Source organism: Vanacampus margaritifer, chromosome 9 (genome assembly GCF_051991255.1).
Source record: "Vanacampus margaritifer isolate UIUO_Vmar chromosome 9, RoL_Vmar_1.0, whole genome shotgun sequence".
NCBI classification, from domain to species: Eukaryota; Metazoa; Chordata; class Actinopteri; order Syngnathiformes; family Syngnathidae; genus Vanacampus; species Vanacampus margaritifer.
This window is the reverse complement of record NC_135440.1, coordinates 1,282,012-1,354,100: the sequence shown is the minus strand read 5'-3', so window position 1 is coordinate 1,354,100 and position 72,089 is coordinate 1,282,012.

Genomic DNA, 72,089 nt, shown 5'->3' with positions numbered 1-72,089 from the left:
GTAGCCCGTCATTCATTTCAATGGGGGATTTCGACCACTGGGAGTCAGCCATTCATTTCAATGGGGGATTTTGATTCCTGGGCGCCCGCCATTCATTTCAATGGGGGATTTCGACCACTGGGAGCCCACCATTCATTTCTATGGGGGAATCTCGATCCCTGGTAGCCCGCCATTCATTTCAATGGGGGATTTCGACCACTGGGAGCCAGCCATTCATTTCAATGGGGAATTTCGACCCCTAGGCGCCCGCCATTCATTTCAATGGGGGATTTTGACTCCTGGTCGCCCGCCATTCATTTCAATGGGGGAATTCGACCCCTGGGAGCCCGCCATTCATTTCAATGGGGGATTTCGACCACTGGGATCCAGCAATTCATTTCAATGGGGGATTTCGACCCCTAGGCGCACCCACCATTCATTTCAATGGGGGATTTTGACTCCTGGTCGGCCGCCATTCATTTCAATGGGGGATTCGACCCCTGGGAGCCCGCCGTTCATTTCAATGGAGGATTTCGACCACTGGGAGCCAGCCATTCATTTCAATGGGGGATTTCGACCCCTAGGCGCCCCCGCCATTCATTCCTATGGGGGAATCTCGATCCCTGGTAGACCGCCGTTCATTTCAATGGGGGATTTCGACCACTGGGAGCCAGCCATTCATTTCAATGGGGGATTTCGACCCCTAGGCGCCCGCCATTCATTTTAATGGGGGATTTTGACTCCTGGTCGCCCGCCATTCATTTAGATAGGGGAATTCGACCCCTGGTAGCCCGCCATTCATTTCAATGGGGGATTTTGATTCCTGGGCGCCCGCCATTCATTTAGATAGGGGAATTCGACCCCTGGTTGCCCGCCATTCATTTCAATGGGGGATTGCGACCCCTAGGCGCCCCTGCCATTCATTTCAATGGGGGATTTCGACCCCTGGTAGCCCGCCATTCATTTCAATGGGGGATTTCGACCACTGGGAGCCAGCCATTCATTTCAATGGGGGATTTCGACCCCTAGGTGCCCGCATTTCATTTCATTGGGGGATTTCGACCCCTAGGCGCCCGCCATTCATTTCAATGGGGGATTTCAACCCCTGGTAACCCGCCATTCATTTCAATGGGGGATTTCAACCCCTGGTAACCTGCCATTCGTTCCTATGATGGATTTCGACCCCTGGGAGCCCACAATTCATTTAAATGGGGGAATTCGACCCCTGGTAGCCCGCCATTCATTTCAATGGGGGATTTCGACCACTGGGAGCCCACCATTCATTTCTATGGGGGAATCTCGATCCCTGGTAGCCCGCCATTCATTTCAATGGGGGATTTCGACCCCTGGTTGCCCGCCATTCATTTCAATGGGGGATTTCGACCCCTAGGCGCCCCCGCCATTCATTTCAATGGGGGATTTCGACCCCTGGTAGCCCGCCATTCATTTCATTGGGGGATTTTGATTCCTCGGCGCCCGTCATTCATTTCAATGGGGGATTTCAATCCCTGGGCGCCCGCCATTCATTTCAAAGGGGGATTTCGGCCCCTGGTAGCCCGCCATTCATTTCATTGGGGGATTTTGATTCCTGGGCGCCCGCCATTCATTTCAATGGGGGATTTCGACCCCTAGGCGCCCCCGCCATACATTCCTATGGGGGAATCTCGATCCCTGGTAGCCCGCCATTCATTTCAATGGGGGATTTCAACCCCTGGTATCCCGCCATTCATTCCTATGGGGGATTTCAACCCCTGGGAGCCCACCATTCATTTAAATGGGGGAATTCGACCCCTAGGTGCCCGCCTTACATTTCAATTGGGGATTTCGACCCCTGGTAGACCGCCATTCATTTCTTTGGGGGATTTCGACTCCTGGGCGCCCGCCATTTATTTCAATAGTGGAATTCGACCCCTGGTAACCCGCCAAACATTTCAATGGGGGATTTCCACTCCTGGTAGCCCGCCATTCATTTCAATGAGGGATTTCGACCCCTGGGAGCCCTCCATTCATTTTAATGGGGGATTTCGACCACTGGGAGCCAGCCATTCATTTCAATGGGGGATTTCTACCCTTTGGAGCCCGTCATTCATTTCAATGGGGGATTTCGACCACTGGGAGCCAGCCATTCATTTCAATGGGGGATTTCGACCCCTAGGCGCCCGCCATTCATTTCAATGGGGGATTTCAACCCCTGGTAGCCCGCCATTCATTTCAATGGGGGATTTCAACCCCTGGTAACCGCCATTCATTCCTATGGGTGATTTTGACCCCTGGGAGCCCACCATTCATTTAAATGGGGGAAATCGACCCCTGGGTGCCCGCCATACAGTTCAATGGAGGATTTTGACCCCTGGAAGCCCGCCATTCATTCCTATGGGGGATTTCGACCCCTCGGAGCCCACCATTCATTTAAATGGGGGAATTCGACCCCTGGGTGCCCGCCATACATTTCAATGAAGGATTTCGACCCCTGGTAGCCCGCCATTCATTTCATTGGGGGATTTTGACCCCTGGGAGCCCTCCATTCATTTCAATGGGGGATTTCGACCACTGGGAGCCAGCCATTCATTTCAATGGGGGATTTCTACCCCTTGGAGCCCGTCATTCATTTCTATGGGGGATTTCGACCCCTGGGAGCCCACCATTCATTTAAATGGGGGAATTCGACTCCTGGTAGCCAGCCATTCATTTCAATGGGGGTTTTCGACCACTGGGAGCCCACCATTCATTTCTATGGGGGGATCTCGATCCCTTGTACCCCGCCATTCATTTCAATGGAGGATTTCGACCCCTGGTAGCCCGCCATTCATTTCAATGGGAGATTTTGATTCCTTGGCGCCCGCCATTCATTTCAATAGGGAAATTCGATTCCTGGTTGCCCGCCATTCATTTCAATGGGGGATTTCGACCACTGGGAGCCAGCCATTCATTTCAATGGGGGATTTCGACCCCTAGGCCTCCGCCATTCATTTCAATGGGGGATTTTGAGTCCTGGTCGCCCGCCATTCATTTCAATGGGGGAATTCAACCCCTGGGAGCCCGTCATTCATTTCTATGGGGGATTTCGACCCCTGGTAGCCCGCCATTCATTTCTTTGGGGGATTTTGACTCCTGGGCGCCCGCCATTTATTTCAATAGTGGAATTCGACCCCTGGTAACCCGCCAAACATTTCAATGGGGGATTTCCACCCCTGGGAGCCCTCCATTCATTTCAATGGGGGATTTCGACCACTGGGAGCCAGCCATTCATTTCAATGGGGGATTTCTACCCTTTGGAGCCCGTCATTCATTTCAATGGGGGATTTCGACCACTGGGAGCCAGCCATTCATTTCAATGGGGGATTTCGACACCTAGGTGCCCGCATTTCATTTCATTGGGAGATTTCGACCCCTAGGCGCCCGTTATTCATTTCAATGGGAGATTTCAACACCTGGTAACCGCCATTCATTCCTATGGGTGATTTCGACCCCTGGTAGCCCACCATTCATTTCATTGGGAGATTTCGACCCTTAGGCGCCCGCCATTCATTTCAATGGGGGATTTCAACCCTTGGTAGCCCGCCATTCATTTCAATGGGGGATTTCAACCCCTGGTAACCGCCATTCATTCCTATGGGTGATTTCGACCCCTGGGAGACCACCATTCATTTAAATGGGGGAATTCGACCCCTGGGTGCCCGCCATACATTTCAATGGGGGATTTTGACCCCTGGTAGCCCGCCATTCATTCCTATGGGGGATTTCGACCCCTCGGAGCCCACCATTCATTTAAATGGGGGAATTCGACCCCTGGGTGCCCGCCATACATTTCAATGAAGGATTTCGACCCCTGGTAGCCCGCCATTCATTTCATTGGGGGATTTTGACCCCTGGGAGCCCTCCATTCATTTCAATGGGGGATTTCGACCACTGGGAGCCAGCCATTCATTTCAATGGGGGATTTCTACCCCTTGGAGCCCGTCATTCATTTCTATGGGGGATTTCGACCCCTGGGAGCCCACCATTCATTTAAATGGGGGAATTCGACCCCTGGTAGCCCGCCATTCATTTCAATGGGGGTTTTTGACCACTGGGAGCCCACCATTCATTTCTATGGGGGGATCTCGATCCCTTGTACCCCGCCTTTCATTTCAATGGAGGATTTCGACCCCTGGTAGCCCGCCATTCATTTCAATGGGGGATTTTGATTCCTTGGCGCCCGCCATTCATTTCAATAGGGAAATTCGATTCCTGGTTGCCCGCCATTCATTTCAATGGGGGATTTCGACCACTGGGAGCCAGCCATTCATTTCAATGGGGGATTTCGACCCCTAGGCCTCCGCCATTCATTTCAATGGGGGATTTTGAGTCCTGGTCGCCCGCCATTCATTTCAATGGGGGATTTCGACCCCTGGTAGCCCGCCATTCATTTCAATGGGGGATTTCGAACCCTACGTGCCCGCATTTCATTTCATTGGGGGAGTTCAACCCCTAGGCGCCCGCCATTCATTTCAATGGGGGATTTCAACCCCTGGTAACCCGCCATTCATTTCAATGGGGGATTTCAACCCCTGGTAACCTGCCATTCATTCCTATGATGGATTTCGACCCCTGGGAGCCCACCATTCATTTAAATGGGGGAATTCGACCCCTGGTAACCCGCCATTCATTTCAATGGGGGATTTCGACCACTGGGAGCCCACCATTCATTTCTATGGGGGAATCTAAATCGCTGGTAGCCCGTCATTCATTTCAATGGGGGATTTCGACCACTGGGAGTCAGCCATTCATTTCAATGGGGGATTTTGATTCCTGGGCGCCCGCCATTCATTTCAATAGGGGAATTCGACCCCTGGTTGCCCGCCATTCATTTCATTGGGGGATTTCGACCCCTAGGCGCCCGCCATTTATTTCAATGGGGGATTTCAACCCCTGGTAACCCGCCATTCATTTCATAGGGGGATTTCAACCCCTGGTAACCTGCCATTCATTCCTATGATGGATTTCAACCCCTGGGAGCCCACCATTAATTTAAATGGGGGAATTCGACCCCTGGTAGACCGCCATTCATTTCAATGGGGGATTTCGACCACTGGGAGCCCACCATTCATTTCTATGGGGGAATCTCGATCCCTGGTAGCCCGCCATTCATTTCAATGGGGGATTTCGACCCCTGGTAGCCTGCCATTCATTTCAATGGGGGATTTTGATTCCTGGGCGCCCGCCCTTCATTTCAATAAGGGAATTCGACCCCTGGTTGCCCGCCATTCATTTCAATTGGGGATTTCAACCCCTAGGCGCCCCCGCCATTCATTTCAATGGGGGATTTCGACCCCTGGTAGCCCGCCATTCAATTCATTGGGGGATTTTGATTCCTCGGCGCCCGTCATTCATTTCAATGGGGGATTTCGATCCCTCTTCGCCCGCCATTCATTTCAATGGGGGATTTCGACCCCTGGTATCCCGCCATTCATTTCAATGGGGGATTTCGATCCCTCTTCGCCCGCCATTCATTTCAATGGGGGATTTCGACCACTGGGAGCCAGCCATTCATTTCAATGGGGGATTTCGACCCCTAGGTGCCCGCATTTCATTTCATTGGGGGATTTCGACCCCTAGGCGCCCGCCATTCATTTCAATGGGGGATTTCAAACCCTGGTAACCCGCCATTCATTTCAATGGGGGATTTCAACCCCTGGTAACCTGTCATTCGTTCCTATGATGGATTTCGACCCCTGGGAGCCCACCATTCATTTAAATGGGGGAATTCGACCCCTGGTAGCCCGCCATTCATTTCAATGGGGGATTTCGACCACTGGGAGCCCACCATTCATTTCTATGGGGGAATCTCGATCCCTGGTAGCCCGCCATTCATTTCAATGGGGGATTTCGACCCCTGGTAGCCCGCCATTCATTTCAATGGGGGATTTTGATTCCTGGGCGCCCGCCATTCATTTCAATGGGGGATTTTGATTCCTGGGCGCCCGCCATTCATTTAGATAGGGGAATTCGACCCCTGGTTGCCCGCCATTCATTTCAATGGGGGATTTCGACCCCTAGGCGCCCCCGCCATTCATTTCAATGAGGGATTTCGACCCCTGGTAGCCCGCCATTCATTTCATTGGGGGATTTTGATTCCTCGGCGCCCGTCATTCATTTCAATGGGGGATTTCGATCCCTGGTCGCCCGCCATTCATTTCAATGGGGGATTTCGGCCCCTGGTAGCCCGCCATTCATTTCATTGGGGGATTTTGATTCCTGGGCGCCCGCCATTCATTTCAATGGGGGATTTCGACCCCTAGGCGCCCCCGCCATACATTCCTATTGGGGAATCTCGATTCCTGGTAGCCCGCCATTCATTTCAATGGGGGATTTCAACCCCTGGTATCCCGCCATTCATTCCTATGGGGGATTTCAACCCCTGGGAGCCCACCATTCATTTAAATGGGGGAATTCGACCCCTAGGTGCCCGCCATACATTTCAATGGGGGATTTCGACCCCTGGTAGCCCGCCATTCATTTCTTTGGGGGATTTTGACTCCTGGGCGCCCGCCATTTATTTCAATAGTGGAATTCGACCCCTGGTAACCCGCCAAACATTTCAATGGGGGATTTCCACCCCTGTTAGCCCGCCATTCATTTCAATGAGGGATTTCGACCCCTGGGAGCCCTCCATTCATTTCAATGGGGGATTTCGGCCCCTGGTAGCCCGCCATTCATTTCATTGGGGGATTTTGATTCCTGGGCGCCCGCCATTCATTTCAATGGGGGATTTCGACCCCTAGGCCTCCGCCATTCATTTCAATGGGGGATTTTGAGTCCTGGTCGCCCGCCATTCATTTCAATGGGGGATTTCGACCCCTGGTAGCCCGCCATTCATTTCAATGGGGGATTTCGAACCCTACGTGCCCGCATTTCATTTCATTGGGGGAGTTCGACCCCTAGGCGCCCGCCATTCATTTCAATGGGGGATTTCAACCCCTGGTAACCCGCCATTCATTTCAATGGGGGATTTCAACCCCTGGTAACCTGCCATTCATTCCTATGATGGATTTCGACCCCTGGGAGCCCACCATTCATTTAAATGGGGGAATTCGACCCCTGGTAACCCGCCATTCATTTCAATGGGGGATTTCGACCACTGGGAGCCCACCATTCATTTCTATGGGGGAATCTAAATCGCTGGTAGCCCGTCATTCATTTCAATGGGGGATTTCGACCACTGGGAGTCAGCCATTCATTTCAATGGGGGATTTTGATTCCTGGGCGCCCGCCATTCATTTCAATAGGGGGAATTCGACCCCTGGTTGCCCGCCATTCATTTCATTGGGGGATTTCGACCCCTAGGCGCCCGCCATTTATTTCAATGGGGGATTTCAACCCCTGGTAACCCGCCAGTCATTTCATAGGGGGATTTCAACCCCTGGTAACCTGCCATTCATTCCTATGATGGATTTCGACCCCTGGGAGCCCACCATTAATTTAAATGGGGGAATTCGACCCCTGGTAGACCGCCATTCATTTCAATGGGGGATTTCGACCACTGGGAGCCCACCATTCATTTCTATGGGGGAATCTCGATCCTTGGTAGCCCGCCATTCATTTCAATGGGGGATTTCGACCCCTGGTAGCCCGCCATTCATTTCAATGGGGGATTTTGATTCCTGGGCGCCCGCCATTCATTTCAATGGGGGATTTCGACCCCTGGTAGCCCGCCATTCAATTCATTGGGGGATTTTGATTCCTCGGCGCCCGTCATTCATTTCAATGGGGGATTTCGATCCCTCTTCGCCCGCCATTACTTTTAATGGGGGATTTCGACCCCTGGTAGCCCGCCATTCATTTCAATGGGGGATTTCGACCACTGGGAGCCAGCCATTCATTTCAATGGGGGATTTCGACCCCTAGGTGCCCGCATTTCATTTCATTGGGGGATTTCGACCCCTAGGCGCCCGCCATTCATTTCAATGGGGGATTTCAAACCCTGGTAACCCGCCATTCATTTCAATGGGGGATTTCAACCCCTGGTAACCTGTCATTCGTTCCTATGATGGATTTCGACCCCTGGGAGCCCACCATTCATTTAAATGGGGGAATTCGACCCCTGGTAGCCCGCCATTCATTTCAATGGGGGATTTCGACCACTGGGAGCCCACCATTCATTTCTATGGGGGAATCTCGATCCCTGGTAGCCCGCCATTCATTTCTATGGGGGATTTCGACCCCTGGTAGCCCGCCATTCATTTCAATGGGGGATTTTGATTCCTGGGCGCCCGCCATTTATTTCAATGGGGGATTTTGATTCCTGGGCGCCCGCCATTCATTTAGATAGGGGAATTCGACCCCTGGTTGCCCGCCATTCATTTCAATGGGGGATTTCGACCCCTAGGCGCCCCCGCCATTCATTTCAAAGGGGGATTTCGACCCCTGGTAGCCCGCCATTCATTTCATTTGGGGATTTTGATTCCTCGGCGCCCGTCATTCATTTCAATGGGGGATTTCGATCCGTGGGCGCCCGCCATTCATTTCAATGGGGGATTTCGGCCCTTGGTAGCCCGCCATTCATTTCATTGGGGGATTTTGATTCCTGGGCGCCCGCCATTCATTTCAATGGGGGATTTCGACCCCTAGGCGCCCCCGCCATACATTCCTATTGGGGAATCTCGATCCCTGGTAGCCCGCCATTCATTTCAATGGGGGATTTCAACCCCTGGTATCCCGCCATTCATTCCTATGGGGGATTTCAACCCCTGGGAGCCCACCATTCATTTAAATGGGGGAATTCGACCCCTAGGTGCCCGCCATACATTTCAATGGGGGATTTCGACCCCTGGTAGCCCGCCATTCATTTCTTTGGGGGATTTTGACTCCTGGGCGCCCGCCATTTATTTCAATAGTGGAATTCGACCCCTGGTAACCCGCCAAACATTTCAATGGGGGATTTCCACCCCTGTTAGCCCGCCATTCATTTCAATGAGGGATTTCGACCCCTGGGAGCCCTCCATTCATTTCAATGGGGAATTTCGACCACTGGGAGCCAGCCATTCATTTCAATGGGGGATTTCTACCCTTTGGAGCCCGTCATTCATTTCAATGGGGGATTTCGACCACTGGGAGCCAGCCATTCATTTCAATGGGGGATTTCGACCCCTAGGTGCCCGCATTTCATTTCATTGGGAGATTTCGACACCTAGGCGCCCGCCATTCATTTCAATGGGGGATTTCAACCCTTGGTAGCCCGCCATTCATTTCAATGGGGGATTTCAACCCCTGGTAACCGCCATTCATTCCTATGGGTGATTTCGACCCCTGGGAGCCCACCATTCATTTCATTGGGAGATTTCGACCCCTAGGCGCCCGCCATTCATTTCAATGGGGGATTTCAACCCTTGGTAGCCCGCCATTCATTTCAATGGGGGATTTCAACCCCTGGTAACCGCCATTCATTCCTATGGGTGATTTCGACCCCTGGGAGCCCACCATTCATTTAAATGGGGGAATTCGACCCCTGGGTGCCCGCCATACATTTCAATGGGGGATTTTGACCCCTGGTAGCCCGCCATTCATTCCTATGGGGGATTTCGACCCCTCGGAGCCCACCATTCATTTAAATGGGGGAATTCGACCCCTGGGTGCCCGCCATTCATTTCATTGGGGGAATTCGACCCCTGGGTGCCCGCCATTCATTTCATTGGGGGAATTCGACCCCTGGTAGCCCGCCATTCATTTCAATGGGGGATTTCGACCCCTGGTAGCCCGCCATTCATTTCAATGGGGGATTTTGATTCCTGGGCGCACGCCATTCATTTCAATAGGGGAATTCGACCCCTGGTTGCCCGCCATTCATTTTAATTGGGGATTTCGACCCCGAGGCGCCCCCGACATTCATTTCAATGGGGGATTTCGATCCCTCTTCGCCCGCCATTCATTTCAATGGGGGATTTCGACCCCTGGTAGCCCGCCATTCATTTCATTGGGGGATTTTGATTCCTGGGCGCCCGCCATTCATTTCAATGAGGGAATTCGACCCCTGGTAGCCCGCCATTCATTTCAATGGGGGATTTCAACCCCTGGTTACCCGCCATTCATTCCTATGTGTGATTTTGACCCCTGGGAGCCCACCATTCATTTAAATGGGGGAATTCGACCCCTGGTAGCCCGCCATTCATTTCAATGGGGGATTTCGACCACTGGGAGCCCACCATTCATTTCTATGGGGGAATCTCGATCCCTGGTAGCCCGCCATTCATTTCAATGGGGGATTTCGACCACTGGGAGCCAGCCATTCATTTCAATGGGGAATTTCGACCCCTAGGCGCCCGCCATTCATTTCAATGGGGGATTTTGACTCCTGGTCGCCCGCCATTCATTTCAATGGGGGAATTCGACCCCTGGGAGCCCGCCATTCATTTCAATGGGGGATTTCGACCCATAGGCTCCCCCGCCATACATTCCTATGGGGGAATCTCGATCCCTGGTAGCCTGCCATTCATTTCAATGGGGGATTTCAACCCCTGGTATCCCTCCATTCATTCCCATGGGGGATTTTGACCCCTGGGAGCCCACCATTCATTTAAATGGGGGAATTCGACCACTGGGTGCCCGCCATACATTTCAATGGGGGATTTCGACCCCTGGTAGCCCGCCATTCATTTCAATGGGGGATTTCTACCTCTTGGAGCCCGTCATTCATTTCTATGGGGGATTTCGACCACTGGGACCCAGCCATTCATTTCAATGGGGGATTTCGAACCCTAGGTGCCCGCATTTCATTTCATTGGGGGATTTCGACCCCTAGGCGCCCGCCATTCATTTCAATGGGGGATTTCAACCACTGGTAACCCACCATTCATTCCTATGGGTGATTTCGACCCCTGGGAGCCCACCATTCAATTAAATGGGGGAATTCGACCCCTGGTAGCCCGCCATTCATTTCAATTGGTTATTTCAACCACTGGGAGCCCACCATTCATTCCTAAGGGGGAATTTGATCCCTGGTAGCCCGCCATTCATTTCAATGGGGGATTTCGACCACTGGGAGCCAGCCATTCATTTCAATGGGGGATTTCGACCCCTAGGCGCCCGCCATTCATTTCAATGGGGTATTTTGACTCCTGGTCGCCCGCCATTCATTTCAATGGGGGAATTCGACCCCTGGGAGGCCGCCATTCATTCCTATGGGGGAATCTCGATCCCTGGTAGACCGCCATTCATTTCAATGGGGGATTTCAACCCCTGGTAACCTGCCATTCATTCCTATGATGGATTTCGACCCTTGGGAGCCCACCATTCATTTAAATGGGGGAATTTGACCACTGGTAGCCCGCCATTCATTTCAATGGGGGATTTCGACCCCTGGGAGCCCGCCATTCATTCCTATGGGGGAATCTCGATCCCTGGTAGACCGCCATTCATTTCAATGGGGGATTTCAACACCTGGTAACCTGCCATTCATTCCTATGATGGATTTCGACCCTTGGGAGCCCACCATTCATTTAAATGGGGGATTTCGACCCCTGGTTGCCCGCCATTCATTTCATTGGGGGATTTTGACCCCTGGGAGCCCTCCATTCATTTCAAAGGGGGATTATCGACCACTGGGAGCCAGCCATTCATTTCAATGGGGGATTTCTACCCCTTGGAGCCCGTCATTCATTTCTATGGGGGATTTCGACCCCTGGGAGCCCACCATTCATTTAAATGGGGGAATTCGACCCCTGGTAGCCCGCCATTCATTTCAATAGGGGATTTCGACCACTGGTAGCCCGCCATTCATTTCAATGGGGGATTTTGATTCCTTGGCGCCCGCCATTTATTTCAATAGTGGAATTCGACCCCTGGTAACCCGCCAACATTTCAATGGGGGATTTCCACCCCTGATAGCCCGCCATTCATTTCAATGAGGGATTTCGACCCCTGGGAGCCCTCCATTCATTTCAATGGGGGATTTCGACCACTCGGAGCAAGCCATTCATTTCAATGGGGGATTTCGACCCCTAGGTGCCCGCATTTCATTTCATTGGGAGATTTCGACCCCTAGGCGCCCGCCATTCATTTCAATGGGGGATTTCAACCCCTGGTAACCTGCCATTCATTTCAATGGGGGATTTCAACCCCTGGTAACCTGCCATTCATTCCTATGATGGATTTCGACCCCTGGGAGCCCACCATTCATTTAAATGGGGGAATTCGACCCCTGGGAGCCCGCCATTCATTTCAATGGGGGATTTTGATTCCTGGGCGCCCGCCATTCATTTCAATAGGGGAGTTCGACCCCTGGTTGCCTGCCATTCATTTCAATGGGGGATTTCGACCCCTCGGCGCCCACGCCATTCATTTCAATGAGGGATTTCGACCCCTGGTAGCCCGCCATTCATTTCATTGGGGGATTTTGATTCCTCGGCGCCCGTCATTCATTTCAATGGGGGATTTTGATTTCTGGGCGCCCGCCATTCATTTCAATGAGGGAATTCGACCCCTGGTAGCCCGCCATTCATTTCAATGGGGGATTTCAACCCCTGGTAACCCGCCATTCATTCCTATGGGTGATTTTGACCCCTGGGAGCCCACCATTCATTTCAATGGGGGATTTCGACCCCTGGTAGCCCGCCATTCATTTCAATGGGGGATTTTGATTCCTGGGCGCCCGCCATTCATTTCAATGGGGGATTTTGATTCCTGGGCGCCCGCCATTCATTTAGATAGGGGAATTCGACCCCTGGTTGCCCGCCATTCATTTCAATGGGGGATTTCGACCCCTAGGCGCCCCCGCCATTCATTTCAAAGGGGGATTTCGGCCCCTGGTAGCCCGCCATTCATTTCATTGGGGGATTTTGATTCCTGGGCGCCCGCCATTCATTTCAATGGGGGATTTCGACCCCTAGGCGCCCCCGCCATACATTCCTATGGGGGAATCTCGATCCCTGGTAGCCCGCCATTCATTTCAATGGGGGATTTCAACCCCTGGTATCCCGCCATTCATTCCTATGGGGGATTTCAACCCCTGGGAGCCCACCATTCATTTAAATGGGGGAATTCGACCCCTAGGTGCCCGCCTTACATTTCAATTGGGGATTTTGACCCCTGGTAGACCGCCATTCATTTCTTTGGGGGATTTCGACTCCTGGGCGCCCGCCATTTATTTCAATAGTGGAATTCGACCCCTGGTAACCCGCCAAACATTTCAATGGGGGATTTCCACTCCTGGTAGCCCGCCATTCATTTCAATGAGGGATTTCGACCCCTGGGAGCCCTCCATTCATTTCAATGGGGGATTTCGACCACTGGGAGCCAGCCATTCATTTCAATGGGGGATTTCTACCCTTTGGAGCCCGTCATTCATTTCAATGGGGGATTTCGACCACTGGGAGCCAGCCATTCATTTCAATGGGGGATTTCGACCCCTAGGCGCCCGCCATTCATTTCAATGGGGGATTTCAACCCCTGGTAGCCCGCCATTCATTTCAATGGGGGATTTCAACCCCTGGTAACCGCCATTCTTTCCTATGGGTGATTTCGACCCCTGGGAGCCCACCATTCATTTAAATGGGGGAAATCGACCCCTGGGTGCCCGCCATACAGTTCAATGGAGGATTTTGACCCCTGGAAGCCCGCCATTCATTCCTATGGGGGATTTCGACCCCTCGGAGCCCACCATTCATTTAAATGGGGGAATTCGACCCCTGGGTGCCCGCCATACATTTCAATGAAGGATTTCGACCCCTGGTAGCCCGCCATTCATTTCATTGGGGGATTTTGACCCCTGGGAGCCCTCCATTCATTTCAATGGGGGATTTCGACCACTGGGAGCCAGCCATTCATTTCAATGGGGGATTTCTACCCCTTGGAGCCCGTCATTCATTTCTATGGGGGATTTCGACCCCTGGGAGCCCACCATTCATTTAAATGGGGGAATTCGACTCCTGGTAGCCAGCCATTCATTTCAATGGGGGTTTTCGACCACTGGGAGCCCACCATTCATTTCTATGGGGGGATCTCGATCCCTTGTACCCCGCCATTCATTTCAATGGAGGATTTCGACCCCTGGTAGCCCGCCATTCATTTCAATGGGAGATTTTGATTCCTTGGCGCCCGCCATTCATTTCAATAGGGAAATTCGATTCCTGGTTGCCCGCCATTCATTTCAATGGGGGATTTCGACCACTGGGAGCCAGCCATTCATTTCAATGGGGGATTTCGACCCCTAGGCCTCCGCCATTCATTTCAATGGGGGATTTTGAGTCCTGGTCGCCCGCCATTCATTTCAATGGGGGAATTCAACCCCTGGGAGCCCGCCATTCATTTCAATGGGGGATTTCGACCCCTAGGCGCCCCCGCCATACATTCCTATGGGGGAATCTCGATCCCTGGTAGCCCGCCATTCATTTCAATGAGGGATTTCAACCCCTGGTATCCCGCCATTCATTCCCATGTGGGATTTTGACCCCTGGAAGCCCACCATTCATTTAAATGGGGGAATTCGACCCCTGGGTGCCCGCCATACATTTCAATGGGGGATTTCGACCCCTGGTAGTCCGCCATTCATTTCATTGGGGGATTTTGACCCCTGGGGGCCCTCCATTCATTTCAATGGGGGATTATCGACCACTGGGAGCCAGCCATTCATTTCAATGGGGGATTTCTACCCCTTGGAGCCCGTCATTCATTTCTATGGGGGATTTCGACCCCTGGTAGCCCGCCATTCATTTCTTTGGGGGATTTTGACTCCTGGGCGCCCGCCATTTATTTCAATAGTGGAATTCGACCCCTGGTAACCCGCCAAACATTTCAATGGGGGATTTCCACCCCTGGGAGCCCTCCATTCATTTCAATGGGGGATTTCGACCACTGGGAGCCAGCCATTCATTTCAATGGGGGATTTCTACCCTTTGGAGCCCGTCATTCATTTCAATGGGGGATTTCGACCACTGGGAGCCAGCCATTCATTTCAATGGGGGATTTCGACACCTAGGTGCCCGCATTTCATTTCATTGGGAGATTTCGACCCCTAGGCGCCCGTTATTCATTTCAATGGGAGATTTCAACACCTGGTAACCGCCATTCATTCCTATGGGTGATTTCGACCCCTGGGAGCCCACCATTCATTTCATTGGGAGATTTCGACCCTTAGGCGCCCGCCATTCATTTCAATGGGGGATTTCAACCCTTGGTAGCCCGCCATTCATTTCAATGGGGGATTTCAACCCCTGGTAACCGCCATTCATTCCTATGGGTGATTTCGACCCCTGGGAGACCACCATTCATTTAAATGGGGGAATTCGACCCCTGGGTGCCCGCCATACATTTCAATGGGGGATTTTGACCCCTGGTAGCCCGCCATTCATTCCTATGGGGGATTTCGACCCCTCGGAGCCCACCATTCATTTAAATGGGGGAATTCGACCCCTGGGTGCCCGCCATACATTTCAATGAAGGATTTCGACCCCTGGTAGCCCGCCATTCATTTCATTGGGGGATTTTGACCCCTGGGAGCCCTCCATTCATTTCAATGGGGGATTTCGACCACTGGGAGCCAGCCATTCATTTCAATGGGGGATTTCTACCCCTTGGAGCCCGTCATTCATTTCTATGGGGGATTTCGACCCCTGGGAGCCCACCATTCATTTAAATGGGGGAATTCGACCCCTGGTAGCCCGCCATTCATTTCAATGGGGGTTTTCGACCACTAGGAGCCCACCATTCATTTCTATGGGGGAATCTAAATCGCTGGTAGCCCGCCTTTCATTTCAATGGAGGATTTCGACCCCTGGTAGCCCGCCATTCATTTCAATGGGGGATTTTGATTCCTTGGCGCCCGCCATTCATTTCAATAGGGAAATTCGATTCCTGGTTGCCCGCCATTCATTTCAATGGGGGATTTCGACCACTGGGAGCCAGCCATTCATTTCAATGGGGGATTTCGACCCCTAGGCCTCCGCCATTCATTTCAATGGGGGATTTTGAGTCCTGGTCGCCCGCCATTCATTTCAATGGGGGATTTCGACCCCTGGTAGCCCGCCATTCATTTCAATGGGGGATTTCGAACCCTACGTGCCCGCATTTCATTTCATTGGGGGAGTTCAACCCCTAGGCGCCCGCCATTCATTTCAATGGGGGATTTCAACCCCTGGTAACCCGCCATTCATTTCAATGGGGGATTTCAACCCCTGGTAACCTGCCATTCATTCCTATGATGGATTTCGACCCCTGGGAGCCCACCATTCATTTAAATGGGGGAATTCGACCCCTGGTAACCCGCCATTCATTTCAATGGGGGATTTCGACCACTGGGAGCCCACCATTCATTTCTATGGGGGAATCTAAATCGCTGGTAGCCCGTCATTCATTTCAATGGGGGATTTCGACCACTGGGAGTCAGCCATTTATTTCAATGGGGGATTTTGATTCCTGGGCGCCCGCCATTCATTTCAATAGGGGAATTCGACCCCTGGTTGCCCGCCATTCATTTCATTGGGGGATTTCGACCCCTAGGCGCCCGCCATTTATTTCAATGGGGGATTTCAACCCCTGGTAACCCGCCATTCATTTCATAGGGGGATTTCAACCCCTGGTAACCTGCCATTCATTCCTATGATGGATTTCAACCCCTGGGAGCCCACCATTAATTTAAATGGGGGAATTCGACCCCTGGTAGACCGCCATTCATTTCAATGGGGGATTTCGACCACTGGGAGCCCACCATTCATTTCTATGGGGGAATCTCGATCCCTGGTAGCCCGCCATTCATTTCAATGGGGGATTTCGACCCCTGGTAGCCTGCCATTCATTTCAATGGGGGATTTTGATTCCTGGGCGCCCGCCATTCATTTCAATAAGGGAATTCGACCCCTGGTTGCCCGCCATTCATTTCAATTGGGGATTTCAACCCCTAGGCGCCCCCGCCATTCATTTCAATGGGGGATTTCGACCCCTGGTAGCCCGCCATTCAATTCATTGGGGGATTTTGATTCCTCGGCGCCCGTCATTCATTTCAATGGGGGATTTCGATCCCTCTTCGCCCGCCATTCATTTCAATGGGGGATTTCGACCCCTGGTAGCCCGCCATTCATTTCAATGGGGGATTTCGATCCCTCTTCGCCCGCCATTCATTTCAATGGGGGATTTCGACCACTGGGAGCCAGCCATTCATTTCAATGGGGGATTTCGACCCCTAGGTGCCCGCATTTCATTTCATTGGGGGATTTCGACCCCTAGGCGCCCGCCATTCATTTCAATGGGGGATTTCAAACCCTGGTAACCCGCCATTCATTTCAATGGGGGATTTCAACCCCTGGTAACCTGTCATTCGTTCCTATGATGGATTTCGACCCCTGGGAGCCCACCATTCATTTAAATGGGGGAATTCGACCCCTGGTAGCCCGCCATTCATTTCAATGGGGGATTTCGACCACTGGGAGCCCACCATTCATTTCTATGGGGGAATCTCGATCCCTGGTAGCCCGCCATTCATTTCAATGGGGGATTTCGACCCCTGGTAGCCCGCCATTCATTTCAATGGGGGATTTTGATTCCTGGGCGCCCGCCATTCATTTCAATGGGGGATTTTGATTCCTGGGCGCCCGCCATTCATTTAGATAGGGGAATTCGACCCCTGGTTGCCCGCCATTCATTTCAATGGGGGATTTCGACCCCTAGGCGCCCCCGCCATACATTTCAATGGGGGATTTCGACCCCTGGTAGCCCGCCATTCATTTCATTGGGGGATTTTGATTCCTCGGCGCCCGTCATTCATTTCAATGGGGGATTTCGATCCCTGGTCGCCCGGCAATACATTTCAATGGGGGATTTCGGCCCCTGGTAGCCCGCCATTCATTTCATTGGGGGATTTTGATTCCTGGGCGCCCGCCATTCATTTCAATGGGGGATTTCGACCCCTAGGCGCCCCCGCCATACATTCCTATTGGGGAATCTCGATTCCTGGTAGCCCGCCATTCATTTCAATGGGGGATTTCAACCCCTGGTATCCCGCCATTCATTCCTATGGGGGATTTCAACCCCTGGGAGCCCACCATTCATTTAAATGGGGGAATTCGACCCCTAGGTGCCCGCCATACATTTCAATGGGGGATTTCGACCCCTGGTAGCCCGCCATTCATTTCTTTGGGGGATTTTGACTCCTGGGCGCCCGCCATTTATTTCAATAGTGGAATTCGACCCCTGGTAACCCGCCAAACATTTCAATGGGGGATTTCCACCCCTGTTAGCCCGCCATTCATTTCAATGAGGGATTTCGACCCCTGGGAGCCCTCCATTCATTTCAATGGGGGATTTCTACCCCTTGGAGCCCGTCATTCATTTCTATGGGGGATTTCGACCCCTGGGAGCCCACCATTCATTTAAATGGGGGAATTCGACCCCTGGTAGCCCGCCATTCATTTCAATGGGGGTTTTCGACCACTGGGAGCCCACCATTCATTTCTATGGGGGGATCTCGATCCCTTGTACCCCGCCATTCATTTCAATGGAGGATTTCGACCCCTGGTAGCCCGCCATTCATTTCAATGGGGGATTTTGATTCCTTGGCGCCCGCCATTCATTTCAATAGGGAAATTCGATTCCTGGTTGCCCGCCATTCATTTCAATGGGGGATTTCGACCACTGGGAGCCAGCCATTCATTTCAATGGGGGATTTCGACCCCTAGGCCTCCGCCATTCATTTCAATGGGGGATTTTGAGTCCTGGTCGCCCGCCATTCATTTCAATGGGGGATTTCGACCCCTGGTAGCCCGCCATTCATTTCAATGGGGGATTTCGAACCCTACGTGCCCGCATTTCATTTCATTGGGGGAGTTCGACCCCTAGGCGCCTGCCATTCATTTCAATGGGGGATTTCAACCCCTGGTAACCCGCCATTCATTTCAATGGGGGATTTCAACCCCTGGTAACCTGCCATTCATTCCTATGATGGATTTCGACCCCTGGGAGCCCACCATTCATTTAAATGGGGGAATTCGACCCCTGGTAACCCGCCATTCATTTCAATGGGGGATTTCGACCACTGGGAGCCCACCATTCATTTCTATGGGGGAATCTAAATCGCTGGTAGCCCGTCATTCATTTCAATGGGGGATTTCGACCACTGGGAGTCAGCCATTCATTTCAATGGGGGATTTTGATTCCTGGGCGCCCGCCATTCATTTCAATAGGGGGAATTCGACCCCTGGTTGCCCGCCATTCATTTCATTGGGGGATTTCGACCCCTAGGCGCCCGCCATTTATTTCAATGGGGGATTTCAACCCCTGGTAACCCGCCAGTCATTTCATAGGGGGATTTCAACCCCTGGTAACCTGCCATTCATTCCTATGATGGATTTCGACCCCTGGGAGCCCACCATTAATTTAAATGGGGGAATTCGACCCCTGGTAGACCGCCATTCATTTCAATGGGGGATTTCGACCACTGGGAGCCCACCATTCATTTCTATGGGGGAATCTCGATCCTTGGTAGCCCGCCATTCATTTCAATGGGGGATTTCGACCCCTGGTAGCCCGCCATTCATTTCAATGGGGGATTTTGATTCCTGGGCGCCCGCCATTCATTTCAATAGGGGAATTCGACCCCTGGTTGCCCGCCATTCATTTCAATTGGGGATTTCAACCCCTAGGTGCCCCCGCCATTCATTTCAATGGGGGATTTCGACCCCTGGTAGCCCGCCATTCAATTCATTGGGGGATTTTGATTCCTCGGCGCCCGTCATTCATTTCAATGGGGGATTTCGATCCCTCTTCGCCCGCCATTCATTTTAATGGGGGATTTCGACCCCTGGTAGCCCGCCATTCATTTCAATGGGGGATTTCGATCCCTCTTCGCCCGCCATTCATTTCAATGGGGGATTTCGACCACTGGGAGCCAGCCATTCATTTCAATGGGGGATTTCGACCCCTAGGTGCCCGCATTTCATTTTATTGGGGGATTTCGACCCCTAGGCGCCCGCCATTCATTTCAATGGGGGATTTCAAACCCTGGTAACCCGCCATTCATTTCAATGGGGGATTTCAACCCCTGGTAACCTGTCATTCGTTCCTATGATGGATTTCGACCCCTGGGAGCCCACCATTCATTTAAATGGGGGAATTCGACCCCTGGTAGCCCGCCATTCATTTCAATGGGGGATTTCGACCACTGGGAGCCCACCATTCATTTCTATGGGGGAATCTCGATCCCTGGTAGCCCGCCATTCATTTCAATGGGGGATTTCGACCCCTGGTAGCCCGCCATTCATTTCAATGGGGGATTTTGATTCCTGGGCGCCCGCCATTTATTTCAATGGGGGATTTTGATTCCTGGGCGCCCGCCATTCATTTAGATAGGGGAATTCGACCCCTGGTTGCCCGCCATTCATTTCAATGGGGGATTTCGACCCCTAGGCGCCCCCGCCATTCATTTCAAAGGGGGATTTCGACCCCTGGTAGCCCGCCATTCATTTCATTTGGGGATTTTGATTCCTCGGCGCCCGTCATTCATTTCAATGGGGGATTTCGATCCCTGGGCGCCCGCCATTCATTTCAATGGGGGATTTCGGCCCTTGGTAGCCCGCCATTCATTTCATTGGGGGATTTTGATTCCTGGGCGCCCGCCATTCATTTCAATGGGGGATTTCGACCCCTAGGCGCCCCCGCCATACATTCCTATTGGGGAATCTCGATCCCTGGTAGCCCGCCATTCATTTCAATGGGGGTTTTCAACCCCTGGTATCCCGCCATTCATTCCTATGGGGGATTTCAACCCCTGGGAGCCCACCATTCATTTAAATGGGGGAATTCGACCCCTAGGTGCCCGCCATACATTTCAATGGGGGACTTCGACCCTGGTAGCCCGCCATTCATTTCTTTGGGGGATTTTGACTCCTGGGCGCCCGCCATTTATTTCAATAGTGGAATTCGACCCCTGGTAACCCGCCAAACATTTCAATGGGGGATTTCCACCCCTGTTAGCCCGCCATTCATTTCAATGAGGGATTTCGACCCCTGGGAGCCCTCCATTCATTTCAATGGGGAATTTCGACCACTGGGAGCCAGCCATTCATTTCAATGGGGGATTTCTACCCTTTGGAGCCCGTCATTCATTTCAATGGGGGATTTCGACCACTGGGAGCCAGCCATTCATTTCAATGGGGGATTTCGACCCCTAGGTGCCCGCATTTAATTTCATTGGGAGATTTCGACACCTAGGCGCCCGCCATTCATTTCAATGGGGGATTTCAACCCTTGGTAGCCCGCCATTCATTTCAATGGGGGATTTCAACCCCTGGTAACCGCCATTCATTCCTATGGGTGATTTCGACCCCTGGGAGCCCACCATTCATTTCAATGGGGGATTTCGACCACTGGGAGCCAGCCATTCATTTCAATGGGGGATTTCTACCCTTTGGAGCCCGTCATTCATTTCAATGGGGGATTTCGACCACTGGGAGCCAGCCATTCATTTCAATGGGGGATTTCGACCCCTAGGCGCCCGCCATTCATTTCAATGGGGGATTTCAACCCCTGGTAGCCCGCCATTCATTTCAATGGGGGATTTCAACCCCTGGTAACCGCCATTCTTTCCTATGGGTGATTTCGACCCCTGGGAGCCCACCATTCATTTAAATGGGGGAAATCGACCCCTGGGTGCCCGCCATACAGTTCAATGGAGGATTTTGACCCCTGGAAGCCCGCCATTCATTCCTATGGGGGATTTCGACCCCTCGGAGCCCACCATTCATTTAAATGGGGGAATTCGACCCCTGGGTGCCCGCCATACATTTCAATGAAGGATTTCGACCCCTGGTAGCCCGCCATTCATTTCATTGGGGGATTTTGACCCCTGGGAGCCCTCCATTCATTTCAATGGGGGATTTCGACCACTGGGAGCCAGCCATTCATTTCAATGGGGGATTTGTACCCCTTGGAGCCCGTCATTCATTTCTATGGGGGATTTCGACCCCTGGGAGCCCACCATTCATTTAAATGGGGGAATTCGACTCCTGGTAGCCAGCCATTCATTTCAATGGGGGTTTTCGACCACTGGGAGCCCACCATTCATTTCTATGGGGGGATCTCGATCCCTTGTACCCCGCCATTCATTTCAATGGAGGATTTCGACCCCTGGTAGCCCGCCATTCATTTCAATGGGAGATTTTGATTCCTTGGCGCCCGCCATTCATTTCAATAGGGAAATTCGATTCCTGGTTGCCCGCCATTCATTTCAATGGGGGATTTCGACCACTGGGAGCCAGCCATTCATTTCAATGGGGGATTTCGACCCCTAGGCCTCCGCCATTCATTTCAATGGGGGATTTTGAGTCCTGGTCGCCCGCCATTCATTTCAATGGGGGAATTCAACCCCTGGGAGCCCGCCATTCATTTCAATGGGGGATTTCGACCCCTAGGCGCCCCCGCCATACATTCCTATGGGGGAATCTCGATCCCTGGTAGCCCGCCATTCATTTCAATGAGGGATTTCAACCCCTGGTATCCCGCCATTCATTCCCATGTGGGATTTTGACCCCTGGAAGCCCACCATTCATTTAAATGGGGGAATTCGACCCCTGGGTGCCCGCCATACATTTCAATGGGGGATTTCGACCCCTGGTAGTCCGCCATTCATTTCATTGGGGGATTTTGACCCCTGGGGGCCCTCCATTCATTTCAATGGGGGATTATCGACCACTGGGAGCCAGCCATTCATTTCAATGGGGGATTTCTACCCCTTGGAGCCCGTCATTCATTTCTATGGGGGATTTCGACCCCTGGTAGCCCGCCATTCATTTCTTTGGGGGATTTTGACTCCTGGGCGCCCGCCATTTATTTCAATAGTGGAATTCGACCCCTGGTAACCCGCCAAACATTTCAATGGGGGATTTCCACCCCTGGGAGCCCTCCATTCATTTCAATGGGGGATTTCGACCACTGGGAGCCAGCCATTCATTTCAATGGGGGATTTCTACCCTTTGGAGCCCGTCATTCATTTCAATGGGGGATTTCGACCACTGGGAGCCAGCCATTCATTTCAATGGGGGATTTCGACACCTAGGTGCCCGCATTTAATTTCATTGGGAGATTTCGACCCCTAGGCGCCCGTTATTCATTTCAATGGGAGATTTCAACACCTGGTAACCGCCATTCATTCCTATGGGTGATTTCGACCCCTGGGAGCCCACCATTCATTTCATTGGGAGATTTCGACCCTTAGGCGCCCGCCATTCATTTCAATGGGGGATTTCAACCCTTGGTAGCCCGCCATTCATTTCAATGGGGGATTTCAACCCCTGGTAACCGCCATTCATTCCTATGGGTGATTTCGACCCCTGGGAGACCACCATTCATTTAAATGGGGGAATTCGACCCCTGGGTGCCCGCCATACATTTCAATGGGGGATTTTGACCCCTGGTAGCCCGCCATTCATTCCTATGGGGGATTTCGACCCCTCGGAGCCCACCATTCATTTAAATGGGGGAATTCGACCCCTGGGTGCCCGCCATACATTTCAATGAAGGATTTCGACCCCTGGTAGCCCGCCATTCATTTCATTGGGGGATTTTGACCCCTGGGAGCCCTCCATTCATTTCAATGGGGGATTTCGACCACTGGGAGCCAGCCATTCATTTCAATGGGGGATTTCTACCCCTTGGAGCCCGTCATTCATTTCTATGGGGGATTTCGACCCCTGGGAGCCCACCATTCATTTAAATGGGGGAATTCGACCCCTGGTAGCCCGCCATTCATTTCAATGGGGGTTTTCGACCACTAGGAGCCCACCATTCATTTCTATGGGGGAATCTAAATCGCTGGTAGCCCGCCTTTCATTTCAATGGAGGATTTCGACCCCTGGTAGCCCGCCATTCATTTCAATGGGGGATTTTGATTCCTTGGCGCCCGCCATTCATTTCAATAGGGAAATTCGATTCCTGGTTGCCCGCCATTCATTTCAATGGGGGATTTCGACCACTGGGAGCCAGCCATTCATTTCAATGGGGGATTTCGACCCCTAGGCCTCCGCCATTCATTTCAATGGGGGATTTTGAGTCCTGGTCGCCCGCCATTCATTTCAATGGGGGATTTCGACCCCTGGTAGCCCGCCATTCATTTCAATGGGGGATTTCGAACCCTACGTGCCCGCATTTCATTTCATTGGGGGAGTTCAACCCCTAGGCGCCCGCCAGTCATTTCAATGGGGGATTTCAACCCCTGGTAACCCGCCATTCATTTCAATGGGGGATTTCAACCCCTGGTAACCTGCCATTCATTCCTATGATGGATTTCGACCCCTGGGAGCCCACCATTCATTTAAATGGGGGAATTCGACCCCTGGTAACCCGCCATTCATTTCAATGGGGGATTTCGACCACTGGGAGCCCACCATTCATTTCTATGGGGGAATCTAAATCGCTGGTAGCCCGTCATTCATTTCAATGGGGGATTTCGACCACTGGGAGTCAGCCATTCATTTCAATGGGGGATTTTGATTCCTGGGCGCCCGCCATTCATTTCAATAGGGGAATTCGACCCCTGGTTGCCCGCCATTCATTTCATTGGGGGATTTCGACCCCTAGGCGCCCGCCATTTATTTCAATGGGGGATTTCAACCCCTGGTAACCCGCCATTCATTTCATAGGGGGATTTCAACCCCTGGTAACCTGCCATTCATTCCTATGATGGATTTCAACCCCTGGGAGCCCACCATTAATTTAAATGGGGGAATTCGACCCCTGGTAGACCGCCATTCATTTCAATGGGGGATTTCGACCACTGGGAGCCCACCATTCATTTCTATGGGGGAATCTCGATCCCTGGTAGCCCGCCATTCATTTCAATGGGGGATTTCGACCCCTGGTAGCCTGCCATTCATTTCAATGGGGGATTTTGATTCCTGGGCGCCCGCCATTCATTTCAATAAGGGAATTCGACCCCTGGTTGCCCGCCATTCATTTCAATTGGGGATTTCAACCCCTAGGCGCCCCCGCCATTCATTTCAATGGGGGATTTCGACCCCTGGTAGCCCGCCATTCAATTCATTGGGGGATTTTGATTCCTCGGCGCCCGTCATTCATTTCAATGGGGGATTTCGATCCCTCTTCGCCCGCCATTCATTTCAATGGGGGATTTCGACCCCTGGTAGCCCGCCATTCATTTCAATGGGGGATTTCGATCCCTCTTCGCCCGCCATTCATTTCAATGGGGGATTTCGACCACTGGGAGCCAGCCATTCATTTCAATGGGGGATTTCGACCCCTAGGTGCCCGCATTTCATTTCATTGGGGGATTTCGACCCCTAGGCGCCCGCCATTCATTTCAATGGGGGATTTCAAACCCTGGTAACCCGCCATTCATTTCAATGGGGGATTTCAACCCCTGGTAACCTGTCATTCGTTCCTATGATGGATTTCGACCCCTGGGAGCCCACCATTCATTTAAATGGGGGAATTCGACCCCTGGTAGCCCGCCATTCATTTCAATGGGGGATTTCGACCACTGGGAGCCCACCATTCATTTCTATGGGGGAATCTCGATCCCTGGTAGCCCGCCATTCATTTCAATGGGGGATTTCGACCCCTGGTAGCCCGCCATTCATTTCAATGGGGGATTTTGATTCCTGGGCGCCCGCCATTCATTTCAATGGGGGATTTTGATTCCTGGGCGCCCGCCATTCATTTAGATAGGGGAATTCGACCCCTGGTTGCCCGCCATTCATTTCAATGGGGGATTTCGACCCCTAGGCGCCCCCGCCATACATTTCAATGGGGGATTTCGACCCCTGGTAGCCCGCCATTCATTTCATTGGGGGATTTTGATTCCTCGGCGCCCGTCATTCATTTCAATGGGGGATTTCGATCCCTGGTCGCCCGGCAATACATTTCAATGGGGGATTTCGGCCCCTGGTAGCCCGCCATTCATTTCATTGGGGGATTTTGATTCCTGGGCGCCCGCCATTCATTTCAATGGGGGATTTCGACCCCTAGGCGCCCCCGCCATACATTCCTATTGGGGAATCTCGATTCCTGGTAGCCCGCCATTCATTTCAATGGGGGATTTCAACCCCTGGTATCCCGCCATTCATTCCTATGGGGGATTTCAACCCCTGGGAGCCCACCATTCATTTAAATGGGGGAATTCGACCCCTAGGTGCCCGCCATACATTTCAATGGGGGATTTCGACCCCTGGTAGCCCGCCATTCATTTCTTTGGGGGATTTTGACTCCTGGGCGCCCGCCATTTATTTCAATAGTGGAATTCGACCCCTGGTAACCCGCCAAACATTTCAATGGGGGATTTCCACCCCTGTTAGCCCGCCATTCATTTCAATGAGGGATTTCGACCCCTGGGAGCCCTCCATTCATTTCAATGGGGGATTTCTACCCCTTGGAGCCCGTCATTCATTTCTATGGGGGATTTCGACCCCTGGGAGCCCACCATTCATTTAAATGGGGGAATTCGACCCCTGGTAGCCCGCCATTCATTTCAATGGGGGTTTTCGACCACTGGGAGCCCACCATTCATTTCTATGGGGGGATCTCGATCCCTTGTACCCCGCCATTCATTTCAATGGAGGATTTCGACCCCTGGTAGCCCGCCATTCATTTCAATGGGGGATTTTGATTCCTTGGCGCCCGCCATTCATTTCAATAGGGAAATTCGATTCCTGGTTGCCCGCCATTCATTTCAATGGGGGATTTCGACCACTGGGAGCCAGCCATTCATTTCAATGGGGGATTTCGACCCCTAGGCCTCCGCCATTCATTTCAATGGGGGATTTTGAGTCCTGGTCGCCCGCCATTCATTTCAATGGGGGATTTCGACCCCTGGTAGCCCGCCATTCATTTCAATGGGGGATTTCGAACCCTACGTGCCCGCATTTCATTTCATTGGGGGAGTTCGACCCCTAGGCGCCTGCCATTCATTTCAATGGGGGATTTCAACCCCTGGTAACCCGCCATTCATTTCAATGGGGGATTTCAACCCCTGGTAACCTGCCATTCATTCCTATGATGGATTTCGACCCCTGGGAGCCCACCATTCATTTAAATGGGGGAATTCGACCCCTGGTAACCCGCCATTCATTTCAATGGGGGATTTCGACCACTGGGAGCCCACCATTCATTTCTATGGGGGAATCTAAATCGCTGGTAGCCCGTCATTCATTTCAATGGGGGATTTCGACCACTGGGAGTCAGCCATTCATTTCAATGGGGGATTTTGATTCCTGGGCGCCCGCCATTCATTTCAATAGGGGGAATTCGACCCCTGGTTGCCCGCCATTCATTTCATTGGGGGATTTCGACCCCTAGGCGCCCGCCATTTATTTCAATGGGGGATTTCAACCCCTGGTAACCCGCCAGTCATTTCATAGGGGGATTTCAACCCCTGGTAACCTGCCATTCATTCCTATGATGGATTTCGACCCCTGGGAGCCCACCAATAATTTAAATGGGGGAATTCGACCCCTGGTAGACCGCCATTCATTTCAATGGGGGATTTCGACCACTGGGAGCCCACCATTCATTTCTATGGGGGAATCTCGATCCTTGGTAGCCCGCCATTCATTTCAATGGGGGATTTCGACCCCTGGTAGCCCGCCATTCATTTCAATGGGGGATTTTGATTCCTGGGCGCCCGCCATTCATTTCAATAGGGGAATTCGACCCCTGGTTGCCCGCCATTCATTTCAATTGGGGATTTCAACCCCTAGGTGCCCCCGCCATTCATTTCAATGGGGGATTTCGACCCCTGGTAGCCCGCCATTCAATTCATTGGGGGATTTTGATTCCTCGGCGCCCGTCATTCATTTCAATGGGGGATTTCGATCCCTCTTCGCCCGCCATTCATTTTAATGGGGGATTTCGACCCCTGGTAGCCCGCCATTCATTTCAATGGGGGATTTCGATCCCTCTTCGCCCGCCATTCATTTCAATGGGGGATTTCGACCACTGGGAGCCAGCCATTCATTTCAATGGGGGATTTCGACCCCTAGGTGCCCGCATTTCATTTCATTGGGGGATTTCGACCCCTAGGCGCCCGCCATTCATTTCAATGGGGGATTTCAAACCCTGGTAACCCGCCATTCATTTCAATGGGGGATTTCAACCCCTGGTAACCTGTCATTCGTTCCTATGATGGATTTCGACCCCTGGGAGCCCACCATTCATTTAAATGGGGGAATTCGACCCCTGGTAGCCCGCCATTCATTTCAATGGGGGATTTCGACCACTGGGAGCCCACCATTCATTTCTATGGGGGAATCTCGATCCCTGGTAGCCCGCCATTCATTTCAATGGGGGATTTCGACCCCTGGTAGCCCGCCATTCATTTCAATGGGGGATTTTGATTCCTGGGCGCCCGCCATTTATTTCAATGGGGGATTTTGATTCCTGGGCGCCCGCCATTCATTTAGATAGGGGAATTCGACCCCTGGTTGCCCGCCATTCATTTCAATGGGGGATTTCGACCCCTAGGCGCCCCCGCCATTCATTTCAAAGGGGGATTTCGACCCCTGGTAGCCCGCCATTCATTTCATTTGGGGATTTTGATTCCTCGGCGCCCGTCATTCATTTCAATGGGGAATTTCGATCCCTGGGCGCCCGCCATTCATTTCAATGGGGGATTTCGGCCCTTGGTAGCCCGCCATTCATTTCATTGGGGGATTTTGATTCCTGGGCGCCCGCCATTCATTTCAATGGGGGATTTCGACCCCTAGGCGCCCCCGCCATACATTCCTATTGGGGAATCTCGATCCCTGGTAGCCCGCCATTCATTTCAATGGGGGTTTTCAACCCCTGGTATCCCGCCATTCATTCCTATGGGGGATTTCAACCCCTGGGAGCCCACCATTCATTTAAATGGGGGAATTCGACCCCTAGGTGCCCGCCATACATTTCAATGGGGGATTTCGACCCCTGGTAGCCCGCCATTCATTTCTTTGGGGGATTTTGACTCCTGGGCGCCCGCCATTTATTTCAATAGTGGAATTCGACCCCTGGTAACCCGCCAAACATTTCAATGGGGGATTTCCACCCCTGTTAGCCCGCCATTCATTTCAATGAGGGATTTCGACCCCTGGGAGCCCTCCATTCATTTCAATGGGGAATTTCGACCACTGGGAGCCAGCCATTCATTTCAATGGGGGATTTCTACCCTTTGGAGCCCGTCATTCATTTCAATGGGGGATTTCGACCACTGGGAGCCAGCCATTCATTTCAATGGGGGATTTCGACCCCTAGGTGCCCGCATTTCATTTCATTGGGAGATTTCGACACCTAGGCGCCCGCCATTCATTTCAATGGGGGATTTCAACCCTTGGTAGCCCGCCATTCATTTCAATGGGGGATTTCAACCCCTGGTAACCGCCATTCATTCCTATGGGTGATTTCGACCCCTGGGAGCCCACCATTCATTTCATTGGGAGATTTCGACCCCTAGGCGCCCGCCATTCATTTCAATGGGGGATTTCAACCCTTGGTAGCCCGCCATTCATTTCAATGGGGGATTTCAACCCCTGGTAACCGCCATTCATTCCTATGGGTGATTTCGACCCCTGGGAGCCCACCATTCATTTAAATGGGGGAATTCGACCCCTGGGTGCCCGCCATACATTTCAATGGGGGATTTTGACCCCTGGTAGCCCGCCATTCATTCCTATGGGGGATTTCGACCCCTCGGAGCCCACCATTCATTTAAATGGGGGAATTCGACCCCTGGGTGCCCGCCATTCATTTCATTGGGGGAATTCGACCCCTGGGTGCCCGCCATTCATTTCATTGGGGGAATTCGACCCCTGGTAGCCCGCCATTCATTTCAATGGGGGATTTCGACCCCTGGTAGCCCGCCATTCATTTCAATGGGGGATTTTGATTCCTGGGCGCACGCCATTCATTTCAATAGGGGAATTCGACCCCTGGTTGCCCGCCATTCATTTTAATTGGGGATTTCGACCCCGAGGCGCCCCCGACATTCATTTCAATGGGGGATTTCGATCCCTCTTCGCCCGCCATTCATTTCAATGGGGGATTTCGACCCCTGGTAGCCCGCCATTCATTTCATTGGGGGATTTTGATTCCTGGGCGCCCGCCATTCATTTCAATGAGGGAATTCGACCCCTGGTAGCCCGACATTCATTTCAATGGGGGATTTCAACCCCTGGTTACCCGCCATTCATTCCTATGTGTGATTTTGACCCCTGGGAGCCCACCATTCATTTAAATGGGGGAATTCGACCCCTGGTAGCCCGCCATTCATTTCAATGGGGGATTTCGACCACTGGGAGCCCACCATTCATTTCTATGGGGGAATCTCGATCCCTGGTAGCCCGCCATTCATTTCAATGGGGGATTTCGACCACTGGGAGCCAGCCATTCATTTCAATGGGGAATTTCGACCCCTAGGCGCCCGCCATTCATTTCAATGGGGGATTTTGACTCCTGGTCGCCCGCCATTCATTTCAATGGGGGAATTCGACCCCTGGGAGCCCGCCATTCATTTCAATGGGGGATTTCGACCCATAGGCTCCCCCGCCATACATTCCTATGGGGGAATCTCGATCCCTGGTAGCCTGCCATTCATTTCAATGGGGGATTTCAACCCCTGGTATCCCTCCATTCATTCCCATGGGGGATTTTGACCCCTGGGAGCCCACCATTCATTTAAATGGGGGAATTCGACCACTGGGTGCCCGCCATACATTTCAATGGGGGATTTCGACCCCTGGTAGCCCGCCATTCATTTCAATGGGGGATTTCTACCTCTTGGAGCCCGTCATTCATTTCTATGGGGGATTTCGACCACTGGGACCCAGCCATTCATTTCAATGGGGGATTTCGAACCCTAGGTGCCCGCATTTCATTTCATTGGGGGATTTCGACCCCTAGGCGCCCGCCATTCATTTCAATGGGGGATTTCAACCACTGGTAACCCACCATTCATTCCTATGGGTGATTTCGACCCCTGGGAGCCCACCATTCAATTAAATGGGGGAATTCGACCCCTGGTAGCCCGCCATTCATTTCAATTGGTTATTTCAACCACTGGGAGCCCACCATTCATTCCTAAGGGGGAATCTTGATCCCTGGTAGCCCGCCATTCATTTCAATGGGGGATTTCGACCACTGGGAGCCAGCCATTCATTTCAATGGGGGATTTCGACCCCTAGGCGCCCGCCATTCATTTCAATGGGGTATTTTGACTCCTGGTCGCCCGCCATTCATTTCAATGGGGGAATTCGACCCCTGGGAGGCCGCCATTCATTCCTATGGGGGAATCTCGATCCCTGGTAGACCGCCATTCATTTCAATGGGGGATTTCAACCCCTGGTAACCTGCCATTCATTCCTATGATGGATTTCGACCCTTGGGAGCCCACCATTCATTTAAATGGGGGAATTTGACCACTGGTAGCCCGCCATTCATTTCAATGGGGGATTTCGACCCCTGGGAGCCCGCCATTCATTCCTATGGGGGAATCTCGATCCCTGGTAGACCGCCATTCATTTCAATGGGGGATTTCAACACCTGGTAACCTGCCATTCATTCCTATGATGGATTTCGACCCTTGGGAGCCCACCATTCATTTAAATGGGGGATTTCGACCCCTGGTTGCCCGCCATTCATTTCATTGGGGGATTTTGACCCCTGGGAGCCCTCCATTCATTTCAAAGGGGGATTATCGACCACTGGGAGCCAGCCATTCATTTCAATGGGGGATTTCTACCCCTTGGAGCCCGTCATTCATTTCTATGGGGGATTTCGACCCCTGGGAGCCCACCATTCATTTAAATGGGGGAATTCGACCCCTGGTAGCCCGCCATTCATTTCAATAGGGGATTTCGACCACTGGTAGCCCGCCATTCATTTCAATGGGGGATTTTGATTCCTTGGCGCCCGCCATTTATTTCAATAGTGGAATTCGACCCCTGGTAACCCGCCAACATTTCAATGGGGGATTTCCACCCCTGATAGCCCGCCATTCATTTCAATGAGGGATTTCGACCCCTGGGAGCCCTCCATTCATTTCAATGGGGGATTTCGACCACTCGGAGCAAGCCATTCATTTCAATGGGGGATTTCGACCCCTAGGTGCCCGCATTTCATTTCATTGGGAGATTTCGACCCCTAGGCGCCCGCCATTCATTTCAATGGGGGATTTCAACCCCTGGTAACCTGCCATTCATTTCAATGGGGGATTTCAACCCCTGGTAACCTGCCATTCATTCCTATGATGGATTTCGACCCCTGGGAGCCCACCATTCATTTAAATGGGGGAATTCGACCCCTGGGAGCCCGCCATTCATTTCAATGGGGGATTTTGATTCCTGGGCGCCCGCCATTCATTTCAATAGGGGAGTTCGACCCCTGGTTGCCTGCCATTCATTTCAATGGGGGATTTCGACCCCTCGGCGCCCACGCCATTCATTTCAATGAGGGATTTCGACCCCTGGTAGCCCGCCATTCATTTCATTGGGGGATTTTGATTCCTCGGCGCCCGTCATTCATTTCAATGGGGGATTTTGATTTCTGGGCGCCCGCCATTCATTTCAATGAGGGAATTCGACCCCTGGTAGCCCGCCATTCATTTCAATGGGGGATTTCAACCCCTGGTAACCCGCCATTCATTCCTATGGGTGATTTTGACCCCTGGGAGCCCACCATTCATTTCAATGGGGGATTTCGACCCCTGGTAGCCCGCCATTCATTTCAATGGGGGATTTTGATTCCTGGGCGCCCGCCATTCATTTCAATGGGGGATTTTGATTCCTGGGCGCCCGCCATTCATTTAGATAGGGGAATTCGACCCCTGGTTGCCCGCCATTCATTTCAATGGGGGATTTCGACCCCTAGGCGCCCCCGCCATTCATTTCAATGGGGGATTTCGACCCCTGGTAGCCCGCCATTCATTTCATTGGGGGATTTTGATTCCTCGGCGCCCGTCATTCATTTCAATGGGGGATTTCGATCCCTGGGCGCCCGCCATTCATTTCAATGGGGGATTTCGGCCCCTGGTAGCCCGCCATTCATTTCATTGGGGGATTTTGATTCCTGGGCGCCCGCCATTCATTTCAATGGGGGATTTCGACCCCTAGGCGCCCCCGCCATACATTCCTATTGGGGAATCTCGATCCCTGGTAGCCCGCCATTCATTTCAATGGGGGATTTCAACCCCTGGTAGCCCGCCATTCATTTCAATGGGGGAATCTCGATCCCTGGTAGCCCGCCATTCATTTATATGGGGGATTTCAACCCCTGGACACCTGCCATTCATTCCTATGATGGATTTCGACCCCTGGGAGCCCACCATTCATTTAAATGGGGGAATTCGACCCCTGGGAGCCCACCATTCATTTCTATAGGGGAATCTCGATCCCTGGTAGCCGCCATTCATTTCAATGGGGGATTTCGTCCCCTGGTAGCCCGCCATTCATTTCAATGGGGGATTTCGAACCCTAGGTATCTGCATTTCATTTCATTGGGTGATTTCATCCCCTGGTAGCCCGCCATTCATTTCAATGGGGGATTTCGATCCCTCTTCGCCCGCCATTCATTTCAATGGGGGATTTCGACCACTGGGAGCCAGCCATTCATTTCAATGGGGGATTTCGACCCCTAGGTGCCCGCATTTCATTTCATTGGGGGATTTCGACCCCTAGGCGCCCGCCATTCATTTCAATGGGGGATTTCAACCCCTGGTAACCCGCCATTCATTTCAATGGGGGATTTCAACCCCTGGTAACCTGTCATTCGTTCCTATGATGGATTTCGACCCCTGGGAGCCCACCATTCATTTAAATGGGGGAATTCGACCCCTGGTAGCCCGCCATTCATTTCAATGGGGGATTTCGACCACTGGGAGCCCACCATTCATTTCTATGGGGGAATCTCGATCCCTGGTAGCCCGCCATTCATTTCAATGGGGGATTTTGATTCCTGGGCGCCCGCCATTCATTTCAATGGGGGATTTTGATTCCTGGGCTCCCGCCATTCATTTAGATAGGGGAATTCGACCCCTGGTTGCCCGCCATTCATTTCAATGGGGGATTTCGACCTCTAGGCGCCCCCGCCATTCATTTCAATGGGGGATTTCGACCCCTGGTAGCCCGCCATTCATTTCATTGGGGGATTTTGATTCCTCGGCGCCCGTCATTCATTTCAATGGGGGATTTCGATCCTTGGGCGCCCGCCATTCATTTCAATGGGGGATTTCGGACCCTGGTAGCCCGCCATTCATTTCATTGGGGGATTTTGATTCCTGGGCGCCCGCCATTCATTTCAATGGGGGATTTCGACCCCTAGGCGCCCCCCGCCATACATTCCTATTGGGGAATCTCGATCCCTGGTAGCCCGCCATTCATTTCAATGGGGGATTTCAACCCCTGGTATCCCGCCATTCATTCCTATGGGGGATTTCAACCCCTGGGAGCCCACCATTCATTTAAATGGGGGAATTCGACCCCTAGGTGCCCGCCATACATTTCAATGGGGGATTTCGACCCCTGGTAGCCCGCCATTCATTTCTTTGGGGGATTTTGACTCCTGGGCGCCCGCCATTTATTTCAATAGTGGAATTCGACCACTGGGAGCCAGCCATTCATTTCAATGGGGGATTTCGACCCCTAGGTGCCCGCATTTAATTTCATTTTGGGATTTCGACCCCTAGGCGCACGCCATTCATTTCAATGGGGGATTTCAACCCCTGGTAACCCGCCATTCAATTCAATGGGGGATTTCAACCCCTGGTAACCTGCCATTCATTCCTATGATGGATTTCGACCCCTGGGAGCCCACCATTCATTTAAATGGGGGATTTCGACCCCTGGTAGCCCGCCATTCATTTCATTGGGGGATTTTGACCCCTGGGAGCCCGCCATTCATTCCTATGGGGGAATCTCGATCCCTGGTAGACCGCCATTCATTTCATTGGGGGATTTCAACCCCTGGTAACCTGCCATTCATTCCTATGATGGATTTCGACCCTTGGGAGCCCACCATTCATTTAAATGGGGGATTTCGACCCCTGGTAGCCCGCCATTCATTTCATTGGGGGATTTTGACCCCTGGGAGCCCTCCATTCATTTCAATGGGGGATTATCGACCACTGGGAGCCAGCCATTCATTTCAATGGGGGATTTCTACCCCTTGGAGCCCGTCATTCATTTCTATGGGGGATTTCGACCCCTGGGAGCCCACCATTCATTTAAATGGGGGAATTCGACCCCTGGTAGCCCGCCATTCATTTCAATGGGGGATTTCGACCACTGGTAGCCCGCCATTCATTTCAATGGGGGATTTTGATTCCTTGGCGCCCGCCATTTATTTCAATAGTGGAATTCGACCCCTGGTAACCCGCCAACATTTCAATGGTGGATTTCCACCCCTGGTAGCCCGCCATTCATTTCAATGAGGGATTTCGACCCCTGGGAGCCCTCCATTCATTTCAATGGGGGATTTCGACCACTCGGAGCAAGCCATTCATTTCAATGGGGGATTTCGACACCTAGGTGCCCGCATTTCATTTCATTGGGAGATTTCGACCCCTGGTAACCTGCCATTCATTTCAATGGGGGATTTCAACCCCTGGTAACCTGCCATTCATTCCTATGATGGATTTCGACCCCTGGGAGCCCACCATTCATTTAAATGGGGGAATTCGACCCCTGGGAGCCCGCCATTCATTTCAATGGGGGATTTTGATTCCTGGGCGCCCGCCATTCATTTCAATAGGGGAATTCAACCCCTGGTTGCCTGCCATTCATTTCAATGGGGGATTTCGACCCCTAGGCGCCCCCGCCATTTATTTCAATGGGGGATTTCGACCCCTGGTAGCCCGCCATTCATTTCATTGGGGGATTTTGATTCCTCGGCGCCCGTCATTCATTTCAATGGGGGATTTCGATCCCTGGGCGCCCGCCATTCATTTCAATGGGGGATTTTGATTCCTGGGCGCCCGCCATTCATTTCAATGAGGGAATTCGACCCCTGGTAGCCCGCCATTCATTTCAATGGGGGATTTCAACCCCTGGTAACCCGCCATTCATTCCTATGGGTGATTTTGACCCCTGGGAGCCCACCATTCATTTAAATGGGGGAATTCGACCCCTGGTAGCCCGCCATTCATTTCAATTGGGGGAATCTCGATCCCTGGTAGCCCGCCATTCATTTATATGGGGTATTAAAACCCCTGGCAACCTGCCATTCATTCCTATGATGGATTTCGACCCCTGGGAGCCCACCATTCATTTAAATGGGGGAATTCGACCCCTGGGAGCCCACCATTCATTTCTATAGGGGAATCTCGATCCCTGGTAGCCGCCATTCATTTCAATGGGGGATTTCGTCCCCTGGTAGCCCGCCATTCATTTCAATGGGGGATTTCGAACCCTAGGTATCTGCATTTCATTTCATTGGGTGATTTCAACCCCTGGTAACCTGCCATTCATTCCTATGATGGATTTCGACCCCTAGGTGCCCGCATTTCATTTCATTGGGGGATTTCGACCCCTAGGCGCCCGCCATTCATTTCAATGGGGGATTTCAACCACTGGTAACCCACCATTCATTCCTATGGGTGATTTCGACCCCTGGGAGCCCACCATTCAATTAAATGGGGGAATTCGACCCCTGGTAGCCCGCCATTCATTTCAATTTGTTATTTCAACCACTGGGAGCCCACCATTCATTCCTAAGGGGGAATCTCGATCCCTGGTAGCCCGCCATTCATTTCAATGGGGGATTTCGACCACTGGGAGCCAGCCATTCATTTCAATGGGGGATTTCGACCCCTAGGCGCCCGCCATTCATTTCAATGGGGTATTTTGACTCCTGGTCGCCCGCCATTCATTTCAATGGGGGAATTCGACCCCTGGGAGGCCGCCATTCATTCCTATGGGGGAATCTTGATCCCTGGTAGACCGCCATTCATTTCAATGGGGGATTTCAACCCCTGGTAACCTGCCATTCATTCCTATGATGGATTTCGACCCTTGGGAGCCCACCATTCATTTAAATGGGGGAATTCGACCACTGGTAGCCCGCCATTCATTTCAATGGGGGATTTCGACCCCTGGGAGCCCGCCATTCATTCCTATGGGGGAATCTCGATCCCTGGTAGACCGCCATTCATTTCAATGGGGGATTTCAACACCTGGTAACCTGCCATTCATTCCTATGATGGATTTCGACACTTGGGAGCCCACCATTCATTTAAATGGGGGATTTCGACCCCTGATTGCCCGCCATTCATTTCATTGGGGGATTTTGACCCCTGGGAGCCCTCCATTCATTTCAATGGGGGATTATCGACCACTGGGAGCCAGCCATTCATTTCAATGGGGGATTTCTACCCCTTGGAGCCCGTCATTCATTTCTATGGGGGATTTCGACCCCTGGGAGCCCACCATTCATTTAAATGGGGGAATTCGACCCCTGGTAGCCCGCCATTCATTTCAATGGGGGATTTCGACCACTGGTAGCCCGCCATTCATTTCAATGGGGGATTTTGATTCCTTGGCGCCCGCCATTTATTTCAATAGTGGAATTCGACCCCTGGTAACCCGCCAACATTTCAATGGGGGATTTCCACCCCTGATAGCCCGCCATTCATTTCAATGAGGGATTTCGACCCCTGGGAGCCCTCCATTCATTTCAATGGGGGATTTCGACCACTCGGAGCAAGCCATTCATTTCAATGGGGGATTTCGACCCCTAGGTGCCCGCATTTCATTTCATTGGGAGATTTCGACCCCTGGGAGCCCACCATTCATTTCTATGGGGGAATCTCGATCCCTGGTAGCCCGCCATTCATTTCAATGGGGGATTTCGACCCCTGGTAGCCAGCCATTCATTTCAATGGGGGATTTCGAACCCTAGGTGCCTGCATTTCATTTCATTGGGGGATTTCGACCCCTAAGCGCCCGCCATTCATTTCAATGGGGGATTTCAACCCCTGGTAACCCGCCATTCATTTCAATGGGTGATTTCAACGCCTGGTAACCTGCCATTCATTCCTATGATGGATTTCGACCCCTGGGAGCCCACCATTCATTTTAATGGGGGAATTCGACCCCTGGTAGCCCGCCATTCATTTCAATTGGGGATTTCGACCACTGGGAGCCCACCATTCATTTCTATGGGGGAATCTCGATCCCTGGTAGCCCGCCATTCATTTCAATGGGGGATTTCGACCACTGGGAGCCAGCCATTCATTTCAATGGGGGATTTCGACCCCTAGGTGCCCGCATTTAATTTCATTGGGGGATTTCGACCCCTAGGCGCACGCCATTCATTTCAATGGGGGATTTCAACCCCTGGTAACCCGCCATTCAATTCAATGGGGGATTTCAACCCCTGGTAACCTGCCATTCATTCCTATTATGGATTTCGACCCCTGGGAGCCCACCATTCATTTAAATGGGGGATTTCGACCCCTGGTAGCCCGCCATTCATTTCATTGGGGGATTTTGACCCCTGGGAGCCCGCCATTCATTCCTATGGGGGAATCTCGATCCCTGGTAGACCGCCATTCATTTCAATGGGGGATTTCAACCCCTGGTAACCTGCCATTCATTCCTATGATGGATTTCGACCCTTGGGAGCCCACCATTCATTTAAATGGGGGATTTCGACCCCTGGTAGCCCGCCATTCATTTCATTGGGGGATTTTGACCCCTGGGAGCCCTCCATTCATTTCAATGGGGGATTATCGACCACTGGGAGCCAGCCATTCATTTCAATGGGGGATTTCTACCCCTTGGAGCCCGTCATTCATTTCTATGGGGGATTTCGACCCCTGGGAGCCCACCATTCATTTAAATGGGGGAATTCGACCCCTGGTAGCCCGCCATTCATTTCAATGGGGGATTTCGACCACTGGTAGCCCGCCATTCATTTCAATGGGGGATTTTGATTCCTTGGCGCCCGCCATTTATTTCAATAGTGGAATTCGACCCCTGGTAACCCGCCAACATTTCAATGGGGGATTTCCACCCCTGGTAGCCCGCCATTCATTTCAATGAGGGATTTCGACCCCTGGGAGCCCTCCATTCATTTCAATGGGGGATTTCGACCACTGGGAGCCAGCCATTCATTTCAATGGGGGATTTCTACCCTTTGGAGCCCGTCATTCATTTCAATGGGGGATTTCGACCACTCGGAGCAAGCCATTCATTTCAATGGGGGATTTCGACACCTAGGTGCCCGCATTTCATTTCATTGGGAGATTTCGACCCCTAGGCGCCCGCCATTCATTTCAATGGAGGATTTCAACCCCTGGTAACCTGCCATTCATTTCAATGGGGGATTTCAACCCCTGGTAACCTGCCATTCATTCCTATGATGGATTTCGACCCCTGGGAGCCCACCATTCATTTAAATGGGGGAATTCGACCCCTGGGAGCCCGCCATTCATTTCAATGGGGGATTTTGATTCCTGGGCGCCCGCCATTCATTTCAATAGGGGAATTCAACCCCTGGTTGCCTGCCATTCATTTCAATGGGGGATTTCGACCCCTAGGCGCCCCCGCCATTCATTTCAATGGGGGATTTCGACCCCTGGTAGCCCGCCATTCATTTCATTGGGGGATTTTGATTCCTCGGCGCCCGTCATTCATTTCAATGGGGGATTTCGATCCCTGGGCGCCTGCCATTCATTTCAATGGGGGATTTTGATTCCTGGGCGCCCGCCATTCATTTCAATGAGGGAATTCGACCCCTGGTAGCCCGCCATTCATTTCAATGGGGGATTTCAACCCCTGGTAACCCGCCATTCATTCCTATGGGTGATTTTGACCCCTGGGAGCCCACCATTCATTTAAATGGGGGAATTCGACCCCTGGTAGCCCGCCATTCATTTCAATGGGGGAATCTCGATCCCTGGTAGCCCGCCATTCATTTATATGGAGGATTTCAACCCCTGGCAACCTGCCATTCATTCCTATGAAGGATTTCGACCCCTGGTAGCCCGCCATTCATTTCAATGCGGGATTTCAACCACTGGGAGCCCACCATTCATTTCTAAGGGGGAATCTCGATCCCTGGTAGCCCGCCATTCATTTCAATGGGGGATTTTGACCACTGAAAGCCAGCCATTCATTTCAATGGGGGATTTCGACCCCTAGGCGCCCGCCATTCATTTAAATGGGGGAATTCGACCACTGGTAGCCCGCCATTCATTTCAATGGGGGATTTCGACCCCTGGGAGCCCGCCATTCATTCCTATGGGGGAATCTCGATCCCTGGTAGACCGCCATTCATTTCAATGGGGGATTTCAACCCCTGGTAACCTGCCATTCATTCCTATGATGGATTTAGACCTTTGGGAGCCCACCATTCATTTAAATGGGGGATTTCGACCCCTGGTAGCCCGCCATTAATTTCATTGGGGGATTTTGACCCCTGGGAGCCCTCCATTCATTTCAATGGGGGATTATAGACCACTGGGAGCCAGCCATTCATTTCAATGGGGGATTTCTACCCCTTGGAGCCCGTCATTCATTTCTATGGGGGATTTCGACCCCTGGGAGCCCACCATTCATTTAAATGGGGGAATTCGACCCCTGGTAGCCCGCCATTCATTTCAATGGGGGATTTCGACCACTGGTAGCCCGCAATTCATTTCAATGGGGGATTTTGATTCCTTGGCGCCCGCCATTTATTTCAATAGTGGAATTCGACCCCTGGTAACCCGCCAACATTTCAATGGGGGATTTCCACCCCTGGTAGCCCGCCATTCATTTCAATGAGGGATTTCGACCCCTGGGAGCCCTCCATTCATTTCAATGGGGGATTTCTCCCCTTTGGAGCCCGTCATTCATTTCATTGGGGGATTTCGACCACTCGGAGCAAGCCATTCATTTCAATGGTGGATTTCGACACCCAGGTGCCCGCATTTCATTTCATTGGGAGATTTCGACCCCTAGGCGCCCGCCATTCATTTCAATTTGGGATTTCAACCCCTGGTAACCTGCCATTCATTTCAATGGGGGATTTCAACCCCTGGTAACCTGCCATTCATTCCTATGATGGATTTCGACCCCTGGGAGCCCACCATTCATTTAAATGGGGGAATTCGACCCCTGGGAGCCCGCCATTCATTTCAATGGGGGATTTTGATTCCTGGGCGCCCGCCATTCATTTCAATAGGGGAATTCAACCCCTGGTTGCCTGCCATTCATTTCAATGGGGGATTTCGACCCCTAGGCGCCCCCGCCTTTCATTTCAATGGGGGATTTCGACCCCTGGTAGCCCGCCATTCATTTCATTGGGGGATTTTGATTCCTCGGCGCCCGTCATTCATTTCAATGGGGGATTTCGATCCCTGGGCGCCCGCCATTCATTTCAATGGGGGATTTTGATTCCTGGGCGCCCGCCATTCATTTCAATGAGGGAATTCGACCCCTGGTAGCCCGCCATTCATTTCAATGGGGGATTTCAACCCCTGGTAACCCGCCATTCATTCCTATGGGTGATTTTGACCCCTGGGAGCCCACCATTCATTTAAATGGGGGAATTCGACCCCTGGTAGCCCGCCATTCATTTCAATGGGGGAATCTCGATCCCTGGTAGCCCGCCATTCATTTATATGGGGGATTTCAACCCCTGGCAACCTGCCATTCATTCCTATGATGGATGTCGACCCCTGGGAGCCCACCATTCATTTAAATGGGGGATTTCTACCACTGGGAGCCAGCCATTCATTTCAATGGGGGATTTCGACCCCTAGGTGCCCGCATTTCATTTCATTGGGGGATTTCGACCCCTAGGCGCCCGCCATTCATTTCAATGGGGGATTTCAACCCCTGGTAACCCGCCATTCATTTCAATGGGGGATTTCAACCCCTGGTAACCTGTCATTCGTTCCTATGATGGATTTCGACCCCTGGGAGCCCACCATTCATTTAAATGGGGGAATTCGACCCCTGGTAGCCCGCCATTCATTTCAATGGGGGATTTCGACCACTGGGAGCCCACCATTCATTTCTATGGGGGAATCTCGATCCCTGGTAGCCCGCCATTCATTTCAATGGGGGATTTCGACCCCTGGTAGCCCGCCATTCATTTCAATGGGGGATTTTGATTCCTGGGCACCCGCCATTCATTTCAATGGGTGATTTTGATTCCTGGGCGCCCGCCATTCATTTAGATAGGGGAATTCGACCCCTGGTTGCCCGCCATTCATTTCAATGGGGGATTTCGACCCCTAGGCGCCCCGCCATTCATTTCAATGGGGGATTTTGATTCCTCGGCGCCCGTCATTCATTTCAATGGGGGATTTCGATCCCTGGGCGCCCGCCATTCATTTCAATGGGGGATTTCGGCCCCTGGTAGCCCGCCATTCATTTCATTGGGGGATTTTGATTCCTGGGCGCCCGCCATTCATTTCAATGGGGGATTTCGACCCCTAGGCGCCCCCGCCATACATTCCTATTGGGGAATCTCGATCCCTGGTAGCCCGCCATTCATTTCAATGGGGGATTTCAACCCCTGGTATCCCGCCATTCATTCCTATGGGGGATTTCAACCCCTGGGAGCCCACCATTCATTTAAATGGGGGAATTCGACCCCTAGGTGCCCGCCATACATTTCAATGGGGGATTTCGACCCCTGGTAGCCCGCCATTCATTTCTTTGGGGGATTTTGACTCCTGGGCGCCCGCCATTTATTTCAATAGTGGAATTCGACCACTGGGAGCCAGCCATTCATTTCAATGGGGGATTTCGACCCCTAGGTGCCCGCATTTAATTTCATTTTGGGATTTCGACCCCTAGGCGCACGCCGTTCATTTCAATGGGGGATTTCAACCCCTGGTAACCCGCCATTCAATTCAATGGGGGATTTCAACCCCTGGTAACCTGCCATTCATTCCTATGATGGATTTCGACCCCTGGGAGCCCACCATTCATTTAAATGGGGGATTTCGACCCCTGGTAGCCCGCCATTCATTTCATTGGGGGATTTTGACCCCTGGGAGCCCGCCATTCATTCCTATGGGGGAATCTCGATCCCTGGTAGACCGCCATTCATTTCATTGGGGGATTTCAACCCCTGGTAACCTGCCATTCATTCCTATGATGGATTTCGACCCTTGGGAGCCCACCATTCATTTAAATGGGGGATTTCGACCCCTGGTAGCCCGCCATTCATTTCATTGGGGGATTTTGACCCCTGGGAGCCCTCCATTCATTTCAATGGGGGATTATCGACCACTGGGAGCCAGCCATTCATTTCAATGGGGGATTTCTACCCCTTGGAGCCCGTCATTCATTTCTATGGGGGATTTCGACCCCTGGGAGCCCACCATTCATTTAAATGGGGGAATTCGACCCCTGGTAGCCCGCCATTCATTTCAATGGGGGATTTCGACCACTGGTAGCCCGCCATTCATTTCAATGGGGGATTTTGATTCCTTGGCGCCCGCCATTTATTTCAATAGTGGAATTCGACCCCTGGTAACCCGCCAACATTTCAATGGGGGATTTCCACCCCTGGTAGCCCGCCATTCATTTCAATGAGGGATTTCGACCCCTGGGAGCCCTCCATTCATTTCAATGGGGGATTTCGACCACTCGGAGCAAGCCATTCATTTCAATGGGGGATTTCGACACCTAGGTGCCCGCATTTCATTTCATTGGGAGATTTCGACCCCTAGGCGCCCGCCATTCATTTCAATGGGGGATTTCAACCCCTGGTAACCTGCCATTCATTTCAATGGGGGATTTCAACCCCTGGTAACCTGCCATTCATTCCTATGATGGATTTCGACCCCTGGGAGCCCACCATTCATTTAAATGGGGGAATTCAACCCCTGGGATTCCGCCATTCATTTCAATGGGGGATTTTGATTCCTGGGCACCCGCCATTCATTTCAATAGGGGAATTCAACCCCTGGTTGCCTGCCTTTCATTTCAATGGGGGATTTCGACCCCTAGGCGCCCCCGCCATTCATTTCAATGGGGGATTTCGACCCCTGGTAGCCCGCCATTCATTTCATTGGGGGATTTTGATTCCTCGGCGCCCGTCATTCATTTCAATGGGGGATTTCGATCCCTGGGCGCCCGCCATTCATTTCAATGGGGGATTTTGATTCCTGGGCGCCCGCCATTCATTTCAATGATGGAATTCGACCCCTGGTAGCCCGCCATTCATTTCAATGGGGGATTTCAACCCCTGGTAACCCGCCATTCATTCCTATGGGTGATTTTGACCCCTGGGAGCCCACCATTCATTTAAATGGGGGAATTCGACCCCTGGTAGCCCGCCATTCATTTCAATGGGGGAATCTCGATCCCTGGTAGCCCGCCATTCATTTATATGGGGGATTTCAACCCCTGGCAACCTGCCATTCATTCCTATGATGGATTTCGACCCCTGGGAGCCCACCATTCATTTAAATGGGGGAATTCGACCCCTGGGAGCCCACCATTCATTTCTATAGGGGAATCTCGATCCCTGGTAGCCGCCATTCATTTCAATGGGGGATTTCGTCCCCTGGTAGCCCGCCATTCATTTCAATGGGGGATTTCGAACCCTAGGTATCTGCATTTCATTTCATTGGGTGATTTCAACCCCTGGTAACCTGCCATTCATTCCTATGATGGATTTCGACCCCTAGGTGCCCGCATTTCATTTCATTGGGGGATTTCGACCCCTAGGCGCCCGCCATTCATTTCAATGGGGGATTTCAACCCCTGGTAACCCGCCATTCATTTCAATGGGGGATTTCAACCCCTGGTAACCTGTCATTCGTTCCTATGATGGATTTCGACCCCTGGGAGCCCACCATTCATTTAAATGGGGGAATTCAACCCCTGGTAGCCCGCCATTCATTTCAATGGGGGATTTCGACCACTGGGAGCCCACCATTCATTTCTATGGGGGAATCTCGATCCCTGGTAGCCCGCCATTCATTTCAATGGGGGATTTCGACCCCTGGTAGCCCGCCATTCATTTCAATGGGGGATTTTGATTCCTGGGCGCCCGCCATTCATTTAGATAGGGGAATTCGACCCCTGGTTGCCCGCCATTCATTTCAATGGGGGATTTCGACCCCTAGGCGCCCCCGCCATTCATTTCAATGGGGGATTTCGACCCCTGGTAGCCCGCCATTCATTTCATTGGGGGATTTTGATTCCTCGGCGCCCGTCATTCATTTCAATGGGGGATTTCGGCCCCTGGTAGCCCGCCATTCATTTCATTGGGGGATTTTGATTCCTGGGCGCCCGCCATTCATTTCAATGGGGGATTTCGACCCCTAGGCGCCCCCGCCATACATTCCTATTGGGGAATCTCGATCCCTGGTAGCCCGCCATTCATTTCAATGGGGGATTTCAACCCCTGGTATCCCGCCATTCATTCCTATGGGGGATTTCAACCCCTGGGAGCCCACCATTCATTTAAATGGGGGAATTCGACCCCTAGGTGCCCGCCATACATTTCAATGGGGGATTTCGACCCCTGATAGCCCGCCATTCATTTCTTTGGGGGATTTTGACTCCTGGGCGCACGCCATTTATTTCAATAGTGGAATTCGACCACTGGTAACCCGCCAAACATTTCAATGGGGGATTTCCACCCCTGTTAGCCCGCCATTCATTTCAATGAGGGATTTCGACCCCTGGGAGCCCGTCATTCATTTCAATGGGGGATTTCGATCCCTCTTCGCCCGCCATTCATTTCAATGGGGGATTTCGACCCCTGGTAGCCCGCCATTCATTTCAATGGGGGATTTCGATCCCTCTTCACCCGCCATTCATTTCAATGGGGGATTTCGACCACTGGGAGCCAGCCATTCATTTCAATGGGGGATTTCGACCCCTAGGTGCCCGCATTTCATTTCATTGGGGGATTTCGACCCCTAGGCGCCCGCCATTCATTTCAATGGGGGATTTCAACCCCTGGTAACCCGCCATTCATTTCAATGGGGGATTTCAACCCCTGGTAACCTGTCATTCGTTTCTATGATGGATTTCGACCCCTGGGAGCCCACCATTCATTTCAATGGGGGATTTCAACCCCTGGTAACCCGCCATTCATTTCAATGGGGGATTTCAACCCCTGGTAACCTGTCATTCGTTCCTATGATGGATTTCGACCCCTGGGAGCCCACCATTCATTTCTATGGGGGTATCTCGACCCCTGGTAGCCCGCCATTCATTTCAATGGGGGATTTTGATTCCTGGGCGCCCGCCATTCATTTCAATGGGGGATTTTGATTCCTGGGCGCCCGCCATTCATTTAGATAGGGGAATTCGACCCCTGGTTGCCCGCCATTCATTTCAATGGGGGATTTCGACCCCTAGGCGCCCCCGCCATTCATTTCAATGGGGGATTTCGACCCCTGGTAGCCCGCCATTCATTTCATTGGGGGATTTTGATTCCTCGGCGCCCGTCATTCATTTCAATGGGGGATTTCGGCCCCTGGTAGCCCGCCATTCATTTCATTGGGGGATTTTGATTCCTGGGCGCCCGCCATTCATTTCAATGGGGGATTTCGACCCCTAGGCGCCCCCGCCATACATTCCTATTGGGGAATCTCGATCCCTGGTAGCCCGCCATTCATTTCAATGGGGGATTTCAACCCCTGGTATCCCGCCATTCATTCCTATGGGGGATTTCAACCCCTGGGAGCCCACCATTCATTTAAATGGGGGAATTCGACCCCTAGGTGCCCGCCATACATTTCAATGGGGGATTTCGACCCCTGGTAGCCCGCCATTCATTTCTTTGGGGGATTTTGACTCCTGGGCGCCCGCCATTTATTTCAATAGTGGAATTCGACCCCTGGTAACCCGCCAAACATTTCAATGGGGGATTTCCACCCCTGTTAGCCCGCCATTCATTTCAATGAGGGATTTCGACCCCTGGGAGCCCTCCATTCATTTCAATGGGGGATTTCGACCACTGGGAGCCAGCCATTCATTTCAATGGGGGATTTCTACCCTTGGTAGCCCGCCATTCATTTCATTGGGGGATTTTGATTCCTCGGCGCCCGTCATTCATTTCAATGGGGGATTTCGATCCCTGGGCGCCCGCCATTCATTTCAATGGGGGATTTTGATTCCTGGGCGCCCGCCATTCATTTCAATGATGGAATTCGACCCCTGGTAGCCCGCCATTCATTTCAATGGGGGATTTCAACCCCTGGTAACCCGCCATTCATTCCTATGGGTGATTTTGACCCCTGGGAGCCCACCATTCATTTAAATGGGGGAATTCGACCCCTGGTAGCCCGCCATTCATTTCAATGGGGGAATCTCGATCCCTGGTAGCCCGCCATTCATTTATATGGGGGATTTCAACCCCTGGCAACCTGCCATTCATTCCTATGATGGATTTCGACCCCTGGGAGCCCACCATTCATTTAAATGGGGGAATTCGACCCCTGGGAGCCCACCATTCATTTCTATAGGGGAATCTCGATCCCTGGTAGCCGCCATTCATTTCAATGGGGGATTTCGTCCCCTGGTAGCCCGCCATTCATTTCAATGGGGGATTTCGAACCCTAGGTATCTGCATTTCATTTCATTGGGTGATTTCAACCCCTGGTAACCTGCCATTCATTCCTATGATGGATTTCGACCCCTAGGTGCCCGCATTTCATTTCATTGGGGGATTTCGACCCCTAGGCGCCCGCCATTCATTTCAATGATGGAATTCGACCCCTGGTAGCCCGCCATTCATTTCAATGGGGGATTTCAACCCCTGGTAACCCGCCATTCATTCCTATGGGTGATTTTGACCCCTGGGAGCCCACCATTCATTTAAATGGGGGAATTCGACCCCTGTTAGCCCGCCATTCATTTCAATGGGGGAATCTCGATCCCTGGTAGCCCGCCATTCATTTATATGGGGGATTTCAACCCCTGGCAACCTGCCATTCATTCCTATGATGGATTTCGACCCCTGGGAGCCCACCATTCATTTAAATGGGGAAATTCGACCCCTGGGAGCCCACCATTCATTTCTATAGGGGAATCTCGATCCCTGGTAGCCCCCAATTTCAATGGGGGATTTCGTCCCCTGGTAGCCCGCCATTCATTTCAATGGGGGATTTCGAACCCTAGGTATCTGCATTTCATTTCATTGGGTGATTTCAACCCCTGGTAACCTGCCATTCATTCCTATGATGGATTTCGACCCCTAGGTGCCCGCATTTCATTTCATTGGGGGATTTCGACCCCTAGGCGCCCGCCATTCATTTCAATGGGGGATTTCAACCCCTGGTAACCCGCCATTCATTTCAATGGGGGATTTCAACCCCTGGTAACCTGTCATTCGTTCCTATGATGGATTTCGACCCCTGGGAGCCCACCATTCATTTAAATGGGGGAATTCGACCCCTGGTAGCCCGCCATTCATTTCAATGGGGGATTTCGACCACTGGGAGCCCACTATTCATTTCTATGGGGGAATCTCGATCCCTGGTAGCCCACCATTCATTTCAATGGGGGATTTCGACCCCTGGTAGCCCGCCATTCATTTCAATGGGGGATTTTGATTCCTGGGCGCCCGCCATTCATTTAGATAGGGGAATTCGACCCCTGGTTGCCCGCCATTCATTTCAATGGGGGATTTCGACCCCTAGGCGCCCCCGCCATTCATTTCAATGGGGGATTTCGACCCCTGGTAGCCCGCCATTCATTTCATTGGGGGATTTTGATTCCTCGGCGCCCGTCATTCATTTCAATGGGGGATTTCGGCCCCTGGTAGCCCGCCATTCATTTCATTGGGGGATTTTGATTCCTGGGCGCCCGCCATTCATTTCAATGGGGGATTTCGACCCCTAGGCGCCCCCGCCATACATTCCTATTGGGGAATCTCGATCCCTGGTAGCCCGCCATTCATTTCAATGGGGGATTTCAACCCCTGGTATCCCGCCATTCATTCCTATGGGGGATTTCAACCCCTGGGAGCCCACCATTCATTTAAATGGGGGAATTCGACCCCTAGGTGCCCGCCATACATTTCAATGGGGGATTTCGACCCCTGATAGCCCGCCATTCATTTCTTTGGGGGATTTTGACTCCTGGGCGCCCGCCATTTATTTCAATAGTGGAATTCGACCACTGGTAACCCGCCAAACATTTCAATGGGGGATTTCCACCCCTGTTAGCCCGCCATTCATTTCAATGAGGGATTTCGACCCCTGGGAGCCCGTCATTCATTTCAATGGGGGATTTCGATCCCTCTTCGCCCGCCATTCATTTCAATGGGGGATTTCGACCCCTGGTAGCCCGCCATTCATTTCAATGGGGGATTTCGATCCCTCTTCGCCCGCCATTCATTTCAATGGGGGATTTCGACCACTGGGAGCCAGCCATTCATTTCAATGGGGGATTTCGACCCCTAGGTGCCCGCATTTCATTTCATTGGGGGATTTCGACCCCTAGGCGCCCGCCATTCATTTCAATGGGTGATTTTGACCCCTGGGAGCCCACCATTCATTTAAATGGGGGAATTCGACCCCTGGTAGCCCGCCATTCATTTCAATGGGGGAATCTCGATCCCTGGTAGCCCGCCATTCATTTATATGGGGGATTTCAACCCCTGGCAACCTGCCATTCATTCCTATGATGGATTTCGACCCCTGGGAGCCCACCATTCATTTAAATGGGGGAATTCGACCCCTGGGAGCCCACCATTCATTTCTATAGGGGAATCTCGATCCCTGGTAGCCGCCATTCATTTCAATGGGGGATTTCGTCCCCTGGTAGCCCGCCATTCATTTCAATGGGGGATTTCGAACCCTAGGTATCTGCATTTCATTTCATTGGGTGATTTCAACCCCTGGTAACCTGCCATTCATTCCTATGATGGATTTCGACCCCTAGGTGCCCGCATTTCATTTCATTGGGGGATTTCGACCCCTAGGCGCCCGCCATTCATTTCAATGGGGGATTTCAACCCCTGGTAACCCGCCATTCATTTCAATGGGGGATTTCAACCCCTGGTAACCTGTCATTCGTTCCTATGATGGATTTCGACCCCTGGGAGCCCACCATTCATTTAAATGGGGGAATTCGACCCCTGGTAGCCCGCCATTCATTTCAATGGGGGATTTCGACCACTGGGAGCCCACCATTCATTTCAATGGGGGATTTCGAACCCTAGGTATCTGCATTTCATTTCATTGGGTGATTTCAACCCCTGGTAACCTGCCATTCATTCCTATGATGGATTTCGACCCCTAGGTGCCCTTATTTCATTTCATTGGGGGATTTCGACCCCTAGGCGCCCGCCATTCATTTCAATGGGGGATTTCAACCCCTGGTAACCCGCTATTCATTTCAATGGGGGATTTCAACCCCTGGTAACCTGTCATTCGTTCCTATGATGGATTTCGACCCCTGGGATCCCACCATTCATTTAAATGGGGGAATTCGACCCCTGGTAGCCCGCCATTCATTTCAATGGGGGATTTCGACCCCTGGTAGCCCGCCATTCATTTCAATGGGGGATTTTGATTCCTGGGCGCCCGCCATTCATTTAGATAGGGGAATTCGACCCCTGGTTGCCCGCCATTCATTTCAATGGGGGATTTCGACCCCTAGGCGCCCCCGCCATTCATTTCAATGGGGGATTTCGACCCCTGGTAGCCCGCCATTCATTTCATTGGGGGATTTTGATTCCTCGGCGCCCGTCATTCATTTCAATTGGGGATTTCGGCCCCTGGTAGCCCGCCATTCATTTCATTGGGGGATTTTGATTCCTGGGCGCCCGCCATTCATTTCAATGGGGGATTTCGACCCCTAGGCGCCCCCGCCATACATTCCTATTGGGGAATCTCGATCCCTGGTAGCCCGCCATTCATTTCAATGGGGGATTTCAACCCCTGGTATCCCGCCATTCATTCCTATGGGGGATTTCAACCCCTGGGAGCCCACCATTCATTTAAATGGGGGAATTCGACCCCTAGGTGCCCGCCATACATTTCAATGGGGGATTTCGACCCCTGGTAGCCCGCCATTCATTTCTTTGGGGGATTTTGAATCCTGGGCGCCCGCCATTTATTTCAATAGTGGAATTCGACCCCTGGTAACCCGCCAAACATTTCAATGGGGGATTTCCACCCCTGTTAGCCCGCCATTCATTTCAATGAGGGATTTCGACCCCTGGGAGCCCTCCATTCATTTCAATGGGGGATTTCGACCACTGGGAGCCAGCCATTCATTTCAATGGGGGATTTCTACCCTTGGTAGCCCGCCATTCATTTCATTGGGGGATTTTGATTCCTCGGCGCCCGTCATTCATTTCAATGGGGGATTTCGATCCCTGGGCGCCCGCCATTCATTTCAATGGGGGATTTTGATTCCTGGGCGCCCGCCATTGATTTCAATGATGGAATTCGACCCCTGGTAACCCGCCATTCATTTCAATGGGGGATTTCAACCCCTGGTAACCTGTCATTCGTTCCTATGATGGATTTCGACCCCTGGGAGCCCACCATTCATTTAAATGGGGGAATTCGACCCCTGGTAGCCCGCCATTCATTTCAATGGGGGATTTCGACCACTGGGAGCCCACCATTCATTTCAATGGGGGATTTCGAACCCTAGGTATCTGCATTTCATTTCATTGGGTGATTTCAACCCCTGGTAACCTGCCATTCATTCCTATGATGGATTTCGACCCCTAGGTGCCCTTATTTCATTTCATTGGGGGATTTCGACCCCTAGGCGCCCGCCATTCATTTCAATGGGGGATTTCAACCCCTGGTAACCCGCTATTCATTTCAATGGGGGATTTCAACCCCTGGTAACCTGTCATTCGTTCCTATGATGGATTTCGACCCCTGGGATCCCACCATTCATTTAAATGGGGGAATTCGACCCCTGGTAGCCCGCCATTCATTTCAATGGGGGATTTCGACCCCTGGTAGCCCGCCATTCATTTCAATGGGGGATTTTGATTCCTGGGCGCCCGCCATTCATTTAGATAGGGGAATTCGACCCCTGGTTGCCCGCCATTCATTTCAATGGGGGATTTCGACCCCTAGGCGCCCCCGCCATTCATTTCAATGGGGGATTTCGACCCCTGGTAGCCCGCCATTCATTTCATTGGGGGATTTTGATTCCTCGGCGCCCGTCATTCATTTCAATTGGGGATTTCGGCCCCTGGTAGCCCGCCATTCATTTCATTGGGGGATTTTGATTCCTGGGCGCCCGCCATTCATTTCAATGGGGGATTTCGACCCCTAGGCGCCCCCGCCATACATTCCTATTGGGGAATCTCGATCCCTGGTAGCCCGCCATTCATTTCAATGGGGGATTTCAACCCCTGGTATCCCGCCATTCATTCCTATGGGGGATTTCAACCCCTGGGAGCCCACCATTCATTTAAATGGGGGAATTCGACCCCTAGGTGCCCGCCATACATTTCAATGGGGGATTTCGACCCCTGGTAGCCCGCCATTCATTTCTTTGGGGGATTTTGAATCCTGGGCGCCCGCCATTTATTTCAATAGTGGAATTCGACCCCTGGTAACCCGCCAAACATTTCAATGGGGGATTTCCACCCCTGTTAGCCCGCCATTCATTTCAATGAGGGATTTCGACCCCTGGGAGCCCTCCATTCATTTCAATGGGGGATTTCGACCACTGGGAGCCAGCCATTCATTTCAATGGGGGATTTCTACCCTTGGTAGCCCGCCATTCATTTCATTGGGGGATTTTGATTCCTCGGCGCCCGTCATTCATTTCAATGGGGGATTTCGATCCCTGGGCGCCCGCCATTCATTTCAATGGGGGATTTTGATTCCTGGGCGCCCGCCATTGATTTCAATGATGGAATTCGACCCCTGGTAGCCCGCCATTCATTTCAATGGGGGATTTCAACCCCTGGTAACCCGCCATTCATTCCTATGGGTGATTTTGACCCCTGGGAGCCCACCATTCATTTAAATGGGGGAATTCGACCCCTGGTAGCCCGCCATTCATTTCAATGGGGGAATCTCGATCCCTGGTAGCCCGCCATTCATTTATATGGGGGATTTCAACCCCTGGCAACCTGCCATTCATTCCTATGATGGATTTCGACCCCTGGGAGCCCACCATTCATTTAAATGGGGGAATTCGACCCCTGGGAGCCCACCATTCATTTCTATAGGGGAATCTCGATCCCTGGTAGCCGCCATTCATTTCAATGGGGGATTTCGTCCCCTGGTAGCCCGCCATTCATTTCAATGGGGGATTTCGAACCCTAGGTATCTGCATTTCATTTCATTGGGTGATTTCAACCCCTGGTAACCTGCCATTCATTCCTATGATGGATTTCGACCCCTAGGTGCCCGCATTTCATTTCATTGGGGGATTTCGACCCCTAGGCGCCCGCCATTCATTTCAATGATGGAATTCGACCCCTGGTAGCCCGCCATTCATTTCAATGGGGGATTTCAACCCCTGGTAACCCGCCATTCATTCCTATGGGTGATTTTGACCCCTGGGAGCCCACCATTCATTTAAATGGGGGAATTCGACCCCTGGTAGCCCGCCATTCATTTCAATGGGGGAATCTCGATCCCTGGTAGCCCGCCATTCATTTATATGGGGGATTTCAACCCCTGGCAACCTGCCATTCATTCCTATGATGGATTTCGACCCCTGGGAGCCCACCATTCATTTAAATGGGGGAATTCGACCCCTGGGAGCCCACCATTCATTTCTATAGGGGAATCTCGATCCCTGGTAGCCGCCATTCATTTCAATGGGGGATTTCGTCCCCTGGTAGCCCGCCATTCATTTCAATGGGGGATTTCGAACCCTAGGTATCTGCATTTCATTTCATTGGGTGATTTCAACCCCTGGTAATCTGCCATTCATTCCTATGATGGATTTCGACCCCTAGGTGCCCGCATTTCATTTCATTGGGGGATTTCGACCCCTAGGCGCCCGCCATTCATTTCAATGGGGGATTTCAACCCCTGGTAACCCGCCATTCATTTCAATGGGGGATTTCAACCCTTGGTAACCTGTCATTCGTTCCTATGATGGATTTCGACCCCTGGGAGCCCACCATTCATTTAAATGGGGGAATTCGACCCCTGGTAGCCCGCCATTCATTTCAATGGGGGATTTCGACCACTGGGAGCCCACCATTCATTTCTATGGGGGAATCTCGATCCCTGGTAGCCCGCCATTCATTTCAATGGGGGATTTCGACCCCTGGTAGCCCGCCATTCATTTCAATGGGGGATTTTGATTCCTGGGCGCCCGCCATTCATTTAGATAGGGGAATTCGACCCCTGGTTGCCCGCCATTCATTTCAATGGGGGATTTCGACCCCTAGGCGCCCCCGCCATTCATTTCAATGGGGGATTTCGACCCCTGGTAGCCCGCCATTCATTTCATTGGGGGATTTTGATTCCTCGGCGCCCGTCATTCATTTCTATGGGGGATTTCGGCCCCTGGTAGCCCGCCATTCATTTCATTGGGGGATTTTGATTCCTGGGCGCCCGCCATTCATTTCAATGGGGGATTTCGACCCCTAGGCGCCCCCGCCATACATTCCTATTGGGGAATCTCGATCCCTGGTAGCCCGCCATTCATTTCAATGGGGGATTTCAACCCCTGGTATCCCGCCATTCATTCCTATGGGGGATTTCAACCCCTGGGAGCCCACCATTCATTTAAATGGGGGAATTCGACCCCTAGGTGCCCGCCATACATTTCAATGGGGGATTTCGACCCCTGATAGCCCGCCATTCATTTCTTTGGGGGATTTTGACTCCTGGGCGCCCGCCATTTATTTCAATAGTGGAATTCGACCACTGGTAACCCGCCAAACATTTCAATGGGGGATTTCCACCCCTGTTAGCCCGCCATTCATTTCAATGAGGGATTTCGACCCCTGGGAGCCCGTCATTCATTTCAATTGGGGATTTCGATCCCTCTTCGCCCGCCATTCATTTCAATGGGGGATTTCGACCCCTGGTAGCCCGCCATTCATTTCAATGGGGGATTTCGATCCCTCTTCGCCCGCCATTCATTTCAATGGGGGATTTCGACCACTGGGAGCCAGCCATTCATTTCAATGGGGGATTTCGACCCCTAGGTGCCCGCATTTCATTTCATTGGGGGATTTCGACCCCTAGGCGCCCGCCATTCATTTCAATGGGGGATTTCAACCCCTGGTAACCCGCCATTCATTTCAATGGGGGATTTCAACCCCTGGTAACCTGTCATTCGTTCCTATGATGGATTTCGACCCCTGGGAGCCCACCATTCATTTAAATGGGGGAATTCGACCCCTGGTAGCCCGCCATTCATTTCAATGGGGGATTTCGACCACTGGGAGCCCACCATTCATTTCTATGGGGGTATCTCGATCCCTGGTAGCCCGCCATTCATTTCAATGGGGGATTAGGACCCCTGGTAGCCCGCCATTCATTTCAATGGGGGATTTTGATTCCTGGGCGCCCGCCATTCATTTCAATGGGGGATTTTTATTCCTGGGCGCCCGCCATTCATTTAGATAGGGGAATTCGACCCCTGGTTGCCCGCCATTCATTTCAATGGGGGATTTCGACCCCTAGGCGCCCCCGCCATTCATTTCAATGGGGGATTTCGACCCCTGGTAGCCCGCCATTCATTTCATTGGGGGATTTTGATTCCTCGGCGCCCGTCATTCATTTCAATGGGGGATTTCGGCCCCTGGTAGCCCGCCATTCATTTCATTGGGGGATTTTGATTCCTGGGCGCCCGCCATTCATTTCAATGGGGGATTTCGACCCCTAGGCGCCCCCGCCATACATTCCTATTGGGGAATCTCGATCCCTGGTAGCCCGCCATTCATTTCAATGGGGGATTTCAACCCCTGGTATCCCGCCATTCATTCCTATGGGGGATTTCAACCCCTGGGAGCCCACCATTCATTTAAATGGGGGAATTCGACCCCTAGGTGCCCGCCATACATTTCAATGGGGGATTTCGACCCCTGGGAGCCCTCCATTCATTTCAATGGGGGATTTCGACCACTGGGAGCCAGCCATTCATTTCAATGGGGGATTTCTACCCTTTGGAGCCCGTCATTCATTTCAATGGGGGATTTCGACCACTGGGAGCCAGCCATTCATTTCAATGGGGGATTTCGAACCCTAGGTGCCCGCATTTCATTTCATTGGGAGATTTCGACCCCTAGGCGCCCGCCATTCATTTCAATGGGGGATTTCAACCCTTGGTAGCCCGCCATTCATTTCAATGGGGGATTTCAACCCCTGGTAACCGCCATTCATTCCTATGGGTGATTTCGACCTCTGGGAGCCCACCATTCATTTCATTGGGAGATTTCGACCCCTAGGCGCCCGCCATTCGTTTCAATGGGGGATTTCAACCCTTGGTAGCCCGCCATTCATTTCAATGGGGGATTTCAACCCCTGGTAACCGCCATTCATTCCTATGGGTGATTTCGACCCCTGGGAGCCCACCATTCATTTAAATGGGGGAATTCGACCCCTGGGTGCCCGCCATACATTTCAATGGGGGATTTTGACCCCTGGTAGCCCGCCATTCATTCCTATGGGGGATTTCGATGCCTCGGAGCCCACCATTCATTTAAATGGGGGAATTCGACCCCTGGGGGCCCGCCATACATTTCAATAAAGGATTTCGACCCCTGGTAGCCCGCCATTCATTTCATTTGGGGATTTTGACCCCTGGGAGCCCTCCATTCATTTCAATGAGGGAATTGGACTACTGGGAGCCAGCCATTCATTTCAATGGGGGATTTCTACCCCTTGGAGCCCGTCATTCATTTCTATGGGGGATTTCGACCCCTGGGAGCCCACCATTCATTTAAATGGGGGAATTCGACCCCTGGTAGCCCGCCATTCATTTCAATGGGGGATTTCGACCCCTGGTAGCCCGCCATTCATTTCAATGGGGGATTTTGATTCCTGGGCGCCCGCCATTCATTTCAATAGGGGAATTCGACCCCTGGTTGCCCGCCATTCATTTTAATTGGGGATTTCGACCCCGAGGCGCCCCCGCCATTCATTTCAATGGGGGATTTCGACCCCTGGTAGCCCGCCATTCAATTCATTGGGGGATTTTGATTCCTCGGCGCCCGTCATTCATTTCAATGGGGGATTTCGATCCCTCTTCGCCCGCCATTCATTTCAATGGGGGATTTCGACCCCTGGTAGCCCGCCATTAATTTCATTGGGGGATTTTGATTCCTGGGCGCCCGCCATTCATTTCAATGAGGGAATTTCGACCCCTAGGCGCCCGCCATTCATTTCAATGGGGGATTTTGACTCCTGGTCGCCCGCCATACATTCCTATGGGGGAATCTCGATCCCTGGTAGCCCGCCATTCATTTCAATGGGGGATTTCAACCCCTGGTATCCCGCCATTCATTCCCATGGGGGATTTTGACCCCTGGGAGCCCACCATTCATTTAAATGGGGGAATTCGACCCCTGGGTGCCCGCCATACATTTCAATGGGGGATTTCGACCCCTGGTAGCCCGCCATTCATTTAAATGGGGGATTTCTACCCCTTGGAGCCCGTCATTCATTTCTATGGGGGATTTCGAACACTGGGACCCAGCCATTCATTTCAATGGGGGATTTCGAACCCTAGGTGCCCGCATTTCATTTCATTGGGGGATTTCGACCCCTAGGCGCCCGCCATTCATTTCAATGGGGGATTTCAACCCCTGGTAACCCACCATTCATTCCTATGGGTGATTTCGACCCCTGGGAGCCCACCATTCAATTAAATGGGGAAATTCGACCCCTGGTAGCCCGCCATTCATTTCAATTGGTTATTTCAACCACTGGGAGCCCACCATTCATTCCTAAGGGGGAATCTCGATCCCTGGTAGCCCGCCATTCATTTCAATGGGGGATTTCGACCACTGGGAGCCAGCCATTCATTTCAATGGGGGATTTCGACCCCTAGGCGCCCGCCATTCATTTCAATGGGGTATTTTGACTCCTGGTCGCCCGCCATTCATTTCAATGGGGGAATTCGATTCCTGGGAGGCCGCCATTCATTCCTATGGGGGAATCTCGTTCCCTGGTAGACCGCCATTCATTTCAATGGGGGATTTCAACCCCTGGTAACCTGCCATTCATTCCTATGATGGATTTCGACCCTTGGGAGCCCACCATTCATTTAAATGGGGGAATTCGACCACTGGTAGCCCGCCATTCATTTCAATGGGGGATTTCGACCCCTGGGAGCCCGCCATTCATTCCTATGGGGGAATCTCGATCCCTGGTAGACCGCCATTCATTTCAATGGGGGATTTCAACCCCTGGTAACCTGCCATTCATTCCTATGATGGATTTCGACCCTTGGGAGCCCACCATTCATTTAAATGGGGGATTTCGACCCCTGGTTGCCCGCCATTCATTTCATTGGGGGATTTTGACCCCTGGGAGCCCTCCATTCATTTCAATGGGGGATTATCGACCACTGGGAGCCAGCCATTCATTTCAATGGGGGATTTCTACCCCTTGGAGCCCGTCATTCATTTCTATGGGGGATTTCGACCACTGGGAGCCCACCATTCATTTAAATGGGGGAATTCGACCCCTGGTAGCCCGCCATTCATTTCAATGGGGGATTTCGACCACTGGTAGCCCGCCATTCATTTCAATGGGGGATTTTGATTCCTTGGCGCCCGCCATTTATTTCAATAGTGGAATTCGACCCCTGGTAACCCGCCAACATTTCAATGGGGGATTTCCACCCCTGGTAGCCCGCCATTCATTTCAATGAGGGATTTCGACCCCTGGGAGCCCTCCATTCATTTCAATGGGGGATTTCGACCACTCGGAGCAAGCCATTCATTTCAATGGGGGATTTCGACCCCTAGGTGCCCGCATTTCATTTCATTGGGAGATTTCGACCCCTAGGCGCCCGCCATTCATTTCAATGGGGGATTTCAACCCCTGGTAACCTGCCATTCATTTCAATGGGGGATTTCAACCCCTGGTAACCTGCCATTCATTCCTATGATGGATTTCGACCCCTGGGAGCCCACCATTCATTTAAATGGGGGAATTCGACCCCTGGGAGCCCGCCATTCATTTCAATGGGGGATTTTGATTCCTGGGCGCCCGCCATTCATTTCAATAGGGGAATTCGACCCCTGGTTGCCTGCCATTCATTTCAATGGGGGATTTCGACCCCTCGGCGCCCCCGCCATTCATTTCAATGAGGGATTTCGACCCCTGGTAGCCCGCCATTCATTTCATTGGGGGATTTTGATTCCTCGGCGCCCGTCATTCATTTCAATGGGGGATTTTGATTTCTGGGCGCCCGCCATTCATTTCAATGAGGGAATTCGACCCCTGGTAGCCCGCCATTAATTTCAATGGGGGATTTCAACCCCTGGTAACCCGCCATTCATTCCTATGGGTGATTTTGACCCCTGGGAGCCCACCATTCATTTAAATGGGGAAATTCGACCCCTGGTAGCCCGCAATTCATTTCAATGGGGGAATCTCGATCCCTGGTAGCCCGACATTCATTTATATGGGGGATTTCAACCCCTGGTAACCTGCCATTCATTCCTATGATGGATTTCGACCCCTGGGAGCCCACCATTCATTTAAATGGTGGAATTCGACCCCTGGGAGCCCACCATTCATTTCTATGGGGGAATCTCGATCCCTGGTAGCCCGCCATTCATTTCAATGGGGGATTTCGACCCCTGGTAGCCCGCCATTCATTTCAATGGGGGATTTCGAACCCTAGGTGCCTGCATTTCATTTCATTGGGGGATTTCGACCCCTAAGCGCCCGCCATTCATTTCAATGGGGGATTTCAACCCCTGGTAACCCGCCATTCATTTCAATGGGTGATTTCAACCCCTGGTAACCTGCCATTCATTCCTATGTTGGATTTCGACCCCTGGGAGCCCACCATTCATTTTAATGGGGGAATTCGACCCCTGGTAGCCCGCCATTCATTTCAATTGGGGATTTCGACCACTGGGAGCCCACCATTCATTTCTATGGGGGAATCTCGATCCCTGGTAGCCCGCCATTCATTTCAATGGGGGATTTCGACCACTGGGAGCCAGCCATTCATTTCAATGGGGGATTTCGACCCCTAGGTGCCAGCATTTAATTTCATTGGTGGATTTCGACCCCTAGGCGCACGCCATTCATTTCAATGGGGGATTTCAACCCCTGGTAACCCGCCATTCAATTCAATGGGGGATTTCAACCCCTGGTAACCTGCCATTCATTCCTATGATGGATTTCGACCCCTGGGAGCCCACCATTCATTTAAATGGGGGATTTCGACCCCTGGTAGCCCGCCATTCATTTCATTGGGGGATTTTGACCCCTGGGAGCCCGCCATTCATTCCTATGGGGGAATCTCGATCCCTGGTAGACCGCCATTCATTTCAATGGGGGATTTCAACCCCTGGTAACCTGCCATTCATTCCTATGATGGATTTCGACCCTTGGGAGCCCACCATTCATTTAAATGGGGGATTTCGACCCCTGGTAGCCCGCCATTCATTTCATTGGGGGATTTTGACCCCTGGGAGCCCTCCATTCATTTCAATGGGGGATTATCGACCACTGGGAGCCAGCCATTCATTTCAATGGGGGATTTCTACCCCTTGGAGCCCGTCATTCATTTCTATGGGGGATTTCGACCCCTGGGAGCCCACCATTCATTTAAATGGGGGAATTCGACCCCTGGTAGCCCGCCATTCATTTCAATGGGGGATTTCGACCACTGGTAGCCCGCAATTCATTTCAATGGGGGATTTTGATTCCTTGGCGCCCGCCATTTATTTCAATAGTGGAATTCGACCCCTGGTAACCCGCCAACATTTCAATGGGGGATTTCCACCCCTGGTAGCCCGCCATTCATTTCAATGAGGGATTTCGACCCCTGGGAGCCCTCCATTCATTTCAATGGGGGATTTCGACCACTGGGAGCCAGCCATTCATTTCAATGGGGGATTTCTCCCCTTTGGAGCCCGTCATTCATTTCAATGGGGGATTTCGACCACTCGGAGCAAGCCATTCATTTCAATGGTGGATTTCGACACCTAGGTGCCCGCATTTCATTTCATTGGGAGATTTCGACCCCTAGGCGCCCGCCATTCATTTCAATGGGGGATTTCAACCCCTGGTAACCTGCCATTCATTTCAATGGGGGATTTCAACCCCTGGTAACCTGCCATTCATTCCTATGATGGATTTCGACCCCTGGGAGCCCACCATTCATTTAAATGGGGGAATTCGACCCCTGGGAGCCCGCCATTCATTTCAATGGGGGATTTTGATACCTGAGAGCCCGCCATTCATTTCAATAGGGGAATTCAACCCCTGGTTGCCTGCCATTCATTTCAATGGGGGATTTCGACCCCTAGGCGCCCCCGCCATTCATTTCAATGGGGGATTTCGACCCCTGGTAGCCCGCCATTCATTTCATTGGGGGATTTTGATTCCTCGGCGCCCGTCATTCATTTCAATGGGGGATTTCGATCCCTGGGCGCCCGCCATTCATTTCAATGGGGGATTTTGATTCCTGGGCGCCCGCCATTCATTTCAATGAGGGAATTCGACCCCTGGTAGCCCGCCATTCATTTCAATGGGGGATTTCAACCCCTGGTAACCCGCCATTCATTCCTATGGGTGATTTTGACCCCTGGGAGCCCACCATTCATTTAAATGGGGGAATTCGACCCCTGGTAGCCCGCCATTCATTTCAATGGGGGAATCTCGATCCCTGGTAGCCCGCCATTCATTTATATGGGGGATTTCAACCCCTGGCAACCTGCCATTCAATCCTATGATGGATTTCGACCCCTGGGAGCCCACCATTCTTTTAAATGGGGGAAATCGACCCCTGGGAGCCCACCATTCATTTCTATAGGGGAATCTCGATCCCTGGTAGCCCGCCATTCATTTCAATGGGGGATTTCGTCCCCTGGTAGCCCGCCATTCATTACAATGGGGGATTTCGAACCCTAGGTATCTGCATTTCATTTCATTGGATGATTTCAACCCCTGGTAACCTGCCATTCATTCCTATGATGGATTTCGACCCCTGGGAGCCCACCATTCATTTAAATGGGGGAATTCGACCCCTTGTAGCCCGCCATTCATTTCAATTGGGGATTTCGACCACTGGGAGCCCACCATTCATTTCTATGGGGGAATCTCGATCTCTGGTAGCCCGCCATTCATTTCAATGGGGGATTTCGACCACTGGGAGCCAGCCATTCATTTCAATGGGGGATTTCGACCCCTAGGTGCCCGCATTTCATTTCATTGGGGGATTTCGACCCCTAGGCGCACGCCATTCATTTCAATGGGGGATTTCAACCCCTGGTAACCCTCCATTCATTTCAATGGGGGATTTCAACCCCTGGTAACCTGCCATTCATTCCTATGATGGATTTCGACCCCTGGGAGCCCACCATTCATTTAAATGGGGGAATTCGACCCCTGGTAGCCCGCCATTCATTTCAATGGGGGAGTTCGACCACTGGGAGCCCACCATTCATTTCTGTGGGGGAATCTCGATCCCTGGTAGCCCGCCATTCATTTCAATGGGGGATTTCAACCCCTGGTAACCCGCCATTCAATTCAATGGGGGATTTCAACCCCTGGTAACCTGCCATTCATTCCTATGATGGATTTCGACCCCTGGGAGCCCACCATTCATTTAAATGGGGGATTTCGACCCCTGGTAGCCCGCCATTCATTTCATTGGGGGATTTTGACCCCTGGGAGCCCGCCATTCATTCCTATGGGGGAATCTCGATCCCTGGTAGACCGCCATTCATTTCAATGGGGGATTTCAACCCCTGGTAACCTGCCATTCATTCCTATGATGGATTTCGACCCTTGGGAGCCCACCATTCATTTAAATGGGGGATTTCGACCCCTGGTAGCCCGCCATTCATTTCATTGGGGGATTTTGACCCCTGGGAGCCCTCCATTCATTTCAATGGGGGATTATCGACCACTGGGAGCCAGCCATTCATTTCAATGGGGGATTTCTACCCCTTGGAGCCCGTCATTCATTTCTATGGGGGATTTCGACCCCTGGGAGCCCACCATTCATTTAAATGGGGGAATTCGACCCCTGGTAGCCCGCCATTCATTTCAATGGGGGATTTCGACCACTGGTAGCCCGCAATTCATTTCAATGGGGGATTTTGATTCCTTGGCGCCCGCCATTTATTTCAATAGTGGAATTCGACCCCTGGTAACCCGCCAACATTTCAATGGGGGATTTCCACCCCTGGTAGCCCGCCATTCATTTCAATGAGGGATTTCGACCCCTGGGAGCCCTCCATTCATTTCAATGGGGGATTTCGACCACTGGGAGCCAGCCATTCATTTCAATGGGGGATTTCTCCCCTTTGGAGCCCGTCATTCATTTCAATGGGGGATTTCGACCACTCGGAGCAAGCCATTCATTTCAATGGTGGATTTCGACACCTAGGTGCCCGCATTTCATTTCATTGGGAGATTTCGACCCCTAGGCGCCCGCCATTCATTTCAATGGGGGATTTCAACCCCTGGTAACCTGCCATTCATTTCAATGGGGGATTTCAACCCCTGGTAACCTGCCATTCATTCCTATGATGGATTTCGACCCCTGGGAGCCCACCATTCATTTAAATGGGGGAATTCGACCCCTGGGAGCCCGCCATTCATTTCAATGGGGGATTTTGATTCCTGAGAGCCCGCCATTCATTTCAATAGGGGAATTCAACCCCTGGTTGCCTGCCATTCATTTCAATGGGGGATTTCGACCCCTAGGCGCCCCCGCCATTCATTTCAATGGGGGATTTCGACCCCTGGTAGCCCGCCATTCATTTCATTGGGGGATTTTGATTCCTCGGCGCCCGTCATTCATTTCAATGGGGGATTTCGATCCCTGGGCGCCCGCCATTCATTTCAATGGGGGATTTTGATGCCTGGGCGCCCGCCATTCATTTCAATGAGGGAATTCGACCCCTGGTAGCCCGCCATTCATTTCAATGGGGGATTTCAACCCCTGGTAACCCGCCATTCATTCCTATGGGTGATTTTGACCCCTGGGAGCCCACCATTCATTTAAATGGGGGAATTCGACCCCTGGTAGCCCGCCATTCATTTCAATGGGGGAATCTCGATCCCTGGTAGCCCGCCATTCATTTATATGGGGGATTTCAACCCCTGGCAACCTGCCATTCATTCCTATGATGGATTTCGACCCCTGGGAGCCCACCATTCTTTTAAATGGGGGAAATTGACCCCTGGGAGCCCACCATTCATTTCTATAGGGGAATCTCGATCCCTGGTAGCCCGCCATTCATTTCAATGGGGGATTTCGTCCCCTGGTAGCCCGCCATTCATTTCAATGGGGGATTTCGACCACTGGGAGCCCACCATTCATTTAAATGGGGGAATTCGACCCCTTGTAGCCCGCCATTCATTTCAATTGGGGATTTCGACCACTGGGAGCCCACCATTCATTTCTATGGGGGAATCTCGATCTCTGGTAGCCCGCCATTCATTTCAATGTGGGATTTCGACCACTGGGAGCCAGCCATTCATTTCAATGGGGGATTTCGACCCCTAGGTGCCCGCATTTCATTTCATTGGGGGATTTCGACCCCTAGGCGCACGCCATTCATTTCAATGGGGGATTTCAACCCCTGGTAACCCTCCATTCATTTCAATGGGGGATTTCAACCCCTGGTAACCTGCCATTCATTCCTATGATGGATTTCGACCCCTGGGAGCCCACCATTCATTTAAATGGGGGAATTCGACCCCTGGTAGCCCGCCATTCATTTCAATGGGGGAGTTCGACCACTGGGAGCCCACCATTCATTTCTGTGGGGGAATCTCGATCCCTGGTAGCCCGCCATTCATTTCAATGGGGGATTTCGACCCCTGGTAGCCCGCCATTCATTTCAATGGGGGATTTTGATTCCTGGGCGCCCGCCATTAATTTCAATAGGGGAATTCGACCCCTGGTTGCCTGCCATTCATTTCAATGGGGGATTTCGACCCCTAGGCGCCTCCGCCATTCATTTCAATGGGGGATTTCGACCCCTGGTAGCCCGCCATTCATTTCAATGGGCGATTTTGATTCCTCGGCGCCCGTCATTCATTTCAATGGGGGATTTCGATCCCTGGGCGCCCGCCATTCATTTCAATGGGGGATTTTGATTCCTGGGCGCCCGCCATTCATTTCAATGAGGGAATTCGACCCCTGGTAGCCCGCCATTCATTTCAATGGGGGATTTTAACCCCTGGTAACCCGCCATTCATTCCTATGGGTGATTTTGACCCCTGAGAGCCCACCATTCATTTAAATGGGGGAATTCGACTCCTGGTAGCCCGCCATTCATTTCAATGGGGGATTTCGACATCTGGGAGCCCACCATTCATTTCTATGGGGGAATCTCGATCCCTGGTAGCCCGCTATTCATTTCAATGGGGGATTTCAACCACTGGGAGCCAGCCATTCATTTCAATGGGGGATTTCGACCCCTAGGCGCCCGCCATTCATTTCAATGGGGGAATTCGACCCCTGGGAGCCCGCCATTCATTTCAATGGGGGATTTCGACCACTGGGAGCCAGCCATTCATTTCAATGGGGGATTTCGACCCCTAGGCGCACCCGCCATTCATTTCAATGGGGGATTTTGACTCCTGGTCTCCCGCCATTCATTTCAATGGGGGAATTCCACCCCTGGGAGCCCGCCGTTCATTTCAATGGGGGATTTCGACCACTGGGAGCCAGCCATTCATTTCAATGGGGGATTTCGACCCCTAGGCTCCCCCGCCATTCATTCCTATGGGGGAATCTCGATCCCTGGTGGACCGCCATTCATTACAATGGGGGATTTCAACCCCTGGTAACCTGCCATTCATTCCTATGATGGATTTCGACCCCTGGGAGCCCACCATTCATTTAAATGGGGGAATTCGACCCCTGGTAGCCCGCCATTCATTTCAATGGGGGATTTCGACCACTGGGAGCCCACCATTCATTTCTATGGGGGAATCTCGATCCCTGGTAGCCCGCCATTCATTTCAATGGGGGATTTCAACCCCTGGTAACCTGCCATTCATTCCTATGATGGATTTCAACCCCTGGTAGCCCTCCATTCATTTCAATGGGGGATTTTGATTCCTTGGCGCCCGCCATTCATTTCAATAGGAAATTTCGACCCCTGGTTGCCCCGCTATTCATTTCAATGGGGGATTTCGACCACTGGGAGCCAGCCATTCATTTCAATGAGGGATTTCGACCCCTAGGCGCCCGCCATTCTTTTCAATGGGGGATTTTGACTCCTGGTCGCCCGCCATTCATTTCAATGGGGTAATTCAACCCCTGGGAGCCCGCCATTCATTTCAATGGGGGATTTCGACTCCTAGGCGCCCCCGCCATACATTCCTATGGGGGAATCTCGATCCCTGGTAGCCCGCCATTCATTTCAATGGGGGATTTCAACCACTGGTATCCCGCCATTCATTCCTATGGGGGATTTCAACCCCTGGGAGCCCACCATTCATTTAAATGGGGGAATTCGACCCCTGGGTGCCCGCCATACATTTCAATGGGGGATTTCGACCCCTGGTAGCCCGCCATTCATTTCTTTGGGGGATTTTGACCCCTGGGCGCCCGCAATTTATTTCAATAGTGCAATTCGACCCCTGGTAACCCACCAAACATTTCAATGGGGGATTTCCACCCCTGGTAGCCCGCCATTCATTTCAATGAGGGATTTCGACCACTGGGAGCCAGCCATTCATTTCAATGGGGGATTTCTACCCTTTGGAGCCCGTCATTCATTTCAATGGGGGATTTCGACCACTTGGAGCCAGCCATTCATTTCAATGGGGGATTTCGACCCCTAGGTGCCCGCATTTCATTTCATTGGGAGATTTCGACACCTAGGCGCCCGCCATTCATTTCAATGGGGGATTTCAACCCCTGGTAACCGCCATTCATTCCTATGGGTGATTTTGACCCCTGGGAGCCCACCATTCATTTAAATGGGGGAATTTGACCCCTGGTAGCCCGCCATTCATTTCAATGGGGGATTTCGACCACTGGGAGCCCACCATTCATTTCTATGGGGGAATCTCGATCCCTGGTAGCCCGCCATTCATTTCAATGGGGGATTTCAACCCCTGGGAACCTGCCATTCATTCCTATGATGGATTTCGACCCCTGGTAGCCCGTAATTCATTTCAATGGGGGATTTCGAACCCTAGGTGCCCGCATTTCATTTCATTGGGAGATTTCGACACCTAGGCGCCCGCCATTCATTTCAATGGGGGATTTCAACCCCTGGTAGCCCGCCATTCATTTCAATGGGGGATTTCAACCCCTGGTAACCGCCATTTATTCCTATAGGTGATTTTGACCCCTGGGAGCCCACCATTAATTTAAATGGGGGAATTCGACCCCTGGTAGCCCGCCATTCATTTCAATGGGGGATTTCAACCCCTGGTAACCTGCCATTCATTCCTATGATGGATTTCGACTCCTGGGAGCCCACCATTCATTTAAATGGGGGAATTCGACCCCTGGTAACCCGCCATTCATTTCAATGGGGGATTTCGACCACTTGGATCCCACCATTCATTTCTATGGGGGAATCTCGATCCATGGTAGCCCGTCATTCATTTCAATGGGGGATTTCGACCACTGGGAGTCAGCCATTCATTTCAATGGGGGATTTTGATTCCTGGGCGCCCGCCATTCATTTCAATAGGGGAATTCGACCCCTGGTTGCCCGCCATTCATTTCATTGGGGGATTTCGACCCCTAGGCGCCCGCCATTTATTTCAATGGGGGATTTCAACCCCTGGTAACCCGCCATTTATTTCAATGGGTGATTTCAACACCTGGTAACCTGCCATTCATTCCTATGATGGATTTCGACCCCTGGGAGCCCACCATTCATTTAAATGGGGGAATTCGACCCCTGGTAGACCGCCATTCATTTCAATGGGGGATTTCGACCACTGGGAGCCCACCATTCATTTCTATGGGGGAATCTTGATCCCTGGTAGCCAGCCATTCATTTCAATGGGGGATTTCGACCCCTGGTAGCCCGCCATTCATTTCAATGGGGGATTTTGATTCCTGGGCGCCCGCCATTCATTTCAATAGGGGAATTCGACCCCTGGTTGCCCGCCATTCATTTCAATTGGGGATTTCGACCCCTAGGCGCCCCCGCCATTCATTTCAATGGGGGATTTCGACCCCTGGTAGCCCGCCATTCAATTCATTGGGGGATTTTGATTCCTCGGCGCCCGTCATTCATTTCAATGGGGGATTTCGATCCCTCTTTGCCCGCCATTCATTTCAATGGGGGATTTCGACCCCTGGGCGCCCGCCATTCATTTCAATGGGGGATTTTGATTCCTGGGCGCCCGCCATTCATTTCAATGAGGGAATTCGACCCCTTGTAGCCCGCCATTCATTTCAATGGGGGATTTCAACCCCTGGTAACCCGCCATTCATTCCTATGGGTGATTTTGACCCCTGGGAGCCCACCATTCATTTAAATGGGGGAATTCGACCCCTGGTAGCCCGCCATTCATTTCAATGGGGGAATCTCGATCCCTGGTAGCCCGCCATTCATTTATATGGGGGATTTCAACCCCTGGCAACCTGCCATTCATTCCTATGATGGATTTCAACCCCTGGGAGCCCACCATTCATTTAAATGGGGGAATTCGACCCCTGGGAGCCCACCATTCATTTCTATAGGGGAATCTCGATCCCTGGTAGCCCGCCATTCATTTCAATGGGGGATTTCGTCCCCTGGTAGCCCGCCATTCATTTCAATGGGGGATTTCGAACCCTAGGTATCTGCATTTCATTTCATTGGGTGATTTCAACCCCTGGTAACCTGCCATTCATTCCTATGATGGATTTCGACCCCTGGGAGCCCACCATTCATTTAAATGGGGGAATTCGACCCCTGGTAGCCCGCCATTCATTTCAATTGGGGATTTCGACCACTGGGAGCCCACCATTCATTTCTATGGGGGAATCTCGATCTCTGGTAGCCCGCCATTCATTTCAATGGGGGATTTCGACCACTGGGAGCCAGCCATTCATTTCAATGGGGGATTTCGACCCCTAGGTGCCCGCATTTCATTTCATTGGGGGATTTCGACCCCTAGGCGCACGCCATTCATTTCAATGGGGGATTTCAACCCCTGGTAACCTGCCATTCATTTCAATTGGGGATTTCAACCCCTGGTAACCTGCCATTCATTCCTATGATGGATTTCGACCCCTGGGAGCCCACCATTCATTTAAATGGGGGAATTCGACCCCTGGTAGCCCGCCATTCATTTCTATGGGGGAATCTCGATCCCTGGTAGCCCGCCATTCATTTCAATGGGGGATTTCGACCCCTGGTAGCCCGTCATTCATTTCAATGGGGGATTTTGATTCCTGTGCGCCCGCCATTCATTTCAATAGGGGAATTCGACCCCTGGTTGCCTGCCATTCATTTCAATGGGGGATTTCGACCCCTAGGCGCCTACGCCATTCATTTCAATGGGGGATTTCGACCCCTGGTAGCCCGCCATTCATTTCATTGGGCGATTTTGATTCCTCGGCGCCCGTCATTCATTTCAATGGGAGATTTCGATCCCTGGGCGCCCGCCATTCATTTCAATGGGGGATTTTGATTCCTGGGCGCCCGCCATTCATTTCAATGAGGGAATTCGACCCCTGGTAGCCCGCCATTCATTTCAATGAGGGATTTCGACCCCTGGGAGCCCTCCATTCATTTCAATGGGGGATTTCGACCACTGGGAGCCAGCCATTCATTTCAATGGGGGATTTCTACCCTTTGGAGCCCGTCATTCATTTCAATGGGGGATTTCGACCACTGGGAGCCAGCCATTCATTTCAATGGGGGATTTCGACCCCTAGGTGCCCGCATTTCATTTCATTTGGAGATTTCGACACCTAGGCGCCCGCCATTCATTTCAATGGGGGATTTCAACCCCTGGTAACCGCCATTCATTCCTATGGGTGATTTTGACCCCTGGGAGCCCACCATTCATTTAAATGGGGGAATTCGACCCCTGGTAGCCCGCCATTCATTTCAATGAGGGATTTCGACCACTGGGAGCCCACCATTCATTTCTATGGGGGAATCTCGATCCCTGGTAGCCCGCCATTCATTTCAATGGGGGATTTCAACCCCTGGTAACCTGCCATTCATTCCTATGATGGATTTCGACCCCTGGTAGCCCGCCATTCATTTCAATGGGGGATTTCGAACCCTAGGTGCCCGCATTTCATTTCATTGGGAGATTTCGACACCTAGGCGCCCGCCATTCATTTCAATGGGGGATTTCAACCCCTGGTAGCCCGCCATTCATTTCAATGGGGGATTTCAACCCCTGGTAACAGCCATTTATTCCTATAGGTGATTTTGACCCCTGGGAGCCCACCATTAATTTAAATGGGGGAATTCGACCCCTGGTAGCCCGCCATTCATTTCAATGGGGGATTTCAACCCCTGGTAACCTGCCATTCATTCCTATGATGGATTTCGACTCCTGGGAGCCCACCATTCATTTAAATGGGGGAATTCGACCCCTGGTAACCCGCCATTCATTTCAATGGGGGATTTCGACCACTTGGATCCCACCATTCATTTCTATGGGGGAATCTCGATCCCTGGTAGCCCGTCATTCATTTCAATGGGGGATTTCGACCACTGGGAGTCAGCCATTCATTTCAATGGGGGATTTTGATTCCTGGGCGCCCGCCATTCATTTCAATAGGGGAATTCGACCCCTGGTTGCCCGCCATTCATTTCATTGGGGGATTTCGACCCCTAGGCGCCCGCCATTTATTTCAATGGGGGATTTCAACCCCTGGTAACCCGCCATTTATTTCAATGGGTGATTTCAACACCTGGTAACCTGCCATTCATTCCTATGATGGATTTCGACCCCTGGGAGCCCACCATTCATTTAAATGGGGGAATTCGACCCCTGGTAGAACGCCATTCATTTCAATGGGGGATTTCGACCACTGGGAGCCCACCATTCATTTCTATGGGGGAATCTTGATCCCTGGTAGCCCGCCATTCATTTCAATGGGTGGATTTCGACCCCTGGTAGCCCGCCATTCATTTCAATGGGGGATTTTGATTCCTGGGCGCCCGCCATTCATTTCAATAGGGGAATTCGACCCCTGGTTGCCCGCCATTCATTTCAATTGGGGATTTCGACCCCTAGGCGCCCCCGCCATTCATTTCAATGGGGGATTTCGACCCCTGGTAGCCCGCCATTCAATTCATTGGGGGATTTTGATTCCTCGGCGCCCGTCATTCATTTCAATGGGGGATTTCGATCCCTCTTTGCCCGCCATTCATTTCAATGGGGGATTTTGATTCCTGGGCGCCCGCCATTCATTTCAATGAGGGAATTCGACCCCTGGTAGCCCGCCATTCATTTCAATGAGGGATTTCGACCCCTGGGAGCCCTCCATTCATTTCAATGGGGGATTTCGACCACTGGGAGCCAGCCATTCATTTCAATGGGGGATTTCTACCCTTTGGAGCCCGTCATTCATTTCAATGGGGGATTTCGACCACTGGGAGCCAGCCATTCATTTCAATGGGGGATTTCGACCCCTAGGTGCCCGCATTTCATTTCATTGGGAGATTTCGACACCTAGGCGCCCGCCATTCATTTCAATGGGGGATTTCAACCCCTGGTAACCGCCATTCATTCCTATGGGTGATTTTGACCCCTGGGAGCCCACCATTCATTTAAATGGGGGAATTCGACCCCTGGTAGCCCGCCATTCATTTCAATGAGGGATTTCGACCACTGGGAGCCCACCATTCATTTCTATGGGGGAATCTCGATCCCTGGTAGCCCGCCATTCATTTCAATGGGGGATTTCAACCCCTGGTAACCTGCCATTCATTCCTATGATGGATTTCGACCCCTGGTAGCCCGCCATTCATTTCAATGGGGGATTTCGAACCCTAGGTGCCCGCATTTCATTTCATTGGGAGATTTCGACACCTAGGCGCCCGCCATTCATTTCAATGGGGGATTTCAACCCCTGGTAGCCCGCCATTCATTTCAATGGGGGATTTCAACCCCTGGTAACCGCCATTTATTCCTATAGGTGATTTTGACCCCTGGTAGCCCGCCATTC